At 39.7% G+C, this 71,929-nt stretch overlaps 2 protein-coding genes across 2 annotated transcripts in view; both read left to right on the forward strand.

Annotated features, from left to right (window-relative positions):
* The first annotated feature begins 363 nt into the window (after positions 1-363).
* Positions 364-32,303, forward strand: MTMR12 (myotubularin related protein 12). The gene is made up of 16 exons (XM_056514165.1): positions 364-519; positions 8,192-8,246; positions 9,146-9,285; positions 10,971-11,043; positions 12,218-12,348; positions 12,943-13,036; positions 15,453-15,576; positions 16,752-16,827; positions 20,419-20,525; positions 22,662-22,786; positions 25,289-25,367; positions 26,950-27,020; positions 27,986-28,158; positions 28,831-28,998; positions 29,824-29,985; positions 30,975-32,303. Exons 1-16 carry the CDS (start codon positions 364-366, stop codon positions 31,548-31,550), a joined length of 2,310 nt encoding a protein of 769 aa, XP_056370140.1. The 3' UTR covers positions 31,551-32,303.
* Positions 32,304-50,248: 17,945 nt separating this feature from the next.
* Positions 50,249-71,929, forward strand: part of GOLPH3 (golgi phosphoprotein 3) — a 32,038-nt gene continuing 10,357 nt past the window's right edge. Inside the window, exons 1-2 of the mRNA XM_056514036.1 lie at positions 50,249-50,644; positions 70,402-70,533. Coding sequence (XP_056370011.1) covers positions 50,429-50,644; positions 70,402-70,533 — 348 coding nt within the window. The 5' untranslated portion in view covers positions 50,249-50,428. The remainder of the gene's footprint in view (positions 50,645-70,401; positions 70,534-71,929) is intronic.

The following is a 71,929-nucleotide window of genomic DNA, read 5'->3' on the forward strand; positions in this document are numbered from 1 at the left end:
AGACATTCCCGGGCACACACGGGCACCCCCGGGCACACACGGGCACTCCCGGGCACACCCAGACATTCCCGGGCACACACCCAGACATTCCCGGGCACACACAGACATTCCCGGGCACACACACGGACATTCCCGGGCACACACGGACATTCCCGGGCACACACACAGACATTCCCGGGCACACACGGACATTCCCGGGCACACACGGGCACTCCCGGGCACACACGGGCACTCCCGGGGCCGCGGGCCGTGCCCCTGAGGGCGCGGGGCGGGGGCGGAGCCGCAGCAATGGCCGGCGCCGCGCGGGCCGCGGCCGGGCCGGGGCTGTGGCCGGGGGCGGGCATGGGCGGCGCCGGCTCCGTGATGCGGCTCGGCGTCGCCGCGCTGCCGCGGGATCGCTCCTTCCGCCGCCTCCCCGCTCCGGACGAGCGCTGGGAGCCGCCGCCGCGGGCCGGGGCCATGTTGGGCGGCGGGGCCAGGGCGGCCAAGCCGTCCTTCGTGTCGTACATCAGCCCGGAGGTGCGGGGCTCGGGGCGCGGGGAGCGCGGCCGGGCCGGGGCTGTGCCGGGCGCTGCGGGGCTCGGCTGCCGGGGCTGCCCCGGGGGGAGCGGCCAGCAGAAGGGCTCCAGAGCCGGGCTGGCGGGCCCGCCGAGCTGGGGCTGTGCCCGGCCGGCGCCGGGCTGCGGCCGCTCGGCCGGGAGGGGGGACTTTCCGAACCTGTTGTTCTTATTGTCCCCGAGCAGCATCGCTTCGCGTTCTGCTCGGTGAGCTCCTTGCTATCAGTTCCGCAGCTGGAGAGCGCTGGATATCCTTCCCGAACACCTCGATGTTGAGTTCTTGGCAGTGTGTGTATTTCTGTGTGTATCTTCGGTATTGTTCTGCCTGTTGTCCTTTCACTTATTTGTGGAAACTTGTGCTGACGGTTTGATCAAAGTGACCTTAGGCTCAGTTTACTGAGGTAATTTTATTAGCGCATGGGATTAGGTCAGTATTGTTACTCTGTATTCCATCATTCTTATTCCTGATAAAGAGCTGTTTTCTAGGAAAAACATTTGATTAATATGGGCCATAAGTATTGGGGTTTTTTTTCCCCTCCTCGTTCTTTGTAATCTGTGTCAAACTGATTCTTCTTAATCTTTAATTCTCTTGAGAGCTTTCTAAGGAAGAGATTTTTATCAATCATGTTAGTTAGTGCTGAGTCTGTGACTGATAGGACCTTGGTGAATCTGCTGTTTTTATTTTACACTAGGTCTGAAAGAACAATCAGAATTGTCACGGCCAAAATCAGCTGTGGTATTTAAAACTTAGGTCCTTAGTTGGTGATAGCAAATCCAGTGTTATATGTTTTTCAGTCCTGGTGGCTTGTAGTTGCATCAGTTTGTTTTAAAAGTTTTATCTCTTTCTTGTATTTCCAAGTGAAAACAGATGTAAATGATAGGTACAAATATTTGTGGAGTCAGCAAATACATCCCTGTCTGAGGTCACTTTTTCACCTTTGGAAAGTACCTTGTACAAATATACAAGGAACTGGATTTTGTGAAAGAAACAACTTCACTTGTTGGACTTACTGGAAGACATTTCTCCATTTAAGAGAGTATGGTGTATGACTAAAGCTTGCTAGAAAAAATGGCTGGTTGAAAAGAGCACAAGTAAATAATATACATAGTGCAGCAAGATACCAAATAATAAAGAGTCCTTTAATTTGATTTTAAGTGCAGTGATGTAATGCTTCAAATATGATCCTGATGGCTGCAGGAAGAGTAACAATGGTATTTAACAACTGGAAGATGAGGCTTTTTATGAAATATCCTGAATCAGTAGACATTGCAGTTGTTAACTCTACATGTTCTTGCTGCTTTTAAGCCTCTCCGTATTTCAGTTAAATCTAAGAATTTCATGCACTCTTGCAGCAGGACCTTCATGTTACAGATGTGGCTTCTGCCATACAGGGTGTCCCTTTTGCACCTTCAAAGACACAGTGAAACTGAGGTCTGATGTGATTAGCCAGTACAGCAAGTTTGACTCTGCTGCTGGCAGTCTATGACTGCTTTAATGGTTACACAGGAAATTGAGGATTTTATGAGGATTAAAAATAAAATTTTAGATACATGGGGAAACCTGTGAGGCTATTTTGGTGTCTAGAAAAAGCAAGTTGATTAAATATCCTAAAGTAAGCAGAAGTGAGCATCTCTCACAGAGCTGCGTGCACCCAGAAAAACAACTTCCTGAACGCAAGTTTCCTGTACAAGTTAACTGTTGTGTTGTTGAGTTTTAAAAGGAACTAGACTGATAAAACAGTGGAAATTCTAATTCCTGGCATGTGGAACATAGTTTAGTCAACTGGGAGCTCTCATCAAGGCATTTTAACTTCCAGGTGCTCGGGGAAGAAGTTCTGGCAACAGGTGTGGTGCTTCCTTTGGCAGGTGGTGTCAGAAGGTGGGAAACAGCAGTTCAGGGACTTGAAATTTCAGCTGTGTAGGACTGGACTCAACCGTGGGCTTCTCCATGAATTTGCAGAGCCTTGTCTTGAATGTCTTTGCACTTCCAGCCTGAGGCAAGATTTCCAGTCAACCACTATGCAGAACAGAGCAATAGAGCAGTGTTAGTTGTAGCCCTCCTTTGCTTGCAGCCTCCAGCTTCTGTGGATTTGTCCTGCTTTGCTTGGGAAGCTGTTTTAAGGACTTAAACTGCTGCTTCCACCTTAGGGTAGCCCTGCAATAGGGAAGTTAACAGGCAGAGCTGAGTTTTGGTTTAGCCCCACCTTGTTCAGTCCATCTTCAGATACCAGTAGGCAATATTCTGAAAAATAAGATGAAGTCAGCTTTAAGCTGCTGTGTGTGCTAATTTGAATATGAAAAGAAACAGGAGCTCTATTTGTATCAATGTATGACCAGATGGAAGCAAGGACTGAAAAGAAAATGCTGTTTATTAAAGGAACAGAAGTAATTTTTGCTGTGAAACCCCAGAACGTCTGGAAAAGCAGCATTTTTAACATCTGACTAAATATAACCTAGTTAGGCTCTGCTGTATGGAACTGCAAATCAATCAGTGGTCTGTTGAGAGTGAGACCGTAGGATGTTGATATTAATGACATACTTCCCCTCAGGACAGACTTGGCTACCCTGCAGGAAGTGGGGTGAATACTAGGGTATAAAGTCAATGTTTTGACATTTCAGATCACAGACTTTAGAATATGTGTCTGTGGAGACAGCAGAACAAGAAAGTGAATTGCTTAATGATTTCTAGCTCTTTCAGACTTTGAAAACTGAAGTTATTTACAGGTCAAACAAGCTAGGTTATATTTTCCTAAAAATCTTAATTTGCATTAAAAAATTAGATTTCAAATTTGATTTCAAACTTAAAGTTGGTGCTTCTGCATGTATTCTTTAAGCTAAATTCTTCATGTTCTTTCTTATGGGATATTTTTTCCTGTGTTAGCCTTTAAACTATGAGAGAGGTTGTTCTGCTTCATGCTGCTTGTCTCTGAAATCTGGTATATGCCACAGATTGCTGAGGGTAACTTTCATACCTTGTGTGCTTCATCTCTCAGATCCCGCTCTGTTGTTAGCTCATAACCACCGTGAACACCTCTTGCTTGTAAATTTTTGTACAATATTATGTGTCCTGTAGTGTTCAGTCTTAAAAAAGTACATCCCTCCTTCAAAAGGGTGGAATAAGGAATAGGAGTTGGTGAAGTGGACAGCTGGGCTGGACGTGGGGGAAACCAGGCATTGATGTCAGAGGGGATGGACAGGACAATGTAAGGAAAGAGGAAAGGATAAGAGATGAAACGGACAGGGAAAACATGTGCTGTGATCTAATAGACTTCTGGATAATGGAGCTGTGAAAGGAAGGAAAACAAGCAGTTAGAGATTAATCTCAGCAATGTTATTAAACTGTAGTAAGTATATGCTCTGGGTTGTATAGTGTACAGTGTGGGATTAGGCTTTTTTGACCAACAAGGAGTCCTTCAAAAACTACCAGGTATGTAATGTGGTTTGTTTCTGGATGTAAAGTGGATACCCAGCATGTGCACAGCTGTTTCATCTTTTGCATGGAATTCCAGTGGAACTGTTCCTCAAAAGTTTATTTTACTCATTGTGTTCACTTGTTGGAACACCACAACTAATTTTCAAGTATTTCAGTATACAGTTTGACTTTCACAGCTGAAAACTGTCTTAAGTATACATTTATCTTTATCTCAACTCTCTTTTAGTGAATAAAATATGAAAAAACCAGATGCTTATAGCAAACTTCACCAGGATGTAAAGCTTCCCTGTGCAGAACTTAGTTGTGGAGAACTATATAAAAACATCAAAGTATTCAGTATTCTTGCAGCACTATTTGCTGTCAGCTCTCAGCTATTTCAGACCATAACCCTTGATACCCTGGAAGTGATAATTTGTTCATTATTTGAATCTTTCAAACATGTTTTCTCAGCATGTTTAGTAAAAGTCATGTTTTTCATTGTCAGAATCAGCTGTAGCACAAATGTCCAGCTATGAATCAGTGGCAGCATTGCTGTGGGGTAGGGTGGGTTCAGAGTTGACAGTTTGCAGCAGCAGACTATGCATGGTGCCTCTGCTGGGGGTGTTCAGCAACATCTAGTATCAGTAGGCACACACACACACACACATTTATATATATATATATATATATGTCAATAATGATGAAAAAAAACCCAATCAGATTCTCTGTCAAGATCTGAATTCTGGCATGCAGGGAATATTTTCCTCTCTACATATTTCCAGTACACAGTTGTTTGCCTCTATGTGGAGTGAGAGGAATTGCTCTGAGTTGTGGTGACACTGTAGGACAAAAAGCAGAAGTCATTTGGGAATCCTTTCCTGCTCCAGCCATTAGGACCGTGTTAATGTAACATAGCTCCTACTTGATCTTGTTGCCCTAAACTTTGTTGCCTCACTCATGCCTTCAGCACTTGGGGAAAACTTGTCTTCCCAGACAGACTTTAGGGAAATATTTTAACCCCTTTAAATACATTGTTTTGGAGGACAGCTGACTGTAGTCCCAGGTGTTGCAAACTGTGCAGTTGTTCCTTATATTTGGGTAAAAATCAGGAAGAGAACTTGCCTTAAGAAAAACAGTTTATGGTTATCTATTAGCAAGAAGGAGGATGTATTATGAATTAATTTGGTGTCACATGTCAGCTTGAAGTTTTGTCAGGATTTGGTACTCTCTGCTGTTAAAACTGATAATTAAAAGGCTTGCTATATTTCCTACCATGGTTTGAGAGCCTGGAAGAAGAAATGTAGCACAAGGCAAGTGCACAGGTGAGAAGCATCTCTTAGAAAGAAGTTTCTAAAATCTTCAGCAGAGTTGAGGTCTTTGCCTCAGAAATTACAGAAACAAGTTAATTTTCCTCATTTGCATGGTGTCCTGTGTGTGACTGCTTTTAGCTGTGGCTGGTAGGAGGGCTTCCCAAGTTGTACCTTTAGTAAGAAATGACTAAGTGCTGCTTGGGGTGTTCAGAATGGGGGAGCTACAGATGAAAAACTGTCTATCTAGAGGTTTGCATGGCTTTCAGTGGTCACATATGGAAAGTACTTGCATGCTTAGCTTCAACGAATGGTCAGAGGATGGAGATTTCTGAGGTCCAGATGTGTTCAGTAGCTTGCAGAAAGGGGCAGACTTACTTTTGCTGCTTCCCTTTCTTTTGTTTCTGGGCTCATCTGACCTGTTGATGAGCCAGTTCTGCTAACAATAGGCACTAACAATAAAACCAAATGTAGGACAAGTACGTACTTCCCAGCTGATTTTACAAACCAAATTACCTCACCGTGTTGTCAGACAAACCCAGGGATAAAGGAGTGAGTGGGTGATTGTGAACGTGTGACAGATTAAAGGGGCGTTGAGCAGTGTGAATTGAAGTGTCAGCAGGCTCTTCAGTTAGTGGTAAGATCTGTGTTGCCCCAAAACTTAGATTCAGTATAAAAATAGAGTTGAAACAGAGTGGAGATGTCAGCTGAATTTACATATATGTTCGTACACAACTTGAACTGACTCATGCTGAGTTAGTTTTTTCTGCAGTGCTTTACCTTCTCACTGAAAAGAGCAAATACAGAATGTGACAGTAGTAAAATATAATGTTTTTTAATACCCTACCAAGGAAAATGAGTGCAGCAGCATGGATTCTTCAACAGAACTCATGACTTGAGGTTTAGCTATCTCTAGCATATATGTACCAAATCCACCTTTAATATGTTTATGAATTTATTGTAGGAATGTAAACGTTGAATTTCAAATAGAACTCTTCTGGAGACTTAGCTCTTGGAATCTGTTGAATATTATAGGAATTCTGCCTGTCATGAGCACTTCAGTGTCTGTAAGCTTTTTTCAACAAAGTGAAACTGGATTTTACAAGGTGATCTCAGTGTTTGTGGTCTCTAATCTGCTGTGATGCAATTTAATTAAATTTCTAACTCCATTTAAAAGATAACCAATTTTAACTTGTGACCAAAACCCAAACCACTTGTTTAAGATTATTTGCTGTTGAAACCCATTATAAAAGCTTCATTGCATTTTTAACGAATGGGTGCAAGCTCAAAGAACTTCTTTGGGGTCAAATGGTTTTTTTTTCCTTCTGTTCAGTTCTGCCAGTGCTAGCATAAACAGGTACTCATGGACAATAAGTGCTAACAGCTTGTGTGCAGGAACGGTGGTTATTATTACATTCTTTAAGGCATCTGCCAAAGTCAGAGGTGCTGGAAAAGCACCTGGCTGGTATAACTGTGTTACTGTTCCATGGAAGTGATTGTTGGCACGCAGTTTTCTGAGCAGTGTTGCATGTAGTTGGTCACAAAGAGTGATTGTATGAGGCAGAGCTGTTAAAGGCACTTGTAAACCCAAAGTTTAGTTGAAAGCTACCAGTGGTGAGGAGACAACACTGGGGGAAGGAAGGGTGTATATATTTCTCCTCTGAATGCAGAAATATTCAGCTTACGTCAAAGTAACATTTTACCTAACTTTTTTAGCTGACAAGCCTGAACTTTGATTAAATATTACATCTACATCATTCACACTTAGCAGACAAAGGCATCAAACTGGGATTTGTTTTATCTATTAGCAGTCAGCTGTAGTTATGGATTTCTTTCTTCACACTGCTACCACTTTCATTTTATTACCTTTTTCTCTTTTTGGCCTATCTTGAACATCTCTGTTGTTCTCATGACGTGGTGGTTTCCTGGTGGTTTTAGCTTTGCTGTGCAGCCTTCAAACTTAGTTCTAGTTCTTCTGAGTGTGGAGAAGTGTTTATATGAATGGCAGAGGTTGTTTATTTTGTACTCTCAGGGGCATTTGTTTCTCTGTATTTAATCTAGCAAAATTATTGTTGCTTGTATCTTCTTTTGATTGCCTGCCTTGAATTGCAGTAGCTGACTCTGGATGCTGGTGACAAACTAAAATTAGCTTGCTTACTGCTGTGCCCCCGGGGGGGCGGTTTCCAGTTAACTGATGGTTTTCCAGAAAGACTCTGATGCATGCAAAGTGATTTGGGCATGGAGGAGGAAGTTCTGAACAGGCTGAGCAGGAAGGGTGTAGCATGTCCTTTAGTTTAATAGTCTTTTGGCTGGAGATTTTAGCCCAACTGTCAGTGCCTAAAGGCTAGAATAAGTGACACACAGAATTTAATATTTAGATCCAAACTGAAGGATATCTTGTCACCAGGTTTTTACCTCTTAGCTCTAAGATCCTGAAATATCTTTCCATATAGTCATGTTAGTGCCATTTAAGTAACTTTTGTACTTTAGTTGAAATGAAGTGTATAGAAAATCAGAAACAGGGAGTCATGGATGAAAGGGTACATTAGAAACAATAGCATGTTATATGAGATGGTGTTGTAATACTGAGTTTATGCACATCCATTTAGGTGTGCTAAGAGAACTTTAAAAATACTGGTATTGTTTTATTTCTGTGTTACACAAATAGTGCTTTTTTTGTGTATTTAGAAATGTATGTAACTGACACTGTGGATGTCAAAACAATTAACAAGTAGACTTCTGACATTAAGTGGAAAGATGAAATTGCAGATGTATACTCCTTTTGTGTAGGAGGCTTTTTTTCCTTAATTTTAATTTGCCAGAATGTAAGGAATTAAAGTGGAGGGTGTAGTTCTTTACAGCATGTGTTAAAGGTATGGTCTTTGCAAAGTAATAATTAATCTTTCTCTTTTTAGGAAATACACATAAAGGAACCCATAGAAAAGGAAGTAAATCCTCACTTATTACCAGGTAATTGTTGTATATTACTAGACTTAAGTAATAAAAATTAGTGATTAATGAATGATTAATGAACAAGATTTAAATATTTCCATGTCTGCAGCAAACTCATGTAATATCAGTGTCACAAGTAGTAAAATACAGGGTTTGGTTTAATAACGCATGCAGGTTGAAATGTTTTTAACATCTCTGCCTGCATGGGATGTTGAAAACTCTGTATAAACAATTTTTTTACAAAGGTCAGTGTCCTCAGGTAAGCTGCATGTGGAGAACTGTCAATACTTGAGTTTGCCTTGTTTCTTAGAAACAAGTTGAGTGGGTTTTGTTTGTTTGGAACTGAAGAAGGAACTAGAGGAAATTTACCTTGTAGCGGCTTTGCCTCTAGTGTGAGTTACTTGGGCCTTCCAATGCTTCATTTACTATTAAGATTTTCTTTTTTAATTTGTAATTACTTCTTTTGAAATAATATTTTCTGAGATAAGGAAAGACAAAACACATGTAAAAGTTTACAATAAATTAGTATTTTTCTGTTGGATTTCCTATACTTTTTAGGAAGGACCAAGAATCTGTCTGATCACATAAATTAAAACTTTACTTTCTTGAATTTGAAGTTCAGTTTCTGTGAATTCTAACATGAGAACTTAATTCACTGTTACTTACACAAACTTGTGTTTGAGACTTCCAAATTAGCCTTGGAACCTGTAAAATAAACAAGGCTATGAAAAAATAACTATGATGAACCCGAAATAATGCAAATATTTCAGCATTCTTAAAGTTTAACAGTATGGAAGATTGGAACAATTTTGCCTTGTTTATTGACTATATAAACTGCTCTTGCTGTGTTTGAGATAACAGTTGAAATATGCAATGTATCCATTCCAGTGTTGAAGGTCAGTGTTTTTTCTCTGCAGGTGAACTGCTGCTTTGTGAAGCCAGCACAGTGTACAAGTATATACAAGAAGATGGGTCAAATCGTGGCACTTATGGGAAACTCGTATGCACCAACTTTAAGATTTCTTTCCTTGATGATGATTCTGCTTCAGATGATAATGTAAGAAAACAAGTCTTCTAATTACAACTAAACAGGCTCTGCATAAATAATCATATCTTTCCCTTATATAAAGATGCAGAATGAACATAAATGTATAAAATTTCCTAATGGGTGCAGAATAACTTGAATCAGTCTGCATCTGCTTGATCCTTCCACAAGCTCTAATGATTATTTTAAGCAAAGGCAATGCAAGCATTTATGTGGACACTTAGAATAGACATAGTTTATAACTCTTTATATTTTGTGAGTTGGTGAAGCTTAAGTTAAAAGAACCCATTGTTTTGAAAACTAATCAAAAATTTGTCTAAAGCTAATTTCTGACTCTTTGTCTTGGTAGTGTTTGTGAAAGTGTGACTGTCTCTGATGATGGGTAACATCTGCCTGATTTGACTTTGGGCTACATCTGCAGAATCATTTCAGGCTGTACAAAACTGAGTAAGCTAATACTCAGCAGAAATGCTCTGAAAAATTACATGACTCGATAAAGCTCTGAATTATTTCATTCAAAGGTGTTCACTGAAAAGATTTTAAAACATAGAGCTGTTGAGCTTGCAAACACCGAAAAAGCGAAAAACTCTGCAAATCTCAAAAATTATTTCAATTTTTTTTCCTTTTGGCTTAGATGCTCAAATTGAGCAGTCAGGGGAGAATGGTAATGCCACAGTGCTTTTGATAAGCTTAAGCATTGAAATAGTTTAGTCCATTTAGGTGTTAGAAGTGAGAAGAGTCTAGTGGCTCCCAAGTTCAGGATGATCTTGCCAGTTAAGGACAATGAGAATAATATGATTTGACACACATTGATTGTAGTCAGAAGTTTCTTGGGGTAAAATTTCACAAAGTTTAAACATTAAGCTAAGGCTTCTGCTGCCAAGTACAGATTATTGGACCTTCTGGAATTAATTAAGACAAAGCTGCAGTCTTTTGACGTAAATCTCATGTGATCTGTGGAAATTTGGTAATGTCCATGATAATTTCTGTTTCATTGCTGGCTTTGAACCTTGGGTTTATGACATACCAAGTCAACTATATTTCTTTTAACAAAAGTTCAGTATTAGCTACCTGCTTCAGAGTACTGCAGATCTGGAAGTAATTAAAATAAGGTTAACTCTGTTTTCAGTAAAATATAATTTACTGATGTACATGAGCTGTTTGGCAATATTGAAAATAATAGTATTTAATTGTGGCATTACTAAAATGCAATTTTTAACTGAACTCATGAAATGGTAGAAATGAAGAGAACTCCAAATTACATAATTAAATTATGTAATTTACATGTTGGAATGTTCTTGGGTACTTGTTCTTTTAAGAGACTTTATTTCCTGCCAGGTTCCCATAGCAAGGAAACTTGTCATAAAAGGGCTTGGATTGCATGAAGTTACTGTATTTCCTGTTTACTGTAGGGATTCTAGTTTGAAAGGTGACTCTCAATAGAAACGAATGCTTTGAAGCTATTTGAAAAGTAAAAACATATCTATATTTCAAGCATGGCTGAGACTTTAAACTATATTGTGTGTATAACTTTCATCTGTCTGTATTTTAATAACTGTTCTTCAGTGTCCTACCTCATGCAGCTTATAAGAATAAGAAGTAATGCTGATATTAAAACAATGTATGAAAAGCCTTTACTTGGCAGAAGGTAGTACTGTAGTGTGACATTTCTAAGATTTTTTTTTTCATGTTTCTAGGAGCCACAATTTAAAAATAAGATTGTAGGAGAAAATGACATAACTCTGCAATGTGTAGATCAAATATATGGAGGTAAGTCAGGTTTCTACCCTTGGGGTCTTAGAGTGTTGGTGCTCCTTCTACAAGTACATCCCTTTTAGAAAACTAGGAGATTTTATAAAAGCAGCTGCAGTTACATTTAATGATGACATGACTGATAAATTTATCAGAACCCAGTCTTATCCCTCAAACTTGTCAAATTAATTTTAATTTATTTGATTAAATTAATTTGATTGTCTGCTGACAAAATTCCTTCAAAATGCAGTGGTTCAAAGAAGAGAGTGTACTGTAAAAAAGTCTCTAAATTTTCTAGACAAGGATCTTTCTATGTATCCACTATTTCTATAAATAAGGGTGTATTCACTATAGGGGTGTATTTGAGCAATGGCAGTACAGGTACCAAATTCTCAAACAATTCTTTTTGTTTGTCTAAGGGAACTTTGTTTTGTGAGATTCATGATGTCTTCAGCATATTAAATGAAATAGAAAAGGAGGTTTTAATTGCCAACTAAATTGAGTGCTTTGCATCAGGGCTTAGAGATGTGCCAGTATTGCTAAGAAAGGTAAATGAGAAGAGAGCTGATAGTTTTATGTAGGGGAAGGCTTTATTGAGAATCCTGTTCTTGGACTAATTATGAGTATTCAGAGTGTTCATAAATGGTGGTGTGGATTTGTGAAGGGGTGAACTGGGGCAGACCAGTGAAGATGGTTACAAGACACTTCAGTTTTATGTACACTGGCCCAGCTGGCAGCACTTGAAGTTGTGAAATGGTGCATCCTCAAAGAGAAATGAACAAAAGTTTGCCTTGGGGACTTCATGGTGGCTTTAAAAATACTTTTAAGGAACTTAAAATAATCTCAGATGTCTGGGGACTTCCCCTTGGGTAAAACTACTAAATTGTTCTTTATGTGTCTTGAAACTTTAAACTTGGTGTGCAGTCAGAATGTGAACAGATATAACCACTGAGCAGCTAGTTTGCTGCAAATTTGCCTTTTACCTTGTATGAAGTAATTTGACGGGTTTTAAAAGAAAATGTTGAGTGTATTAGCACAAGAGCTTGCCAGCCTGTGTTTAGGATGCTAGTTTTATTTTGAGAAAACTTGGGCTTGAATTAGTTTCTTGAGAATTTTGGAAAGTCAATCAGGGACAACTTTATCAACATGCAAGTACTTTTTTGATATTTACTTCAGTTTTTAATTTTTTCAGTTTATGATGAGAAAAAGAAACTTCTAACAGGACAGCTAAGAAAATACCCAGAGAAGTTAATTATCTACTGTAAAGACCTTAGAGTATTTAACTTCTGCCTGAGATACACAAAAGAAGAGGAAGTGAAAAGAGTATGTATAGTAACTTAATTTGATTTTCTATTTTTAATTTTATGTTGGGTATTGTGAGGATGAGGGAAGGATGAAATCTGAGAGATCCCTGAAATTTGGAAGTGTTTACTGATCACTCTCAGCTAAGACAAAGTAAAAGATTGATTTCACTAGAGATTTCATTATGCACAGCAGTTAAAAGATAGGTGGGGTAGCTCTTTAAAGAAAACTGGAACTTGGGAGTGCTACAGGAAATTAGCACCAGCTCAGGCAAGCTGAAAAGCTGTTCTTTCTATTTGTGACATGTAGTTTCATTATATTTTAGATTCAATATACTGTTACTTTCCTGATAACTTAAGCTTTTTTTGACAAGTTAGTCTGAACTCCAAACTAAGAGTCAATTAAGTTTATTTAAGTAAGGGTAATTCTGGAGGTTGAGCATATATAATACTACTTAGAAAAGTAGGTACAGCGTCTTGCAGACCACAGAGAAGCCTTCCTAAAAGTTTCAGCTGTTGGGGATAGAACCCGTCAGTTTTGGTTTTTAAAAAAAAGACCTTTTATTACACTGGCAGTCTTGGTGTGTTTGGGTGTTAATTTTTGGTCCTTTTTTAGATCGTCAGTGGTATAGTTCATCATAGCCAGACTCCTAAGCTGCTTAAACGTTTGTTTCTGTTCTCTTATGCATCAGCTGCTCCAAACAACACAGGTAAATGTTTTTTGATCTACTTGTTGCATAGTTAATTAGTGAAGCAGTATGGGATGTCTGTAGTTGAGTTTGTGCTCAGCTTATGGCTCTGTCCTGCTGGCAGGTAGCCTCAAAAGGTTAATTTTTCTTTTGTTGTACATTGTTAATCATGTTGCTAAAAACTTCTAAGTTGTCTCCAGTTGATTTTGGTGTCCTTCAGAAAATTGCATAGGAATTTTCCAAGCAGGAGTAGCATCCCTGGATTGAAAACTTACTGTAACTAAAATGTGCAAATGCTTTTCATTTGATTCAACTAGAGAATACTTTGCTTGTTTTATCAGTGTGGTTTTTCTGTATTACTACTATGAACCAGACTTCCTACTCTTAATTCTGAAATTACTCCATTTTCAGTGACATCCTATGAGAAAGTATTTCCCCTTTTGCTCTTATTTGTGAGCAATATGCTTCTTCCAGGCAATTGCAAAAAAAGCATAGGTTTGCAAGGCATCTGGCTTCCTCTTATATCTGACTTATTACATAATCTTCCCACTTGATCAAAGTTGGCTGAATAATACGTTAGGCTGCAAAATTCAAGGTAAAAAATTGTCGTTGCTCTTAGTATCATTCTGTAGTTCAGCCTTTAGCTGAAAAAATAGTGCTGTTTTGAATTAGGAACCTGATCCTTAGTGCACCAGCAACACCAATTCCTTTCGCAGAGGGAGGTTTTCATGTATGCAAGGTGTTAATCATACCAAAATATGTCAAAGATTTCAGGATCATTGAGGTTAGAAGAAGCCTCTGGAGATGTCATGTTCTTGTCCATATGCCCTTCTTCAGAGTTGGGTTAACAGCATCAAGCTTGGTCATGTCCAATTGGGTTTTGACCATCTCCAAGTGTTGAGACTCCACAGCCTTTCTGGACTGTCAGTTTCATTGTTTGACCCTCCTGGTAGTGAAAAACATCACTGTTATGTGCAAGTGGTTTTTGCTGTAGTTCAGCTTGTGCATAACTGCCCCTTGTCAAGTCACTGAGTCTGGATGCATCTTCTGTACTCTCCTCCCCTGTTCCACCTGCTGTGTTTATACTCAGAGGGAGATTGGCCCCTGCTGAAGCCTTTTTCCTGCCTGATGCCAGCTCTGTCTCTTCTCATATCAGGTGCTTTGAGCCCTTTAATGATCACAGGGCTTTCACTGGGGCTGGTCCAGGAGCCTTCATGGGGGAGCCCAGCACTGGGCACGGCTCTGCAGCTGAGAGCAGCAGGAGCACAGTGGCTTTGCTGAGGCAGCCCAGAGCACACGGTCTGTTTGCTGCAGGGAAGGGCACATTGCTGGCTTAGGGAGTTCCTGCAGGCTTCACCTGAAACTGGTGTTCTGTTTCAGCTACAAACAATGCAAGCTTTTCCAGGCAGAGACTGAGCCTGGGAGAAACCTACTCTTTAAAGCAATATGGAAGTGCTGTCCCACAATTCTTTCCTATTTTAATAGCTGTTTTCAGTAGTAAGTGGCTCAGTGTCATTCTTCATAAAATTATTATGGGATAAGCCAAATAGACTGTAGAAATTGTTTTTTATGCCTCTCACAGTCTGATACCTCTAAAATCTTGTCTCCAAGAGCTCATCAATGTTGTTCTGTTCCGAGCTATAAATTTTTCATCTCCCTTATCTTCTTAGAGTGGCAGGTTTCAAGTTGTCATTGTATTTTCCATGGAAATAATAGTTCTCTTTGGTATTTCAGTGTTAACTGATGTTGTAGAATGTTCCTTAATTAGGATGTGTGCTTAAAACAATTGACATCACTCCATAAATGATATGGTTATTATACAAGATTTGAGGCTAAATCAAGCTGCTTTCTTAACTGTTTCTGAGGTGGGTGAGTAGAATTATAGGGAAGATTTTCAGTTAAAAGTATTGAGACTGAATACTGTAATTAATTTTCTGCTCTTATTGAGTGCCTGAGATGTTCTATTCAATGCAGAACAATTAATGAGAAAAAAATGAACCTTAAATGAAGTGCAGTATCTGAAATTTTTGTAGAAAGGTTTTTGGTATGATTGTTAATTCTGCTTTTAAACTACAGGATTAGATACAAGTCAGCTGCATTGGTATAATATATATTTGCTGCATAGTGTGCTGCATTTTAGGCTTGATGTGAGGACAGCCCCAGCTGTATGGAAGTCCTGTAACAACTAATTAGTTTCTGCAGGAGAAACTGTTCCTGAAGTAATTAGTCACAGCAGTATTTGGCAGAATATTGCTGTATTAAAGATCAGACCGGGGCAGTGTGGTGTAGAAAGACATTTTGTCTTTGACTGAAATCTTTCTGTACACAAGAGGTTCTGCTTGCTTACCTTAATGGCAACTAACAGGTTTACTTAGGATTGCTTTTGTGTTAAGAGTTCCTGACAGTCTGCAAAGTTAATATGAATGATGTCTGACAGATGGGAGAAACCAAACTGTGATGTTTGAGACCCTCGAGGACTGGCGTGATGAGTTGGAGCGGACCAAAGGGAATGTGAAATACAAAGCAGTGACCACCAATGAAGGCTACAGAGTCTCTGAAAAGTAAGCTTGCCCTAGTTAGTAGTGAACTTTGGAACTGGGAAAATCAGTGCTACCTTTGATGCTGGGGACTACACAGTTTTTTAGGACTTTTTTTAGGATTTCATTTTTAGGTTTTCGTTTTTATTTATGGAATAGTTTGGTTTGTAATCTCAGGAGATGATCCTGCACAACCTCTGGTTCAAGCAGGGTTAATTAACTTCAGCATGAGCTGAAGTTAATTAGCATTAACTCAGGACCTTGGTCAAATCAAGCTTTGAGTGTATCTAGGAGTGGAGAATAGAAAATATGTATATCTGGGACCTACATTTCTGTCATGCTTTTTAGGATGACACTTTCTCAGTCCTGTACCTTAACTGTGGTAAAATTTCAAGTTACATGCACTGGAGATTTTCCAGTGTTTTAATTGTGAGGGGTCTGGGTGGAGAAAAAGTAACTGGTTTAAAGAAAATCTGCAGAATATGCTGTGGAAGTTAAGTTGTTCTGCCTGTAGGAGAAGGTTAGTTAAGTTTAGCTGGGCTTGGTCACCAGTTTAGCTGAGTAGCATTTATTGGCAAGCCCTTTAGCATCAATACAAGGCATTGTTACTTTTACTGTTGTTTTATAGTCAAATCTTGAAGGATTTCACAGAACTTGGAAACTAGTATTTCAGAGTTTTAACTATTTATTCTAGAACTCTATCTTGGGAGACCTAAATTGAGTTTAAGTACTTACCTTTGTTGCTTCTCTGGACCCTGAACATAAATAGTGTTGGTTGATGCTGGAAATCTTGATATATTAAATTTCATTCTTGAATTAGAACATGAACTGCTTAGGAGGTGTGGAAACAGAACCAGTCATTTAATACTGCAAGAGTATCTTTTAAAACAACAAAGCATGTGAGAAACAAGGTGGTCTAAGCAATCAGTCTTAGAGGTTACAATTAATTGCACCTTTACAAAGGCAGGGGAGTGTTGCAATGAAAACAGTTGAGACCTCAGGGCTGGGGAAAAAAGCCTTATTCAGCTGAAGATAAAGGGACAGCTTTGCAGACAATAGAATTATCTAGTTGAAAAGATTATTGTGAGATGAAGATATAATTAGAATTAGAGCTAGAGCACTCATGATTATTAAAAGGAGCTTGGAGATTGTTCTTTGTTCAGTTTTTGAGACCAGGAAACTCTTCTTTCTTGTCTTAGGTTGCCTTTATATTTTGTTGTTCCCATATGCATTTCTGAAGAGAGTATCTTGAAGTACGAAGGCAGAGGCATTCCTGTGAGTATATGTGCATGGCTGAGGGTAAGACTCTTACTGAGATGGCAGAATTTCAATTAACATTGCAGATGTTACTGCATGTTGTTTTGAGAATTTGTATTTAACAGTTTTCGTGTGTACCTGTTCGTCTACAGAATGGAACAGATGTTTGATACATTCTGTATTTCACTTTCATTATGTTCACTGTGAACAGTGTAATATATAGCAAAACATATGTATAACATATACATAAGATAACAGCAAAATATATATTTACTGTTCACTTTCCATTTACTAATATCTTATAGCCTACCTGTATTACCAGCCTGTCTGCCCATCAGCCTGTTTTTCATGAGGCTGTGCTGAGTGGCATCTGGCTTGGGCAAGATGTAGGCCTTGAAATGCTATTTGGATATTGAGATGAAGATGGTGCATATAAGGTGTAGCTGAACACCTCCAGTTACATGGCTTTGGTTCTGCTAAGTGCTATGGCTGTAATGATGCAGTGTTTTTATAATGTCAGGTAGCCCAACTGTGTCACAGCCTGAGGTGTCTCCTTAAACCTGAGATCACCCCTGGGGGACATGCAGGTGGTCTGGAACCCAGTTCTTTCCGATCCCACCGATGAGAGACTGCAGGAGGCTGTTCTTAGAGGTTTTCGTGGTTCTTTATTGTTCCTTATCTCAGGAATGCTTTGTCCAGCGAACAGCGCTCTGCTCACCAGACATCCAGGGCAGAATCTGCCTGGCAGAGGCAGGACTTATCTTTTATACTCTAAATTACGTGTTAGATATTTACAATTAATTCCCAATACACTTCTTATTGTATTGTCTAGTTTTGTCCCCATCCAGTCAAGGGATGCCAAGGTGGCACTTTACCATGGATGGCATGGAGAAGAAGGAGGAAGAAGCATACCACACCCCAAATCCTCCATCTTGACCACAAGCCCCTTAATATAAACATTTCTAAAAATTCACTTTTCTATCTTCTAAAAGTCTAATTTATACTCTACTTATTTTTGTGACTTGTAATTCTTCCTGCAATGTTGGCACATTTCTCCAGGGACCCAAGTCCAGCCCCCAGGACCCCTGGGCACCATGCCAGGGTCTCTGACTCCCTGCCAGGGGTGTCTAGAAGCACCCAGGGAAGCCAGGGGAACACCCTGGACTCCAGCAAACTGAAGAACTAGTTCTACCAGTCCAACAGAAAATGAAGTTAAATGTACGGGTTTGCAGCCTGTAGCAAGTGGGGTTTGGCTTCCTGCCTCGTAGTTTAAGAAGCCGTAGTACAGAGAAGATGGAAACAAGGAGCAAAGTAATGTCACTTGTGAAGTCTTACCTTAGTTACTGTGTGCCCATTAAATTTGTCAAGGGAAGCCATGTTCATTCTGTGCTTGTATGTTAATTGGTCCGTGGAGGAGATAGTACTGTAGTGTCCTGTCTAGAGGTCAAAGTAGTTTGGTTCACTTTTTCTCAGAGTCAGAGACCTATTACACTGGCTCTTACCTAGAAACAGAGTGTTTGGGATTTTTTTATTCCATTTTGGGTTCATAGAACTGTAAAATAGTTTGGATCTTTAAACATCATCTAGTCTAAACCCCCTCTGGAATGAACTGAAGCATCTTTTCCTAGATCAAGTTGTGCAGAGCCCTGTCCAACCTGGCCTTGAATGTTTCTGGGGCATCTACCACCTTTGTGGGCATCCTGTTCCATCCAGTGTTCCAGCACCCTCCTTGTAAAGACTGTCTTCCATATATGTAATTCTAAATCTACCCTCTTTTAGTTTGAAACCATTACCCCTTGTCCTATCACAGCAAGACCTATTAAAAAGTTTTTTCCCATCTTTCCTATAAGCCCCCTTTAAGTAATGAAATGCCACAAAAAATCTCCCCAGAGCTTTCTCCAGGCTGAGCAACCCCAAGTCTTCAGTGCATCCTCACAGGAGAGGTGCCTCTGACTATCTTTGTGTCTCTCCTCTGTGCTAGCTCCAGCAGGTCCCTGTCCCTCCTGTGCAGGGACCCCAGCTCTGGCTGCAGTGCTCCAGGTGGGTCTCACAGAGCAGAGCAGAGGGGCAGAATCCCCTCCCTGCCCTGCTGCCCACGGGGCTCTGGATGCAGCCCAGGACACGTTTGGCTCTCTGGGCTGTGAGTGCCATGGCTGGGGCATGTCCAGCCTCTCACCCACAGCACCCCCAAGTCCTTCTGGGCAGGGCTGGGCTGGGGCTGTTCATGCCCAGCCTGTGCTGATACTGGGGTTGATCTGACCCAGGTGCAGCACCAGAACTTGGTCTTGTTAAACCTTATGAGATTCCCATGGGCCCATTCTTCCAGGTTGTCCAGGTCCCTCTGGATGGCATCCTGTCCTTCAGGTGTGTCAGACATCTCACCTTGGTGTCATCTGCAAACTTGCTGAGGGTGCACTTGCTATCACTGACTGTGCCATAGATGAAGGTATTAAATAGTCCTAGTACCTGGTCCCAGACCCTTGAGGAACACCACTCAGCAGTGATCTGCATCTGGACATTGAGACATTGGCCACTACTCTCTGGATATGACCATTCAACCAATTCCTCATCACTGAACAGTTCATGTATGAAACCTCTATCTCCCCAATTTTGAGAGAAAAATGTTGTAGATAACCATGTTAAAGGCCTTACAGATATCCAGATAGATGACAACATTTGTAGCTGTCCACTGTTCAGAGGCCTTGTAGAACTCTTGTAATTGTTTCCAAACTCTTTCTGTGAAGCTAGAGTCAAGATAGCTGGACCATATTGAATTGGTTTGAGAAGACAATGGAAGGACAGTATAGTAATTTTTTCCACTCTTGATGATTGTGAGGTTTCTGCATCTTTCTGAGGTGTACCTCTTGGTTACTGTAAATTGGTGGCAGAACTTCAGCTTCCTAATTTCATTTGGTTAATATTCCTGGTAAAAATTATTCTTATTCCCTGTTTCAATGCAAGTTTACAGATCATCTTGAGAGCTTCAAGGAGTAAGTGTGTATGAGGAAACTGTGTAAAGGGAAGAAAGAAGCTTTGAGAGCTGGTTTGCCACAACAAATACCTATGACCATGCTATCTGATTCAGCTGTGGAGTGTTTAATACTTTATTTCATATGCTTAGATTACTCTTTATGCATAGTTCTTATGGAAAAACATCAGTGCATCTATTGTGAGTTATCTGAAGGCTGAGCTATTAGAAAAACCTACAATCTGCATGGAGAAACTGATGGATACTATACATATATATATGCTACTTACATATTCTGTCTTGCTGTGGCATACATTCTGACCATAATTTGGCCATAGACTTCTTGATCAATTTTTTTTTACCTGTGAGGGAAGTTGAGAAAGTAATGTTTTGACATAATCTGACATTTTATTTTTCCCTGTGTCTGTGTAAAGCTTAACTTAAAACTTGCAAGTGGTAACATAGTTTACTCAGGCAAGTAATTTTGGTGCAGCTGTAGGAGTTTGCTTGTATTGGTGGTGTTATTAAATACACTAAAAATTCAATGAAGCAAAAGCACACAGAAATTTTGAAATTACTTGAGCAAATACCTTGTATAGGACAATTTACTAATTTGTCTCACCTGGTAAATCTTTCTGCAGATTTGGTGTTGGTCTTGCCATAATGGTGCTGCTCTTCTCAAAATGTCTGCATTTCCCAAAGAACAAGATGACAGCACTTCACAAATGCAAAAAGCCTTCTTGGATGGGTCAGTAATAGCTATTCTGTCCACAACACTTTGCTTGGTATGGACCTTGCTTCTCTTTTTCCATATATGCTATATCTTTTAAGCTTTCACACATCAGGAAACAAGCTCTATATCTGAAAGTAGTTTCCTGTAGTGGAATGTGTTTAGGCTCTTGACCCAATGGCATTGGTCACTTTTGCATGGTAGGAACTTCACTGAGGGACTTTTCTGTGGAAGTACATACAGATGTATATCAGAAATGTGTACAAACTGTGGTGTGTTACTTAGGTAAAGCAGCAGCAAAGCCTGTAGGGTTTAATGGCTTAATTGTTTTGCAAGTAAGAGAAATGTAGCCTCCATCTCTAAATGTGCATTTGAGTTTTTAAGACTCTGCCACCTTCATGTTCTTAAATAACTTGAGACAAGGTGATCTAAAATGTCTGAGACAGCCTAAGCAGTTTCCTACTGCAGCTTTCAGGTATGAAGGCAGACAGCACATTTTTCACATGGGGTAGTGAGCTGAATTAGTTCAGCAGTTTGAAAAGTGACAAGTTTAACTTGAGGGAAGGAGCACAGCTGTCTGACTGTTATGGCAGTGACTTCTTGCCCTTTAATTTTAGCTTTTTTTTTTTTTTTTTTTTTTTTTTTTTTTTTTTTTTTTTTTTTTTTACCTGTTGTTTGTCCTGGGCAGAACTTCTCTCTCAGATCAAACTCATGTACAATCTGTGCATTGTACATTGGCTCCTTGCTCCTCATAGACCTGTTAATCACATGAAACTAACAGAAAACAGCTTGATTGAGCTCTTAAAGCTGCTTTTGTTAATTATACTTGCATAGGGAAGAGTTGTGGCCCTTCCTGCAGGTACTCTAATATTTCTACCCTGAAATGAGAAAGACTATATGACTTAGACCTGTCTTTAATGCTATCTTGTGATGTGAAAGTAAATAAAACTATCAGTAAGCTGTAACAGGGTATCCTCTGATATTTTGATCCCTTCTCTGTGGCTACTTGAACTTGGGGCAGTATTGCTGGTTTTCTTTGCTGTGCAATACTGGTGTTTAATCGCTGGAGTCTGAAATGTATCTACAGATTGGCCATCAGGGTGTGTTAAAGTGCCATTATAGTAATAGCCTGATCTCAGGCACGGAGCTGATGTTGACAATTAGCAGTTGATCTTTTTAAAAAAAGCTGTTCAAAGTCAGAACTTCCAGCCTAAGTCCTTTACTGCTTCATTTGGAAGAAGTATTGTATTTGGCCAGCAATTTCTTTCCCTCCTTTCTCTGATCTGATGCATCTTCCAGTAGGTCTGGTTACCCTTGTTTCTGATGTGGACCCCTGTAGTTCTCACCTAAAGGAGGTTTTTGTGCTGCAGCCTGCAGGAAGCAAAGCACTCTGTCCTGCCTGGAAAAGTGTCCAGAAGGCCTCACTTCTGAAGTATGAGCTAGAGCAACTTTTCTCAGGTTTTGATAATAAAGAAGCCAGTATGACAGCAGATGTAGTTACTATATTGATGTTCATCTGAGTTCTGGAACCTGAGTGGGAGGGTCTGGGTCCAAGCCAAAGCATCATCTGGCCTGGTATTTTTATCTCTCCTTCAAGGGAGAAAAAAAAAAAAAAAAGTAGATATATAGGGAAGTGCAAGATACATTGTCTTGTTTGAATCCAAACAACTGCCTTTACTCATGTGTTTCATTAGAAGACCTGGCATCTAGGTATCAATCTGCTTGGCAAAAGTCAAAAAGAAATTGTAAGCTTCTGCTGTGAGGTTTGGGTGTTTCTATCTATCTCTTCTTTCAGGATACAGCTCTAGCAGCCTCCTAGTAAAATGATTTTGAAGTGTCTGGTGAACAAAATACTAAAGAAACAGTAATAAAAATCAAGTAGTGCTTGTAATATTCACAACTGCACAAATAGGCACAAGTATAATTTTATTGCTGTCATGGTTAAAAGCATCAAATATTGTTATAAGCCTTTAGGCAAGTTTCCAGACAGCACTTAAAAATGCATGGAGGTCACTAGCTTTCCAGAGTGTCTATCTTCTGGTATTACAGCTCTTTGACAAATCATGCCTTTTAACTTTGCCTTCAATGATAATAGTTGATGCATTATTTGACTTGTGAAGCAGAAGGCTTTAATCTCTTGATGGTTTGATTTAGAATCTATAAGACAATAAGCAAACCTCCCTATGAGCTCGTGAAGATGGATGACTTGTCAAGCAGCCTTCCATCTCTGCAAGATATCCAGACTGCATACACAAGATTTAAACAGCTGTTTTTGATAGGTAAGTCAGACTTTAAAGCAAAGCATAACAATGATGTTCTGTGTCTCCTGAGTGCAGTAATTTTCTTGATTGGTGTCTTAATTTTGAGGGCTGTTAAAAGCAGATTTTAAAATATGTAACTGAAGACTGTGCTTATGTCTGGGATGTGAGTGAAGGTTTGTAGTTCTTTGACTTAAACCACCTTTTGCTAAGCTGTCACAGGATCTGAAAATTACTTTTGAAAGCATGGAGTCTTAAGTGTTGGAACACACTAGCTGGAATGAAGTTTGTGGGGAAGGTTTTTCAGTCTTCTATGGCCAGCCTTTTAGCCTTTGGGCTCTGTCTGTAGTAGAGACTAAATGCTAATTAATTTTTGCCCTAGGTTTTGTTACACACTAGTCACATCTCAAAACATATGAAGCTGCTTAAATTTTGTCCTTCAGAAAGCAGTAAAATGGAAGCCATGTGAAAGTATGTCTAGGCTTTTAGACTTCTTTCTTCTGAGACTTTCCAGCTATTTTACTGTCATGAAACACTTCGACCTCAACTCCTGAGATGTAAAAAGCTCCACTCCACTTTTAATATGAGGTATTTGAGTTTCACACTGAGGATTTTGTCTCAAATACACTGTCAAATCCACAGTGAATCTTCAGAGCTAACAATAATTACCTTCTTTTGTGATTTCTGGTAACTCACCTCTGTAGGAAAAAGGCCAAAGCTTGAATTTAAGTCATTCAACCTGTTTTCGAAAAGACTGTGTTTTTTGATGATGTAATTGCATCATTGTCTTTTATTCATGCAAAAGGGAGCATGTTGAAACTGCAATCTAGTAAGTGTTGTTTTTGCAGTTTTTAAAATAAGTTTGTTAGTAGACTGTACCTCACTGAGTATAGCACTAGTCACTTGTAGTCTGAGAAAAGCATTCAGGTAACCTTTTGCAGAAGTACTAAGATCTTACAGAAATTTACGACCTTAGTACCATCTTTTAAAGTCTGAACACATTAACCATTACTTTTGTTCTGCATGTGCCTAGTTAATATGGTACAGGCATCTCGTCCTGACCATGGCACTCACAGCCCAGAGAGCCAAACGTGTCCTGGGCTGCATCCAGAGCCCCGTGGGCAGCAGGGCAGGGAGGGGATTCTGCCCCTCTGCTCTGCTCTGTGAGACCCACCTGGAGCACTGCAGCCAGAGCTGGGGTCCCTGCACAGGAGGGACAGGGACCTGCTGGAGCCAGCACAGAGGAGGCACCAAGATTATTAAAGGGATGGAGCACCTCCACTGAGTGGAAAGGCTGAGAGAACAAGGATTGTTCAGCTTGAAAGAGAGAAGGCTCCAGGAAGACCTTCTGGAATCTTCCAGTGCTTAAAGCGGCTGCAAGAGAACTGGAGAGGAGCTTTAGATGAGGGCATGAAATGACAGGACAAGGGAAAATTGGCAGGTTTAGATCAAGTATTAAGAAAAAATTATTTATTGTGGGGGTGGTGGGATTTGGTGAAAACTCTGTCTAATGGAACAGAGCTTTGAAGATGCATTTTCCACTTTTGTGGAGACCTAGTTTTTGGGGCCAGGGTGAAAGAAATTGAAGTGCAGAGACATAGAGGCAGCACAGCTACAGGAATAAAACATGTATATGCTTTTGAGGTGTAGGTGAAAGATGCAGTGGAGACAGAAGTGTGTGTAAATGTGCCAGAATTGAGCACTGGAAGTGTTTAGAGACTCTGGGAGGTGTTGCACAGAAACATATACTGAAGCTATTGTGGAAAGGGTGTGGGAGGAGGGAAGTGTGAGTATCTGGTTTTTCACTAGTAGAACTGTTGTAGACCTTGTGCTTCAAGGTTTGTCTCATGCAGGAAACGTAATCTATTCTGGTTTTAACTGACTATATCAGCTTGTGAAAGCTTTCCAGTATTTGTTGGCTGGCTTTGATAGAAATAAAAGCAATAGACACTTAGGCAGCATTTGAAAAAAGGTACGAAAAGTCATAGTGAAATTCATAGGATTTTAATGACTCTGTGGTATTGAACCACCGTATTTTAATGCCTTTTTTTAGTTGCAGGAAAAACTGTTTAAAATGTTTTTCAGGTAGTGTTACATTCCATGCATTTTTATAACCTACTTCTAAAATCCATTGATGTTTCTGGCTCTCATGGTAATAATTTTCATAATCCAGCCTCTTTAAGTTAATTTTTATGTAGATCATCATATCTGATTAAACCATTTTTATTCCTTTTCCATTTTGTCAACAGATTTATTTACCTGATTTGATTGCCATGAACCTTCAACATACTTTTTCTGTGGTGCTACAAAACTCTGCTGGTGTTTGTAGGAGTACTTCTCTTCCTTGTTTAGTTGCAAGATGTCAACTTTAATAGTGATTGAGATTTGCTGACTCCATAGCATTGGTTGTTTTGTATCTGTTCATAACTAAAGAGTATTTCAGTGGATGACTGTTAATTATCACTGTGTGATACTGTGTACGTGTGAAAAAAACAATTTTTTGCTTCTCTCTTTTTTTTGCAGATAACAGTACAGACTTCTGGGCAACTGATGTGAAATGGTTTTCGTTACTGGAGAGCACAAACTGGCTAGAAATAATCAGGTTTGCTGTATCTTCAGTTTTCTGTGTTTCATATTGTTGGTAATTGCATTTGTAGTGGGTTTTCTAGCTAGTTTCTTGAAACTGAATCACATTCTTTACTGCCAGTAGGAAAAAAAATTAGGACAGACTTATGGTCCCATTTATATATATTACTTCTGCAACTTGACAGTTTTTAACACTTTTTAAAGTGTTTTTAACAGTGCAGACTTGTGTTAAGCTGTCCACTTTAAAGGACATGAGACGTATCAGATCATTCCAATCACAGTTCTTCCAGAGAGCCAGTCAAAAATACAGATCCAGTAGTTTCCATCCTGCACTGTCACCTTCTTTCCAAACTCAAGAATCCTGTTTGTTTCTTGCATGAAACTATTCTGTGTCTGACTGGCCTTGCCATTCTTCTCTGTATTCTCTACTTCTGTAACGTCCTTTAGGATGGGATGAAGTGCAATGTTCAAGATAGGCCACCAATTATAAAAGGACATTTCTTCTCAGTTTTGTCCCCCTGCTGTGCTGATTGTTCCTTAAGTTCTCTTTTCTTCTTTCAGCAGTCCACAGTGAGTAAGTGTTGGAATGGTGTTGGCTAACTTAAGGCTGCTTGTAGTGGAATGTTGAGGAGTTTTGTTTTCAGTGTTATTTTGTGCTAGCTCTTTTGCCTGTCAGTTTATTCTGTGATCTGCTAATTACCATGGGGTGCTTCTGCAGTCAGCTCCAGTCCCTTCTGGTCTTAATAACAACCAATAAATATTGATAGTTATTAACTTGTTAATCCAGAATTTAAATGTGTGTGCTGATTGAAAGGTTCTAGCAAAGACCATGTATGTTGAGAAATTCTTTGACATAACCAAGATCACAAGTAGTTTAAAGTAAAAGCCAGGCTGGGTTCCTATCTTTAGGCTGTTTTGAGACTGGTCATTTCCATACTTGGATCCAGTTGATTCCTGGATCAGCCTATTCTTGGCTCTTGCAGTTAGTAGGAATGCCTTGTCATGTATTCTAGATGACAGAACAAAGAAGAATCCACACTTAATAAACTATCAGCTTCTATTAGTGACCTAAGATATTGCAAGAATCCTAATTTGTGTGCAGGCCTTTGTTAAAAGTAACTAACTTTATAAAGATCTAGAAACCAACAGTATTACATTTGGTTTTATGGGATCTGTTATTCCACTCAGTTTTCCTTGTGTAATAATGTTCTCTGCATAACTTTTGTCTACAAAAGCTGATTGCTCATCCTTCCCTCTGCCTCTTAAAACCAGATTTTGGAAGAAATGTAGTGTATAGTACATTAGAACATAAATGTGTGACTCTTTCCAGGATAAAGATCTGGTTCTTAGCAATTGCAATACTTCAGTGTGTGATGGCTGCTGTTGATCCAGAATACAGTATTGTATCATAGCAACTGAAAATGCATGGTTAACGGCCAAATAAAATGTTCTTGAAGCTAAGCAGTTCTTCATTTACACAAACTGAGTGTGGGTTTTGTGTTTTAAAGAACTAGTCAAGTTTCAAGTATGGCATTCTAACCCTATCTAGAGGAAACTAATATAAGAAACTTAACTCAACTTTTCCTGTTCCAAAACAGGAGAGTCTTGAAGAAAGCAATAGAAGTTGCTGAGTGTCTGGAAATACAGCATACAAATGTTCTCCTTATAGGTAAGAATTTAATGAAATAGTCCTATATATTGATTTGTTTAATTTTGAAGTAGCTTAAGCTGTAATTAAGTTTATAATTATGGTAGAGACTTGCTAAAACTCATACAGCACTCGAGTAATACACCTAAATCTCTCACACTCCTGGAAATGCTTACTATAGTTAAAGAAAATATGGTAAGCACAGTTCCAGGATATGAATGAAAAAGCTGCTGATAAATTGGCAGGAGAGTCTTGCATAAAGAAGAGGTAACATTCTGGTTTCCCAGTTTATTTTATTTAAGGTTTCCTATAACCTTTGCTATACTTTAATGGGCAGGGAAACAATATCTACACAAAGGGCCTTATGAAAACCTTGCAAAATAACCTTTATATTTTCTACATACATGCTGGATATTCCACAGGTTCCTTATTAAAAATGCATGGAAGAGTATGCTTACTGTAAACATGTTGAGCAATTTATTTTCCTAGACTGAGTAATCACATATAAAACCAAACCTCAAGGTAACCATTACATGACTCTTGGATTGGTAATTTAGTTGGGTTTTTCACATATATTGCCATTTGAGAAACCTAGGGCAGGAAAGAAGTGTTTTCTGGAGGCACCTTTTGGAAAGGTAAAGAATGTATGTTGCATGAGGAGGCAGTTTCACATCTTGGAGGAAGAGGTGTGGAAAATAGGAAAGATAAGGACAAATAACTGGGTTGAGTGGCAGTGTGCTCTTGTGGGAGACTGAAGGGCACAGGCAAGTTATAGTAGTAAAGGTTGGGCCTTGCAGGTTTTATTGTCAAAGTACTTTCCTAGGATAAGCATGTAAATAATCTTACATTTGGAATCATAGGTTAACTTCTCTTGGACTTGCAAAAATGTCTGTGCTGCTCTATCCTGAAATACGATTTCATTTATGAGAACATGGCTTTGCTTTATTACACAAAGTGCAGAATGTGGTTTCTGTTCTGCTTTGTAGAAGAGACTGCCACTGATCTGTGCTGTGTAATCTCAAGTCTGGTTCAAGTGATGATGGATTCATACAGCAGAACAAAGTCAGGGTTTCAGAGCCTTATTCAGAAGGAGTGGGTGATTGGAGGACATTGCTTTTTGGATCGCTGTAACCACTTACACAAAAGTGAGAAAGAGGAGGTATGATTTCCTAAATTGCTTTACTTACTTACTATTTGTAAGTTGACTCAGCATGAGGAGGGTTTTAGCTGTTAGTCCAGAAGTTCTAGTTACTCTGAAGATGTTTTGCGTTCTGTTTTATGATGTTTGTACAGTGTCGCTGTTTTTGCTGTTTAGAGGTCAGCTATGGCTTTATTATTGAAGAGAACAAATGTAAAATTTCCCAGTATTGGAGTTTTTTTAAAGTCATGTGTCTTATACCCTTGAAAATTGTGTTAAATGGTAGTAGCATCCATAGAAATAACTCAAGTTAATTCCTGTCACACCTGGAGATCAACTTTATACTGTCTTGCTTTGGAACTAGATCAGATTGCTATTTGAATGGAAGTAATAGGTGTAAACTGACTAATTCTGATCAAGAATTGCTATAAACTAGTTTTGCATTACCACCTTTGAAAGGCTGCAGCTTTCAAATTCAGAGTAGAAAGTGCTCATCTCTTCTGTCAGTAATTGGCCAAGGGTAGCTCAGATAATATTTCAGATCTCAGACAAATATATATGCAGCAGTTCTGTAGTTAATCAGGCTTCTTGCCTTAAGACTTGTATTTGGAGACACTGCATACTATAAAATAAATAGTTTGCATGGTGGAACAACAACTTTTTTTTAACTGATGAAAAATTTTCTTTACTTAGGCTCCTGTTTTTCTGCTCCTGCTAAATTGTGTTTGGCAGCTGGTACAACAGTATCCTCCAGCATTTGAGTTCACAGAAACTTATTTAACTGTCTTGTCAGACAGCCTCTATGTGCCTATTTTTAGCACTTTCTTCTTCAACTCTCAACATCAAAGAGACACTAATAAGGTAAGGGTTTGGTATTTTGTTTGGATGCAGTGTGTTGGAGAATGAGTTTGACCATCAAACAAGGGACACTCAAAAAAGCTAATTTCCAACAGCACCTTTTTCATTACTCATTGAATTGCCTTGAAGGGTGAACAAGGGCAATTTTGGCTATAAGGAATAAAGTTCATGGCTTAGGAGTTCATAATGACAGAAGGAATACATTGCCTGTAATATGTAGCTTATGTAGCTGTAGTGTCCTGTTTAATGCCCTTCAGTGAAACTGGAGCTCCTTAACCTAGAAGGAATATCCAGCTGTCTGGCAGAATAAGTTATCTATGAAATTTCTTGTATAGAATATTCTGTTGTATGCCAAAGTCAACATCTCCTGAATGTTGATTTATGTTTGGTTCATGCTCGTCTCTAGCCTAAGAAGCTGGGAGCAATGGGAGTATCCTTTGCAAGGGTGCACAGGGACCAAAGGAGAAAGTGAAGATTACTGTCTTTCATACAAATAAACTGTTGAACACAAAATCTAGGCCAGTAGCACTGCATGACTGGAGTTACAGCTTTTGGTGTTTGGAATATCAACAGGCCCCTTATTTAAAGAACCCAAGTGTCTGTCTCTTGCCCAAGTTTCAAAACTTTTTTTTCTGAGAATATTTAACTTTATTTTCATCTGTGAAAGTCTGATTGCACTGTTGTTGTTCAGTTATTGAATACATAGAAAGCACAAGTGCTGTTGCAACTCTGTGGCCATTTTTCTGAAATGCCAGTTTCTTAACTTCACCTTGACTTGGTCAGAATTCCCTTCTAGCAGTATTAAATGTGACCTGTTTGTTTTGGCAGAGTGGGGAAAGCCTCAAGACACAAAGTGGTCCTTTCAGATTCCTTACTGTGTGGGACTGGTCTGTGCAGTTTGACCCCAAGGCCCAGGCTTTTCTGAACAACCCTCTTTATGCAGAGAAACCAAAACCAGATAGAAGTCAACGGAAGACTGCACGGTTCAAAGTAAGATATGTGCTGCTAAATGATTTTTTATTAATTCTAGAAATATTTTGCACATCTCTTATTTCAAATGTACTCACAGTGAAAGTATTGGTGCAGACTTTTTTAAATTGACAAAATACATGTATAGCTCAGACCCACCTGGATATTAAGAACCCAGTTTGCATCCACCTCACTTGTAAATAACTTTTATAGTTCATAGCCATGAAGTTAGGGATTCTTTTTCTTCATACTTCTATGCAAGTCTGTTGACGTCACGATATTTAATATTCAGGTGAGTTGCAATGATGTGTTTGAAGAGTTCATTTAGTTGTTCCATGGAGTGACTGACTGAATTACGTAGGTTTGTGATTGCCTCCCTAATTTTGTCTGAGTGTGACTGGCATGTGTGTGTGTGTGCACTTGAAGTAGGAGGGGGACCAACAACAGTAAAAAAACTGTTTGGAGTATTGAGGACTATGAAAGGATCACCTCATTACTGGCACGTAGCACTAATTCTGGGAAAAATTTTTGGAGTTGCCTCTTTCTATTGCAATTCATTAGTTAAATTCTGTCCTGTATAAAGCATTCTCATGTGAGACACTGCCAGTATGATCTACACCATTAATCTAGTGCAATGAGAGACCACTGGATAAAAACCTATAAATAAAGTGCTCTCTGATTTCTAACTAGCTTAAACTAAACATGGACATTTGCAATACTTGAATGTAAGCAAAAGGTTTGCCTTTTCCAAAGAAAATTGCTTTATCAGTGTTACTTTTGGTTAGTGCAGGGAGGGAAGCTGGCAATATTCAGTATGCTCTGTGAAGTACTTGATGTATTGAAAAGTAACAATTTAAACACAGGCACTGCTTTTCTATATAGTTCAAGTGACTATTGCTTGCAAGAGGTTTCTGAATACAACTTCGTTTTTCTTCCTCTTAAAGCTGCTTTCTGAAGTCCCTTTCCATTAATATTTAACTGAGTATTTTCCTTTTTTTTTCTGCTTAAAGCATCAACGGCAACTTTCTTTGCCACTGACACAGGCAAAGCCTTCCACGAAGAGAGGATTTTTCAGGGAGGAAACAGATCATTTAATCAAAAACATTCTGGGTAAAAGAATTGGCAAGTTCATAAATTCTTCAGATGAGCCCCCTAACAGCTTAAGGGAGTTTTATGATAGCTGGCATAGCAAACCTGTCGACTACCACGGTCTTCTGCTGCCGCGCATCGACGGCCCCGAGATCAAAGTCTGGGCACAGCGTTACCTGCGATGGATTCCTGAGGCCCAGCTTCATGGTGGTGGAACAATAGCTACAGCTGCCAAGATTTTGGACTTGATGGAGGAAGTGCAAAGCCTGCAGGTGAAAATGGATGAAGAACGCAGTCAGGCTGTTTCTGGAGACGTACATTCTGTCCCCATGCTGAGAAATTCCGCCCGTTTGTCATCCTTGTTTCCATTTGCTTTACTGCAGAGACAGTCTGTCAAACCAGCTTTACCCACCAGCACCTGGAAAGACTTAGAAGATGAAGACGACTTGGTCAAGAGGGATGATGAATTCGTTGATCTAAGTGGGGATATGTTATAACGTATCTAGATTACAGTATGGATTGTATGTGGCTAAGCACTGAGTTTTAAATGTTGTGCTGTATCTTCATATAAGGAACTTGAGCATCTGCAACCTGTTTAATAGGTTTGTGAGGTTAAAAATCCCTGATTGGAAAAAATTACTTGCTGTAATTAACTGAGGGTGTTTTGAATTTCCATTTCGCTCTAACAATATTTATTGCAGAAACATATTTTTAGCATAGATGTAATAAAAATGGGAGTCCTGGCTGGAGTAACCATATGGCCACTCTGTTAAAATAAAGAAAAACAGCAAAAGAATACTTTCTGCTCTAAAGGTAGAATGTTAAATGCATGTGGCAACAAACATCCTTTCTTAACATCTCTTTCCCCTTATGCTAAAAGTACTGGGGTGGAGTACTGTGATTTGCATTTTCCCCCCACACATAAACAGTGAAAGATGCAACTAACTGTGCACTCACAAATCACTCATTGGCAGTTGAGGAATACTCTCGTGGTCACCAGGGTTTTTCTGTCTGCTGTTGGATAAACACAAATCATGTGCTTGCCCCTTCCCCTTTGTCAGTGTTGGTCTTTGTGGTGTCACGGTCACAGGTTGGCTCCTCTGAGCCTGTGCATGCACTTATCTCAGATGCAAGAGCTTAATGACACATTTCAAGTCTTAATGTATGGCTGCTGTGCTACATGCCCTTGCTGCCTTGGAATATTAAGTTTGCTCTTAATTTTGAGGAATGAGATTTCAATCTGCCATGAGTATTTTTTCTCAGTTTGAGTGAGACTTTAACTTTCCCCCATTGATGCCAGTTGCCTTTAAGGCTTTCTGTAGCTTGTACTGAGACTCTCCACATAACAGGGAAGACTTTTTTCCTGTAGTCCTGCAGCAAAGCAGAATTTGCAGTCTGTTACCACTTGTCATGAGTTGGTGGTACAGCTTATGAATGTGCTGTTTATAGAACACTTGTGTCCTGTTGCTGGATGTTACAACAGTACCTCAGTGAAAAAAGCCATAAAGAAATGCCTGTTGACTTGGACCTACTGTGTGTATGTTTATACAAATTTTTACTGCAAATAATTATCCTTTGTAAAGCTGAATATTATTGGACTGTCAGGTCTGTTTTGAACCCTTAAATTCTGTAATACCCAAGAACAGATTCAAGTCCTAAAATCAGTTACACTGAGAGATTACGGATTGAATATTTTTTCTGTTCTCATAACAATTTAGAAATCCATGCTGGAAAACTTAGCTGGTGGATAAACTGTTGCTTAAATTTGATCAGCTCAGTGAAACTGGGGATATTAAACTTTTGTTACTGACTTATTACTTCATACTGAGTTGTATTAATGTATAGCAACAATTCATCAGCAACCCTCTAAAAATAAATTCTTGTAACTGGGAAAGGGGAGAGCTTGATGCAGCTATGCCAAACTGAAGCTTCCCAGCTCTTAATTGCCTTAAAGTCTTAGTGCAAGGACAATACTTGAGTTTGTAGTGTTTTATTTAAAAATACACTAGTACTTAATGCTTCTTCTGTGATATGTATGAACTTTACAGCTAGCACTTGCTAGAATGGGCTGTACAGCACATTTCCTTCAGGCTGAGTTGTAATTCATGTGACTCATGTATGCAATAATATTTGCATGTTGAATGAGCAGTGTATTATTACGGTAAAGAAATACTTGTCATTCTAAGGTCATTTGGGTTCAAGGGTGGGGTTTTATAAACACTGCCATTAAAAAAATATTGAAATGATTTTTCTATACTTTTGATCAAACTGTTGTAATATATCAGTCATGGAGATTACATATTTGTATTAAAGAACAGATGTTGGACATCTTATTTGTACATAAGTTATCAGAAATATATATAGAAGAGAAGCATATATCTGGAATTGAACATGGGAACACTTTTAATGTAGAGTAAGTACCATTGTTGTTGGTTTTCTGCACTGAAGGATTGGAAATATACTTCATATTTTTGCTCCAGGCTTTTGTTTATACCTCCAAGTTCTAACACTGAATGCAAGCTAGCAGTTTCACAAGTTTATATCTTCTTTTTTTCCTTCTTTTTGTTAAATACTGTTACTTCTCTATAACAGGCTATTTGAAGAGTGTCAATAAAATATACTTTGAACTATTCATCCTGATATAAGAATGTGTGTTTAAGGTCCACTTTGCAATTAATGCACTAAAACAGAGCAGACTTGATAATCTGCAGTGGCAAGGCTTTTCTGGTTATATCCTGATTTTTACATTGTGTTACGGGGAAGCTGCTCAGTTTTGATCTGGCTGCACTTCTGGAGAGATGCCACCAATGCAGGAGAGAGGACAGTTCAGTGCAGTGAAGTAGGATGGCTGTGGGAAGTTAAAGGTGATCTAGAAATTGTCTGCTGAGTGTCTGTATTGGGGGGGTTATTAAAGGGTGTTTGTTACTGTCTTAGCAATGTATTTCTCCCCTGTCCAGGGTGAAATTTGTTCTTGCATTGTTACAATAAGCAACTTCTTGAAATTGCCACAGGGGGGTGTTTCTCAAACCAGATGTGTGTTTGAGATGGACTGAGGTGGCCACAGTAAGCTGTGGAGTACAGATTTTAAAATTCCACTATTTTCAAAACACTACAGATTGCTAGTCCCTGGTCAAAAGCAGCACTAGTGCAAATCACACATTAAAAACCCATGAATGTCACAAGACTGTGCCAGCCTTGTTCTTGAAGCCCCACAGAGCAATAGCTGTGGGTCACGTTGTACCACAAGGTGTGCCTCTGCCTCACCCACACCTGCTAAAGACCAGCAATTGTACTTTGACCACTTGGCTTTGATTTAAGACTGTATTCACTATTGAAAACGTTCAGCTATTGATGTGCAGCATAAAGAAATGCAAACACGTACTTCATTAAGGTGCTTCCAGCCAGCTTGCCCTCCTGGCCTTTTGCTCCAGCTAAAGCTTTTTCCATTTGTGCTAGAAGCACAGAAGCATAACTTCTTCCAGAGGTCGGTGAATACTTTCTGCTGATGACTTCTTAAAATGGATTAATTTTGTCACAGCAGAGGTCACCTTCATTCTAAACTACCTGGAGAGCTTATGCAGTATTTATGGCTGGGTGCTTCTTTACAAAAAGCTAGTTTTGCATAAAACTCTATTTAAAAATCATGTGAAGGACTTCATTTTCGGAGACAGGAAAGAGATTTGAGTAGTGAACTTAGCTGAGTCTGAAAAGAGCATTTGTGTACAGAACTATACATTCTCTTCCAGGGTGAATTGGGGAGATACGGGGAGTGGAAGGGGCAAAACCCTTCTTAGAGTCCTGTGTCCTTTTTCTTGATTTGTAATAAAGTCAACATGACAAATGCTTTTTGCCAGCATTTGTAGGATGGCAGAACTTGGGATAATAGAGTTAGCTTGGAGAGGAGTGGACACAGAAGATAAGGAGAGCTGATACTTGAGCTGGAGAGATAGTTCTGTGGGGAGGGCACCACCGTGTTGAGTACAAAGGCAGTAGTAATGGGGTTCTAAAGCCTGTGTTTGAAGAACATGGGTAGACATTTACACACAGTTCTGAGCCCCAGAGGACTGCCTCTGCTTGGGAGGTAAGTTTGACTGGGATCACAGCTTTAATTGTGCTGTGGAGGTTTAGAAGATGTAATAGAGGACTGCTACTATCTTGGCAAGCATTTGGATGGGCAGTGGATGCTCAGTGGTGCCATGGTTTGGCTGTTGTGGAGCCCTGTAGAACAGTAAATGCTGGTGCTCAACTGCAGCATGTCACTCTGCTTCCAGCTAGCATTTGGTTTCCCTGGTTTTCATGTAGCAACCCAGTAAAATAAATAGGCACTTATAAATAGGCACTTAACTTAATGTTACCCCTCAATGCTTAAAGCAAGTGAATAGTGAATAAGACACGCCTAGGAAACGCATTTGTAAATTTACTTTGTGAACAGCAGATCTAGGAAGGCTGATTTCCTGTGCCCTTGGCTGGCTTGGCCATACCACTCAATCTTGTCCTTTGTTCTGGCATTTCCTGCCCTTGCTTATGCCAGAACATCTTCAGTTTCATCCCTGTCCCTAAGTTATGTACTGTTCAAGCAGTTTATAGGTTTGTCACTGCTGCTGACTTGCTGGGCAACTCGAACTCTGTGATTTGGTTCCTGGGGGACCAGGTAGATGCTCATGACTTGGCACGGTCTGGCCATGTAGCCTCCAGGTTGCCTGCTGGAATCCAGCAACTTCTGAAATAATTTTTTGTCAAGTACCATCAAAATTATTTACTGGTTTTCAAGGCAGATGGGTGGATTAGATGCCTTGTGATGTTAGTAAGGAAATCAGGGTAGAAGAATGCAACAGAAACCTCTGTACCTGCGTTTCAGGCATGATCCAAATCTGCAGCTCTCAGGCTAAAAGAATGCTCTGCTCATATAAGAAAATCTGCCCATTTACAGTGAAGTGAGGCATCCCAATTTTCTCTTAAAGCAACTTCTTTTAAATCTTGCATTTTGTCTGTTTCTGGGTCCTGAAATAAAGCTTTTGTTATACTGTAGGAGCCAAAATTCAGTCTGTGGAACCACTGAATTTCCTGGAAACCATCTGATACTTCTACAAGTTCTGAAACTTAAAAACCTTATTGCTATCTGAGGAAAATTTCCAATTAAGAACAGCTAACACTACTAGAACTAATGTATGGCTTTGCTAATAGAGTGTAAACCTTCAAGTCTTCTTAAGACTTCTAAAAGTTAGAACTCCATGGGCTCACTTTGCAATCAGCGGGACTAATTTCCTTTTGTTTTACAGACATTAATTGAAAGTATGTTTATGCATGAATGTGATGACAGAGATGCTAATTTTATGGAGAGAGTTTAAGTGCTCATTGCTTTATGTTTTGATGATGCAAGAATATATTTCCACTCTCACCCTGACCCTAATTCATAAATCAAAACAGGATGTTCCTCACTACCCTCCTTGAGTTCACTGTACACATGAACCCAGTTTGTTTCCTACAAGGTACTTTCTGTATTTTCCAATTTTCCCTCCCAGACTTTCCACTGTGGACTAACCATTAGAAAATATTCTTGCTTTTCTGATGATGGTTCATTTAACTTTGGAAAAGACTGGTATAAATAGGTTTTATACCTTCCAGCTGTACTTAGTTCTTCCTGTTGCAGGAGGTTGGAATATTTGAAAGCCAGACAAGAAGTACCACAGATGACTTAAACAGTTCTTGAAGTACAAGGTCTCTTATGTCTCTGCCAATACAGAGTGTGGTCTTTCTGGAAGTTGCCATGTTGTTGTTGTTTTTATTATTATTATTAGTATTATTATTATTTAGAGTGAGTAAAATCCTCCTGCACAGCACTTTTTCACAAATGAAAACTGCATCAAAGAAAAAGCAGGGGTAATAATCCCAAAATGTGTTTTCTAGCGCAGCACATCTCCTGTAGATTCAGCACTTTGCTGTGATGGTGCCTACACAAGTGACAGCAGAATGATGGTCTGTCCTCCCAGCAGGTTTGGGACTAGGTTACACTCAGTGTGCAGCAAATGCAGGGAGCTGCCAGAGGGAGTCTGCTAATCACTGCCCAGCAGTGCCCTCACACCATTGCTGCTTGCCAGCTGATTATATAGAAATTGGTGTTTTGCTTTTGTGGATTAGCTCTCCATCAGATCAGCTCTCTGATCCAAATCACCCTGTGGGGATGCAGGAGAAACAAGAGAAGCAGATTGTTTGAGGATGCCCCTCTCACTCGGCAGCCTCCAGCTGGAGCAGATGAGGTGAAAGGTGGAACCACAGGTGCAGGAAAAGTCACTCTCCAGCTGCTGTGCTGCTGAAAAAGAGAGAAATCCTGGGAACCACCTCTGATGTGCAGTGAGCTGAATGCTGTAAATAGCGTGCATGGCCAGATCCAACTATTTAACACTTCTGAGGGAAAGCAAAAAGACAGGGAAGGAAAAAATACAATCCAAACCAGCTGTTTTTTGAGGTTGCCTGTAAAAACCTTACAGGATGATTTATAGTCCAGTTGTATTGGATCTGACCTCTTTGCCACAGCAGGAAGGTAGGTGAGGTGAGCAAACCCAGTGAGCTCAGTCTACGGCCATCAAATGTGTTCTGATGCTCTTCAGGCCTGGGCTGGCAAAGTCTTAAATACCATCATGCTGCCTGGGCTGTGAGTAAGCAGTGATTGAGGGCAGCTGCTGAAACCAAATCGTGTTCTGACTTGTAATTTAAAAACAGCCATTGCTCAGAAAATGGGTTTGGATTCCTGGTGCTTTCTTGCTGTTCTCTTCAAAGCTTCAGCCACACATAGGTGAGCTGATTGGTTACTCCCCCACACTCCTTTAGCATATTTTACTTACTTACTTCTCATTTGTATTTAGATTTAGATTCTGCTCTGTCTATAATCTGCCCATTATCTCTCTCAGGTGTAGAATCTAGTACTTTCTCTAATTTTCCATGAAAATGTATCTACCTAATGTTGTTCTGAAAGCAATGGTCCTTTTTATGTTTCAAATTATAGCTGAATAGCTGTCTGGCAGAAATGATGATAAAAAGGGCAAGTTAGTGAAATGAAATACAGGAATAGTAAAACCATTACTCAATGGCTTGGTATTAAGTAGAGGCTGCATGAATATGGCAAATGTCTGGAGTTCTGCAGGCAATAATGAATGCTAGAAACAGCTGAAATAGAATTACCAGGGACCCAGAATGACTTAGGCAGCAGGAAATGACTGAACATAAACTTTTTAAAAAATCTTTGGGTCTTATCAAAGTAGTAATAGCCCTCCTTGTGGCAGTTGCTGACATTAATATTCTGTCTAGGCTGATGGACATCCCTCTCCTCCTTGAACGTTTTCCCTCTCAGTTATTAATATACAACTTGCTGCTTTCCATCTCCAGCTTCAGAAGGCAAATGTCTCCCCAGCTACAACACACTGAGGGAAAAGCTGACTGACATCTTTGCACTTATCAGAGAAGCATTTTAAATGGCTGCTCCCTGCCAAGAAATTTATTTTGAAAAGTTACATTTAGTCAGTAAAACAACACCTGAGTGTGCCAAACTAGTGTTGAAAAAAGGTAAATTAAACCATAGGACTGAAAATGAATTCTTTAATACATCTGAACTGAAGAGAGGAAAGGAGAATTAACTCTTTCCAGGACAGGTGGGGGAAAAGACACATGGGTGGGCTGTTCCTGGGGTTCCACAGGGGAGCAGAGATCCACCTGCAGCCCCTGAGGAGCCCACACAGAGCAGGTGGGTGCCCCAAGGAGGCTGTGACCCCATGGAAGCCCGTGCTGGAGCAGGCTCCTGGCAGCACCTGTGGGCTGTGGAGAGAGCAGCCCAGCCTGGAGCAGGATTGTGACCCACTGGGAACCCACAATGGAGCAGCTGCTCCTGAGGGACTGCACCCTGTGGAGGAGACCTGTGCTGGAACATTCCATGAAAACTGCAGCCTCTGGGAAGGACTCACCTTGCAGAATTCCATGAAGGACTATCTCACTGGAAGGGACCCCGCACTGGAGCAGTGGAAGAGTGTGAGGAGTCTTCCCCATGGGGAAGGAGCAGCAGGGACAACATGTGATGAGCTGATTGCACCCTCAAATCCCTTGTGCCATTGGGAGAAGTGGAGGTAGGGAAATCATGAACAAAACTGAGCCTGGGAAAAGAGGGGGCATGCCCTCCTTGTGCTCCAAAGGAGAAGGCCTTTTTAAACTTTCATTCTTACTACTCGTTAACCTACTCTGATTTAACTGGCAGTATGTTATGGCTAGCCAGCCAAGGCCAACCCACCACAAACACTTAAACACAACTGCACCCTTTAACAGCATCTCTTCAACTGTGTGAGCTTTCTGAAAGCCTTTACAGCAGGACTTTCAGTCCCTTTAGGTATGGCTGAGTTTAAAAGGTGCTTACAACATATTTAATGAGTCTCTATTAGCATTTTTTTCAATTAATTTAACCATTGGTCTGCCAGTGGGGACCACCCAGGTGGCCACGCTTGCAGGATGATCTTGTTTAGTGAGAATCACCCACTGATTCATATCCCTCAAGCCTCCTGAATGTCTTTCTGGGCCTCCTAGGAAAAGATAGGTGTTACATTAATTACCAATTTATCTCAGCGTGGCCACCACCAAATCATCTGCTGAGCTGTGGCAGTCTAAGCAGTCTGCCTCATATGGGGCAGGGAGTAGCTCTGCCACTACTCATTAGACACTTTGGTGAGTCAATTCCATCCGACTTTTGAGATGAATCTGAGGGCAGGGAGGAGCATGAAGTGAAGAACTGCTCTGTGGAGAACTGGTACAGGAGAAGCCTTGCAAAATGGTGCTTGGATCAGGTGCTGGCTCAAAGAGCTGGGTTAAAGAAGCTGTCCCCAGCTGTTTGATTTATCCTGTGCTCCAAGCAGCAGGGCTTCTTACATATTTGTAAATAAACCAAACTGCATCAAAGATGCTTTGCTTCTAACTGGAGTAACCAATTGGACACTGAGCTGGCCAACTGCCCAGATCAAGAAAGATTCCTTCCTGCAGAAGGGAAACTAGCAGATAAAGCAGAATTCGGAATCTTGATATTTTTAATTGTTGTCTGTGCCAAAGAGCCACAGTAAAAAGTATATATTGAAATAGTTTCATCTGCCTATGTATTTTCAAGTTTTAGAGTAATTTTTGCACACCATCATTTTTCAAAACAAATATGCCCATGGAAAGTGGTAAAAATGTCATCTTCTTCCCTAAACAGTCTTGGTCCTTCATATTCACTGCTGTATTTCCTGAAGTTAATGGCAAAATGCAGTCCTTGCTACTGTCTGCTTGAAGCACACCTTCATAAAAATAATCTACTGAAGTTTTACTTACCATGCAGTAGTATAGCTAAGAGAAACATGGCCTTGCAAAGCATCAGACAAAACAGGAGGTCAGAAACACTTAGCACTTTGTATTAACCTTGTGTTAATAATGATGAACAAACACATTCAAACATGACATTCATATCTGAGGCCAGTTTATAACCTTGGGATTATGCAGATACAAGCAATGCTTTGGTTTTGGCTGCAGGATGTTTATGACTGATGGTGAAGGGTCAAGTTGGTTCTCCAATTCCAGGCTGAGTTTACAGTGAGGGAAACAGAATACATTTGATTTAAAGAAGAAGGAAAGTCCTAATTTGGGGTTTGGGATTGTTTGGGTTTGGGGTTTTTTTCAGAGGTGTGTTTCAGAGTGGGACCATGCTTCCAGGATAAGGAGTGCTTTCTTTGCTTTGGCTCAGTACCTGGTCCTGCTCTCTGGCCCTGAGCAGTGGGAGATCACCTTGCTGGGTTTCAGCCACAGGTGTGTTTTGACCATTAAAGCCAGTAAAATCTTGTCTCTTCTGCTCATGCATTTGTTCTGCTTCTGCATTTCTTGCTTTGGTTGGGATTTTTTAAAACTTTCTTTCTGAAGGGCTTAACTGTGTAGTAAATAGCTGTTAATTAAAACCACTGTTTTATGCCTTGGCAAAGAGAATTAAGCTGGTACATAAGTAAATATTAGAGAAAACACTTAGTGAGAAAAGGCCACACACACCAAAGTAGGACACCTTGATGCAGATGGCTGACTCATCAGTGTGACATATTCTGTTAAATATGGAACGCTCAGATGTCATTTGTTGTACCTTAGCAAGAGCAGGAAGAGATACTTTTTTTTTTATTTCTTCCAAAGATGCCTTGTAAACCAGGCAGAGATCTTGATTTACTGTCTATGCAGGTGAAAACACAGATACACTGCAGCTCTTCTCATTCCTCTGCTGCAGCCATGGGCCTCCCTCATAGATACATTCCTGTTGTTTGGAGGTTCCTGCACCACACCAGGACCACCTTTTTAGGTTGCTGGATGTATTTTTACTACCAGTTATCAGCTGAGTTTCTCCACCAAGATTTTGTTTCCAACTTCCATCTTAATTTGCAACCAGTGACAATTTAGCTGCTAATCCTTTTTCATCTCTCCTCCCTCCCTGGGGAAGTCATTTGAGCCCTGAAGGTGTAATCCTGGCTTCACTGACGTAGTTTACTGCTGTGAGCATCCCACTGCCCCCAGGAGCTCTGGAAGCAGATTTTTTGGGAGGCTGTGTGGTGTAGCCAGCTCTGAAGCTGCACAGGAAAGTGATCTGAGGGTCACCTGCCACACATTGCTGCTGCTGCTCTAAGCCTGAGGCTCTGAGCCAGACAAATACATTGGTCTGGCTTGGAGCTTTAATGTCAGTGGATTCAAGAGGAAAGGAAAGATTCTTCTGGCCAGATCAAAGTAACATCTGCAAGAAATTAGTAGCTTTAGAAAAAGATAAATACAATAATGCAGAAGTAAGTGACCCTCAGTAAGACACCAGTGCACCAAACTGATTAAGTGATGCAAGCACATTTTCACACTTCATTTCCTTTTCCTCCCAGACACGGAAAAAAGTTTTGGGGAACCATTCTCTCACCAAGTTTTTCAACACCCTTTTTGTCAGGGTCACTGCTGCCCGTCTGGGCTTGCAGGGAAATGCACCAAGCTGTCAGTTCACTCTACAGGCAGTGAGGCTTCTGAACAGGGAGTCCTCCTTCCCCATACCAGCATCTCTAGAAAAAGAGTCCTGTAACCTTTCCAGCTCTGCCTTGTATTTCTGGTGTTGTTTTAGCTCTCTTTGCCTTCAACAGTGAAGTTTCAAATCCCCCACCTTCTTCCTCAATCTAGCTTTCAGGGAGAGAAAAAAATAGACCAACAGACAGAAACATGAGCATTCTATGGAAGTACAAGGCTGATGGTAAAATTATCTTTCTTTTTTTTTTCCCCGAGTTTTCTGACAATCCCTGATTACTAGTCAGCTTCCTGCCCTGTTTGAATTCACTGTGACAGTTACAAATACTAATTTTAACAAACAGGAGACATTCTAGAATCCCCTTGCTCTTTGTCTGAAGGTTAAATACAAGGTTAAGTACTTCTCAACCTTGAGATGAGTTCAGTTGCTTAGAGCATGGTGCTAATAATGCAAGGTTGTGGGTTTGATCTCCATATGGGCCATTCACGTGATGATCCTTGTGGGTTCCTTCCACTCTGTGATCCTACTCTGTGATTCTGTGATCTTTACTTAGTTCTTTACATGTAGCCTTATGTTTGGTGCTATGTTAGTACATAGCAGGAATTCTTACACATTTGTAGCTCATTAATGAACTCTTAAGTGCAATCAGGACTGAAAATGTACTTATTCAACTGGTCAGAAATAAATTTTTAATAGCTGGCTAACATTAGAAACAATGCTGAAATGCTAATCAGTCTCTATTACGCAGTTAATGTCCTAAACAGCCTTTGTGCCATCCATTCAAATTACCATGACAATTTCAATTAGGAATGTGGTCTGCAGTGTAGATCCACTTTAAAAATTCTTTGCAGATCCCTAGGAAGAGCTTTCTGTTTGAATAGCAGCTCTTTTGCAGCAGATTTATATATTTGGATAGATGGTAAAGTGCTTGCCAGTGAAATTGCTTTAAAAGCCGTCCCATATAATGATGTAGTAATAATACCATTTCACAATACAGAAGATAGATGTTTTTTCACAGATATGATCCAGTGCAGAGTTAATCCCCCAGAATACCAGTCCATGTCTGACTTGTTTTAGTCCTTTGGGGATCAGTTCAGAGGATAATACTCTGAAGCTCTCTGTCTTGCAGGCATCAGAGGCACTTGGATTACACGTCAACACAGAAAGGTGGCAGTGCTCTGATGCCAAGTCTCATATCTGAAATTCCCCAGCTAAGGGCAAGTACATGCCCTCCAAAAAACATCTTCTAGAGTTTTCTCCCATTGTTATAGTCAACCGCTGCAAGCCAGCTCACAGCGAGAGGGTGAGACAGAGTGCTCCCTAGGACTTGACTTGGATTTTATTCTTCCATGTTTTCAAGGCTAATTTCAGCAAACTAATAAGACATGCTTCCAGAGATGTTGGTACAATTGATCTGCAAATGTTTATCAGTGTTTTTTGCTCCCTTGATAGAAGGTTCTATGGAAGGTATTGACATGTGTGCCAGACTTAAAAACCTTCTGGCATTCCCTGTGATCACAACCTCTTGTCTGCCATCAGGAGTACAAACTACCCTGCACAAGCAGGGTGTGCCACCTCTGCCAGGAGCAACACAGAGAGTGCAATGCACTTGGCTGATTTCTCAAGACCAAGGTAACTTGGAAATGCAGCTTTATCTCCCTTAAAACAATTTTTATAGAGGCTCAGAGACAGCTGCTACCAAATGCTTCTAGATTTTTTTCCTCTATTTCCCAGCTGCTCACACACCTTTTCTGAGCTAATGTGACTACCAGTTCCTGGAATCTGTACTTTTCTCCCTCACTGACCCCATGGCTCTGTTTGCCTCACATTTACAGTTCTAAAATTACCACTCATTATTTGATCCTCTGTGTATGGGTCTTTGGTCATAACAAAAGGGTGTAAACCTACCAAGAGTATTCGACATTTATTCTACACACAATCCAAATGCACACAAGTACACTCTATTTAGACAACATGAATGCTGCTCTAATCACTATTTATCTTGTAAATTACAACTCTGTGGAAACATTTTCTTTGCGCCATCTGGCTTGATGTATTTTTTTAATCAGTTGATGAGTATTTTTATATGTTACAAGGAACAGATAGTAAAGCATTTGTTACATAAGGACGTGGAGTAAAGATTTTTCAAAGCTGAACTTGTAAAAAATCCACTGCATTAAACACTTAAAATTTTGCCAAAATACCAAAGACAGTTTTGGTGAAGGTTTCATTAGACTCATTTTGCACAATGAATATCTGTCAAGAAAACTGCACATTTTTCCTAGGAAAGCTGGTTGAACAGGATCCCTGTGTAGAAATGAAAAGATATCTCAATTACAAAAAGCACTTTGACTGATAATTTTGTCCTTATGATTTCAGAACTGTAATTGTAGTATTAAAATAACCAGTACAGATCCTTGCTGCTGAAGAATTTCACTCAGACACAAGGAGGAAAATGCTATTACAATACAAAGACTTCAGGAACTAGCAATCACTTGAACTCTCCTGGAGATAAGAAAATGAGAGGATCTGGAAATACTCAAAATAAAAACCTCCACTTTTTAAATGAGGAAATGTGCACAGTGCTTTCCCATGTCTGCCTTTGGTCTTCCCAAAATGCCAGTCATTCTTTTTCTTAAAACCAACAATTTATTGTATTTGTAGATATAAAACTTAAAAGTAGCATGTCCTGGTTTTTAACCCAAAGCCCTTTGAAGATAAATTTTATTACTAAGTGTCTGCCTCTGATTCTGTATGAGCTCAATGTTAAACATTGGCATTTATGCCAATTATTAAGCAGTAATTAAATACATAATTGTTTGAGAAGCCTAGGATATCCTTGCATCATCCTAAGGAAGAAGCTTAAAAAGTGGCTATTGCAAAAGGTACATTGGCAAATTTTGGCTTTATAAATTGACAATTCAAACAATGTCCAAATACTTGGGCATTAAAAGCCAAATGAAAGTTTGTTGTACAGCTAGAAAGAGTCATCAGTAACTGTTGTTTTACTTAGAATATTTTGCTGTTAGTTTTGGAAAATCCCTTCTTAAAACCAGGAAGAAAAACCCAGCTGGTCTGCACTGGCTGCTGAAGGATTTATTTAGCAACCAAAACAACAGCATGAATAAAACAGGTGCAGCTGAAACTCAGAGAAAATCTTACATTATCATTGTATTACCAGACACAACTTCTAGGGTCAGTTTATGATTAAATCTGGTTTCTTCTCATATACAGTATCACACACAAGTCTGCTCACTTGTCTCTTATCTCTGATCTTCTCATTCTTTCATCACTCTGTACCTTTCAGCATTTTGATTTTTCTTGGCAGTGAAAATCCTGTTCTTGGAGATCACACTGATAATATTGGATAGAACAAATCTCACAACAGTTTGTTTCCAATTCTTTGCTGGCATTAATGTCTAGTCTAGCATTCAAGCAGCATATCTGTAATCAGCATGGTATTGAAGACTTTATGACCTTAAGGACTTCCTGTCACCATTTGGTCCTGGTCCTTAGGTTTTCATACTTTGTACTCTAGCACAGTACTCCTTCAGCAATGATCCTGTGCATATATATGAGACTGTCCTGTCAAAAGACCCCCAAAACTATACAGGGGAACATGGTCTTTTTCTTGACTGTTGTTTTTAAATCAGATGCTCACAGGGATTCAGGCCATGACTCCACCTGACACTTGTTTTTAGTGGCCTGATTGGGAGTGTCAAACTTTCACTGGGAGGGAATGGAAGACACAGGCAGGAATGTAAACAAGCTTGACTGGTGAAACTGCTGGATAGTGGAGCCATGGCAGAGCCAGCCTCCTTCTGGAAAACAACTCCTGTTTTCTTGCTGTCAGCTTCAAAATATGCACACCCTATTAGTCTAACTGTTCTTCAGGAGAAAATCTGCCTGCCATACTGTGACAGGAGCATTAGGACCCTTTGTGTCTGAAGTCCCAGAGCCTAGCAAATCTATTAAGATGAGGAGTCTGCATTTTCTCACTTCAGCCAACTCTGTGTCATGCTCTTGATGTCCAAGTTGTGAAATGCTTGTTTGTAGTTATAAGAATGTGAGCTCCTACCTCAGGTGTTAAATAAAGTTGCTCTTTTCCTGACCTGATGTCCCAACACATGCTTGGAATCAGTTTGCCACTCACTTTTCCTGCTGACATCACTGAGGTAATCTCTGCTCCCATGAAGAAGCAAATCATGGCAACTGCAACTAGCACAACAGAAAGTAAGACTCTCAGATTCACGCCTTTGCTCTTTTCCCTTTTATTTCAACCTCCCACTTGGCTAGCAGCAATTAAAAATATCCTAGCTACTTCAGAAGACTAATGCATTCTGCCAGAGATGGGCTTAAGGATAAACTAGGATGCATTACAAGGTCATTTTACTGCAAGATGATCAAAACTATTTATAGATAACAGCCTTTTGCGTTATTACTTCTTAACAGTGTCTTGAAGATTTTGGGCCTCAACTCTCTGGATACCACTGGCATTGGGATGGAGAAGGAAGGAGAGTCTGTACCCAACAAGATGCCCCAGTGACAGCCCAAACAACACCAACCACACATTGCAGTGTTTGGGGCCACAGCCTTCTGAACTCCCGATAAAGCCATGCAGGACTCAGAAATATTTTTCAAAGACTGCTTGGCACTGTAAAATAAGTTGCAGTTATGAAGGTCATGACAAAGGCTCTCTTAGATGAGTATCCAGAGTGTTCTTCTCTGGCACACCAGGTCTCTGCTGCGTAGAAAGGATCAACAACAAAATCACGTGCTGAAACATGTCTTGTTTGCTATCCTTTTCATTCAGATTTTGGTTTTCTGTATAGTGTTCCAATAGTGTAAAAAAATTTAATTAGCTCAAAATTCAAGTGTATGTGTTTTTAATTTGATTCATGCTGAACTTCTTTGTTTATGTTCATCAGGGAACGAGTCAGAAATGAAATTAATAATGAAGAAATATATTTGTTTGAAATTACACCATTCAATTTGTGCAAACACCTGTGTTTCTAAGTCAAAAAAGTGACTGTTAAGTGTAAGGAGGTTCACTGGACAGCTCATCATAATAAAAATGAAACTGATCAACAAAAAGTGATTAACCTATAAGCGATCCTAATTTGTTCACTTTTGAAACAAAATACAGAAAAGAGGGCAAATCAATAATACAATTAGCAATTATTTTTAAAGACTGATTTTTACAAAACTGAAAGGAATTATGAGTCCTTTGAGGGCCTTCAGGAAAGGATTGAAAAAAACCAACAAAAAACCAACAAAAACCAACAACAACCCCCCCCACCCCCCCAAAAAATAAACCCAAAGCAACAAAACAAAGAAAAAATTATGAGCTGATAATGGACATTCCATTAGTAAGCCTTTAAAATGCAATCAGGACAAAATGAAAATGTACTGAAATGCCACTGTAATCTAGTGGAAAAGTGAAAATAATTGTAACAGCCCAAACGATGCATTCTACTAATAAAAATTTAAGATAGGAATTAGAGAAAATGCAAGTTGTGCTTGAATGTGAATTGAACATAGGTACAAGGCAAATTATACCAATGATATTACTAAAGTGAAATGTAAGAATTGTTAACAATCCTGTCAGAAAATGTAATCAACAAATAGCTTTGCATTCTAGGAAAACAGGTAAATATTATCAGACTTGACAAAGATTAAATTCTTTCCAGTAACAGTACTTAAAAAAATAAATTTAAACAACAGCACTACAGCTAAGTATTTGTATCAGTAAGTGAGGATAGCTTACATACAGGTTTTTAAATAGCTTTTTGGAACCTCTTTTTGATCCCTAAATATGACTCTCAATAAATCTTGGGAGCTCCAAAGAACAGGAAGAAAGCTAACACAGTGACTATGTTAAAAGAAGGCAAAGGGAATGACCCAGGTTAATTACATGCCTGTCATCTGGACTGTAATCCTCAGGAAAATATCCAAGTTTCTCAGAGAGGACTAAATTAATAACTGTTTGAGTTTAATTAAAACTCAGAAATGACATTTCCAGGAAATACATCTTGTAGTGATATTGTGGTATCTCTTCTTTGAGAAAACGTTAATTTGATAAAAATAACAGTGATGCTATATTCTTCAGCTTTGGTTTGGCATTTGAGCTGGTACAGTAGGACATTTTAATTAATAAAAAAATCCCAAAAAGATAGAAAAAAAGAACATTGCACAGTAAGTGGACTGTGAATAATCAGCAGGCCTCAAAAACCAGACGAGGAACAAACAGCAAAGACTTGCATGAGTGATCCAGATCCTCTGGGGATCAGGAATGTCCATCTGCTATTCTTTCTTATCTGCACTAAACTGTCACTGAGTCACAATAGCAGGGGATGCAAGAGCTGGGATTGTGGAAAATAATGAAAGCTGAAGTCACTTCCAGAGTGACTCAGAGCTCTTGCTAAACAGTTCAGTTTAACAGTGAGTCCAGTTAAAAAAACCAACAACAAATTAAAACACCAAACAAACAACTCACTAAAAGCAACCCTCTATTTATTCTTGTATTTTATTTATATAGTAAATACTTATTTTACCTATATTTGTATTTATATATCTTGATATGGTTAAATGCAATATTCTAACTGTGTAAGTGTAAGCCATCCTTGCCTAATCCATAAATACTTTATTCTGGAACAAATTACACTGCCTGAAAACTTACATGGGATTTAGCCTTGACAGGCACTTTTTGAGTTTTTGCTGTGCATATGCAAAAGGGCAAAAGGTTTGAAAAGCTGCCTATCAACAGAGGAGCTGAGGAACTCCATCTCCAAAATCTGAAGTGAAAACTGTCAAGAGCTCACCTGAGTTCACTTGATGGATACATGTACATATACATAGAATCATGGAATCACAGAATTTGGGTGGGAAGAGACCTTAAAGATCATCTCATTCCAACCCTCTGCTATGGACAGGGATCACAGAATCACACAATCAAAGAGGCTGGAAAAGACCACTGAGATCTTTTGAGTTCAACCTGTGACACAATACCATGGTGTCAACTGGACCATGGCACTGAATGCCACATCCAGTCTTTCCTTACACACCTCCAGGGATGATCACCTCCCTAGACAGTCCAGTCCAATGTCTAATCACTCTTTCTGTGAAGAAATGCTTCCTAATATTCATCCTGAACCTACTCTGGCACAGCTTGAGGCTGTATTCTCTTGTCCTGCCAAGACAAGAGGCTGACCCCCACCTGGCTACACTGTCCTTTCAGGAAGCTTCAAAGAGTGATAAGGTCCCCACAGCCTCCTTTTCTCAAGCACCCTCAGCTCCTTCAGCTGCTTCTCATCAGACTCTTGCTCCAGAGCCTTCCCCAGCTCCGCTGCCCTTCTCTGGACTCGCTCCTCAGTGTCCTATGAGGGGCCCAGCACTGCTCGCTGGACACTCGAGGTGCGGCCTTACCAAGACCGAACCCCAGGTACGGTCACTGCCCCGGTCCTGGGCCGAACCCCAGGCACAGACACTGCCCCGGTCCTGGGCTGAACCCCAGGTACAGACACTGCCCCGGTCCTGGGCCTAACCCCAGGTACAGACACTGCCCCGGTCCTGGGCCGAACCCCAGGTAAGGATACTGCCCTGGTCCTGGGCCGAACCCCAGGTACGGTCACTGCCCCGGTCCTGGGCCGAACCCCAGGTACGGTCACTGCCCCGGTCCTGGGCCTAACCCCAGGTACGGTCACTGCCCCGATCCTGGGCCACACCTTGATCTTCCACCAGCCCTGGCTGCCATCGCCGCATTCACCTGCCCTCGAATGCTTTACTTGGGGGTGAAAGGGGCTGGGGGCGCTGCGCCAGCACTCGGACACGGTTTTGTGTCTGAACTCGAGTGATTAGTCTTTGGAACAGGCTGCCCAGGGACGTGCTGGAGCCACCATCCCTGGAGGTCAAGAGCTGTCTGGGTCCGGCGCTGAGTGATGTGGTTTAGGGGTTACAGGGACAGTTCAGGGCGGACGGTTGTACTGGATTGTCTCGAAGTCTCTTCCAACTTTAATGTCTGTATGAAGCCAAGCGCACTGGCGGCCGTGGGGAAGGGCACCCCCGCGCCCGAAGTCAGCGCAGCTCCCGCCCCGGGTCACGGCCGCGCTCCCTCAGCCGCGGGTCCTTTCCGGCGCCGCCCCGCCCGCCGCTGCCACATCCTCCGCTGACATCAGCCCGCGCCGCCATATTGAGCCGCCGCCGCCGCCGCCAGCGCGGCCGCCCCGGGACCGGCCCGCTCCCCATGCCTGCCCCCGGCCGGGCCGCGTAGGGCGGAGCGGCTCCAGCCCGGCCCGTCCCCTCCCCGAGCCGCCGCCCGAGCCTCGCTGTCTCCCCGCCACCATGACTTCCCTGACCCAGCGCAGCTCCGGGCTGGTGCAGCGCCGGACCGAGGCCTCCCGCAGCGCCGCCGCTGCCGATAAGGAGCGGGGCGCCGGCGGCGGCCTCGAGGATGAAGGGCGCCGGGACGAGTCCGGCGACGACGAGAAGGGCGATTCCAAGGAAACGCGGCTCACCCTCATGGAGGAGGTGCTGCTGCTGGGCCTCAAGGACCGTGAGGTGCGGCCGGGGGCGCTGGGCAGGGGGTGCCCAGCGGTTTTTGGGAGGTGCTATGGGGAAGAGGAGCCTGGTGGTGGGATAGGGCCAAGGGCGCTGCAGAGTGAGTGCTGTGGGCTTGGGGGCAGAGGGGATGGGGAACCTAGTGTGGCTGGAACAGTATTAGTGTTTTGGAGGAGGTGGGGAAAAGGTGCACGGATTTTGGGGCGGGGGAACCCGGCAGAGTTTGTAGTTCTGACCTTCAGTTACGGGGTTCGCAGAAGTGCTGCCATATGAATACATAGAAGAAGGAATATAGGGAGCCCTGGGCAAGATAGGGGCCTGGATATGGGGGCCAGGTCTTCAGGCCAGCGTTGGGCTTGAAGGCCTGGGTGAACCTGGCACATTTATTCTCCTTCAACTTATCTATGGCTCTAATGTCGGATGTCCCTCTACTCCATGAGTTTTATCATACAGAACTCTGGCACTTATGAGGTCCTCAAGTACTCTGGGATGCTGAGCAACCCTTTTCTACTAAGACTTTTCAGAGTAAAGCATGTGAAAAATATCTTAAAATTGGGGCGAGGATTATATGACAGAAATGGTCTGTGAATAATGAGAAGAAGTCAAAATGAAGAAATGGCATTATTACATAATTCTGTATTTTAACTGATTTAATTGTTTAATAGTTTGCCATGATACTGTGAGTATATTGCCATGATACATTGAGGAAGGTGTGCTTCCACCAGTGTGTTGGATTTTTTTTTTTTGTTGAAAAAGGCAGTCACTATGGAGAATGACAGTTCTATCAGGGAAGTAGTTTAATTTGATGTGGTGTGTTATTAAAGTGTAATACACTCTTAGTTTAGATATGAGATATAGTATGGATGTGATTAAGCAACCAACTTTTCTTTTACTTTGTTGAGCAAACTTGCTTTTGTTTTTTAATTTGTGTGGCAAGTAAATTACTTAATCCAGTTCATTGATTTGAATAGAAGTCTCTTGAAATTGTGCCTGTTTAGGAGAACAAGATAGTATGGGAAGGAAGCTGGTAAATTATATGCTCTTTGACAGGGCATTGCGTCTAAAACAAATTTACTGATTGGTAGTGAATAAAGAGTGGTTTTCTTGATTAACGTTTGCTTTTTAACATGTCACAGCACCAAGCCTGACTGAGTTCAAGCAGCATTTGAACAGTACTCTTGGGCACATGGTGTGACTCCTGGGGATGATGCTGTGCAGGGCCAGGAGTTGGACTCCATGATCCTTGTGGGTCCCTTCCAACCCAGCTTATTCTGTAACTCTGTCATCTGTGTATATACCTGCTACAACAGCATTTTGTTTCTCTCTTTCTGTGTTTCACAGCATATTCTTGTAGTCCCATTTTTTCAGGTGGCATTCTGATAACCTCAGTAGACAATGATTTCTGCTTCTACATGTGAAATTGAAGGCTTGTTGAATTGAATGCATATGAGCATTTTTCTCTTTCTACACGCCTGAATAGCTGGGGAAAGTCAGGAGTGGCAAGAGTGATTGCTGGCAGGATTGGCTTAGGTTACTTAAGGCAGCTGGTATAAACTGGGTGATTTTTCACCCAGTTTTTTTTTTTTTCATGTTTTTTAGCCAGGACTCTGTGCTAAATCTGCTGCAGTGGTAGGAATTAGGCTGTAAAGATTTCAAGGTGGGGAGCGTTGTGTCTGCCCAGGAGCAATATGTGGCACAAGTCTTTGTGGTGTATCAAAAGACAGTAGTTAATGTTAAGTCTAAAAGTCTACCTTTGCAATGGTGTGCATCAAAGTTATAAATTATTTGACTTTGCTAAGCACAGCACTGACATACATTATATTCCTCTGTATAGAAAAAGGAACTGAACGGTTACAGTGACATGGATAGCCGTAACTCCCTTGGGATTTTGCAGTGGAGACATCAGACAAAAAGAGTTATGATGTCATCTTTAGGGCAGGGGGCTTAAATGCAGGAGCTGTAGCATACCCTCTTTGTGAGCTTTGTTAGACATGAAGCATTGGGATTTGGACTTTGGTTTTGGGCCTGCTTGTGCTCCTGTGTACAGGGTGCATGATTTAAACCATTTGTCATGTGTTTTCCTTCTAAAATTGGAAATAATACTATAGGCTGTTTTTCCAGTATGAATTTTTTTTTTGTTCTCTGTTATCCTAACTTTAAGTAAGCAAACTAACTTACTTTACACATCTGAAAATGTTTTCACAAAGTCTTTACTTCCAGTAGAACTGATTTACTGTAGCATTTAAGTGAGACTTTCTCAAGAGAGCAAGAAAAGAAGAGCAATATAGGGTCTGTAAAGTGTCATTGTGAAACTATATGAAGTCTAAGGAACAGTCAAAGGCAAGTTTATGAGATACAAGCTTGATTGAAAGCCTGTAAATTTAAAGCTGAAGATATCCTTCCTGTTTATTCCAACAGGATAAAGCAATTTAATGTTTACTTTAAAATAAGAAAAAGAATACAAAAAGTAGACTGGATTGGCCAGAGAATATATAAATAAAAAATATAAAATCAAGGACTCTGTGTTGGCCAAAGAATGCCTTTTTATAAAAATAGCTTTCTCAGAACACTCACTGGTAAATGCATTTAACCTAGCTTTCAGATTTTAAACATTAGTGGATGTGGCTTAACTTCATGTAAGTTGTATGCAAAACGTGTTACATGCATGGAGTTACCTTTGTAATTTCTAAGTGTACATGGAAGAGTCTTTTTTACTAGGAAGCAGTTTTTTGGGAAGATCCATTTAGTGATGCATTGATGAGTTCAGTGTTTCCAGGAGACTGTTAGATGCTCAAGTGAATCCTGTTTTCAGAGTGGTGTGATGGAGATGAACAATCACAGCAAGACTTTGGAGTTGTTGTCTGGTTGCTGCTGCAGTATGGATTCAATGATGGGAATTTCTGGCAGCTGTAAAACAAACACACCACCCCTCAGTCCTATTCTTGGTGTCTGAACACAATTAACTGCATTTGTAATTGCTTCTTGGACGTGGCCTTTTTGTTTGTTAATGTTGTGTTCCCCACTAGTTTGGCCTAATTAAGTTGTACCTAATGTATGTGTTCTGGTTGCTCTTTTCCACCAGCAGTTCTTCAATCTGTATTTTCTGTGTACACGTAACTATTTCTGTAATCCAAAGTCAAGATAGGTTATAAGGGATATGTGCTGAAATACGTGCATGCTTGCATAACATGACAGATGCGGTGTCCTTGGAGGAGCAGGTAATAAACTGGAAGAAAATACATTACTAAAATTTTTCAGGGAGCCATCACAATACCTGCATGTATTTGGAAATCCTTCAAGAAACATGTCTAGAAAGGAGAATCAGGTTCATCCATTTAAAGCAAAGCAATAGCCAGTTGCTATAGGAATGAAAAACATGCAATGAAGTAAACCAGTGCTGTAGTATTGTGATAGTGATGCCTTGGGTTTCAGCTTTTAAAATTTTCAGAGTCTCAGCTGCTTAGTCTGTAACTCTGAAACTTCACATTAGGTGTAAGTAAGTTCTCTCCACAGGGTAGTTAGATGAAATAGTCCCTTCCCAGCTACAGAATCAAGGACAACCAGTACCCAAAAAGCATAAACAGTGGTGAAGGGAAGGGGGTTGAGACTTTGTAACCTGGGGCTGTGGTTGGACAATTGACCCCAATATGTAGGTTATAAAAACTTATAAAAGTGTAAAAACTCATGACTGGGATCCATCTTGGATTTGATTTAGGTGTAGCCCTGGACAGGCTTTTGCACTGCCCAAAGTGTATCCTTTCAGTAAATACAAATACCTGTTTTATTCCTTTTGCTCTGTCTAGTCTCTGTTCCAGGTCAGCCTTTCCAGGCATCTGTAGGATTGGTCAAAGCCACAGCAAAAGGGAGTTGTGGTGTAGAACCACTGAAGCAAGAAAAGGGAGTGATAAATATTGGAAACTAGAATATCACTTAAAAATGATAGCTGAGTACAGGGTAGCTGTTCATTACAGGTTCTCCTGGCATCTTGTAATTCAGTCCCATAAAAATGGAGAGGTTGTGAGATAGTCCTGCTCTGTAACTTGCTCCACTGTGTTTCATCCTTGTAGGTTTTCTTCTGGTTGTAGGTTTGTTTGTTTTCTTTTTTTTTTTTTCCTCCTTTTAAAAATTTTATTTTGGTATTTGTTGGGAATCTGTTCAAATAATAGCAGTGCACTCAGCTGCTTTTATACTCTATACAGTTGCCACAACTAAACAAATTGAAGCAGCTAGAGAGACCTGGCATCCACCAAGATAAAATGTTTATTTGATCTGTAACCAATTCCTCACTTGCTGAAAGAAGACTCATGTAAAGTTTGCTTTACATACCTGAAAAATACCTGGCTGCTGCAGTCATCTGCAACATTAAATATTTCTTAGAGTTTTTTTACCCTTTCTTAGCTGAAGACTAAAATGTCATTTGTGAGAGTGACGTAATGTTAAATCACTTCATTGGTTACAGAAATTATCTTTGATCTTTGTTGCTTATGTTTGGCCTTCAAAAATTTCATTTATTGCTGAAAATTTGGTTTTGCAGCATAGCTTTGTGTCCAAATAGGTCTCCAACTTATATTTTTAATTGTATTGAAATAAGCTATTAGGAAGCTAATGTGCCTGCTTCAGATAGGCTATTTTATATTGATCTGATTAGTATTAAAATATAGTTTCTTTATTATTCTTACAAATATGAGTGTCTCAGTTGGTTTCTGAATTTTATATTTTAATCTTAAAGGTACTTGAGTGAAAGGTTACATAGGAATTTCGAAAATATTCAATATGTGGGTGGTGTTTTTCCTGCTCTTAAGATTTGACATAGTAAAACGGATACTGTGATGCAGAGATCTTGGGGGGACTTGCCTTTGTAAGAAATTAACAGGTTTTGTAATGTCTTCTTTGTATCCTTTTAGTCTTTTTTTCATCTCATGAAAACAGTTTCAGCGGGAGGCTGAATGTCAACTTAGAAGCGCCCAAGTTTTGCTGGAAAATTTCTGAGACAAACAAGTGTAACTTGAAGAGGCGTCTACTGGGAATTCATTGGCTTTGCAGTTGAAGAGTGATGTATGAATGTGTTGAAACCTGGACAAAGACATGCTTTTTCTCAAATGTTCAGGGCCTAATAGCAACAAAGTGTGTAATGTCTGTGGTGAAAAATTCTTTCTTTCATAGTTTCCTACCTTTTGGGCATTTTTTATTTTTTTTATTTCATATCTATAGTTAAATTACAGACTAGGAGAAGATAGGAGGTGTGGGAGGAGCAGTACCCCAATTCTCTTTACTACAAGATGAGTAAAGTGCCTCTTTACCATGCTGCTGGGTAAATCCTTCTTTTGGGCTCTTTTGAGGATATGCTGATTTTGAGTCATTTGCATGCAGTTGGTGTGGTTATCCCTGCTTTCATAGCATGCTTCATCTGTAATCTAGATGATTTTTCTATGCATAACTTTGAGTGTGGCAAAGTCCATTTTTTATGGCAAACTGGTATAGGGCAAAGACAAAAACATTGTCAGAGCCTTTTTAGCAGTGCTTTCCAGTTTTTAAAGTGCTCTTAAATGAAGCTTTAACTTAAGCACTCTTAGAAAAAGACCAAGACTCTTCTTCCTCTCCCTTTAGCAAGCTGCTTTTATTAAACATTTTGAAAGAAATATATGTGTAAGAAGGTTTTGCTCTTTACTGCTAGAAGAGAAATAGTCATGAAACTGAAAATAATCTTTTATATTAAAGAAGTAGTGTATTTTTTCAGGTGCTCCTTGATCCTAACGTTGATAACATTTATTGCTATATAGATGGCATTTATTTTAATTAGGCAAGGTCCATGTAATGGACTTTTTTGCAAGGGTAAATTGACCAGACTAAGTATTGCAGACAGTATATTTAAAAATTACTTTCTTACAGATCAAATAATTACTACAGCACACACTCACCTCTGTTGCATTACTGGGAAGATAGGGGAAGCTAGTCTAGAGTAAATGTGTGGCTTGGTTTCCTCTGCACAGCCTTCTCCATTTTTTCATTAGTTTTAGTAAAAGAAGAAAATAATTAGTTAGCTAGCCACTGGCTACTTTTTACTGTTTTTGTTTTTCTGGCTTGCAAAGGATCTTAGATAAATTTCAGTAATTTGCTTTCTCTCAGAAATATTGGTAAAATGTTACTGCCAGGTGATTTCACATGTGCTTTTCAGACATAAGAATTACGAGATTGCACGTAGAATTGTTCTCAACTGCTCTCTTCCTCCAAGTATGTAAACCTGGATGAGTAGCAGGACAAAATCAGTGTCCTGTTGGTCTGAGTGTGAACCAGAACTGTGCATGCCAAGTCTTTCCTACTTCCCCCAGTACAACCTATACTGAACTTCTGCATTTCACCCCTTTTTCCTTGCCTTTTTCTTTCTGTGTGATGGACCATTAAATAATACACCCTACAAGCTAGGTCTTTATAATGGGAGAGGTGTTACATTCAAAGCTCTGTCTTTATTTGTGGATGTTAGAGGATTTGTTCATCACACTGGGAAATTAGTTGTCAGGCTTTTTGTGTATCTTTCTGTTGTTGATACTCTTTTAAGCACTTGTAAGCTGCTTTTTGCTATATACTTTCTAGTCATCTGCCTTTATGGTTTTGCTAGATGGCATCATGTAGTTGTGCTATTTAGAGTCCTTAGCTGCCAGACATCTTTTGTAAGTGGTTTTTACCAGGAGGTTTGTATTTAGCTTGTCATTCTTGTACAGCACAGCACATTGCACTTGTATTTTTTTTTTTGTTTCGACAGATGCTTGATTTTACTGTGGCACTTCCACACTGGGCAGTCTCTACCACGAGAGAAGCATTCTGTATGTATTGTGCTCTAATTTCAGTATTCTGTCTTCTGCAGTGTGCAGTGAGCACGGCAGGTATATGACACTCATTGTGTAGCTTGAGGTAAATGTCAGGTGGATGTTCTGTCTGTACTGATTACTCAGGAAGGGCTAACTGCAACTGCATTACTTGAGCTGGATATTTAAGTGGGACTCCTGCTTTAGCAGCTGCTGCAAAATATGGCAGAAACTTTCAGTTTACACTTAATATATATTAAATACTAAATGGAGGAACTTGTTCCTTTCAATGTGAGAGCAGTGCAGTGGGTGGACTTTTTGTTTAGCCTCATAACAAAGATGTTGACATGGCATTATTGTGAGGTACTCTGTTTCTTGAAAATTGTTTGCACCTGGGCAAGAGAAACAAGCGAGGAACTAGAAGCTGTTCTGAAAAGAACTGAAAAGAAGATGGATGAGATTTAGACTAAGAACAGAGGAATCTTTCTCTCTTATATACACAGTTTTTCAAGACCCAAAGCACGACTCTAGAATTCCATCCACAGTGATGACCAGATGCAGAGTATTCAAAATTAAGCATTGTGCACCTCCCCAGTTTGAAATAATACAGTGTTTTACACACTGTTTTTAATTGTGACTGCTGAAAAAGAAAATGTGGAGAGGAGGGGGCGGGTAGATGTTTTATTTGGGTGCAGATACACTGTAATTATATTAAGAAGGACGGAATTGTAATTTTAATCAAAGGGGCCTAGTTAGTCAAAGTTAGTGAAATCTCCACAACTTATTTAGTCAGCCTATAAGGGGCCTACTTTGTCTGCATTAGATAGACATACTAGGTTCAAGTTTTTCCTGTTGTTTTTAAGTAGGCTGTATTGGACCTGTCTGGGGTAGAGTAATTTTCGTCATTGCAGCCAGTATGGTGCTGTGTTCTTTATTTTTGACCGAAACAGTGTTGATAACACAAAACAGTGGTGATAACACACACCCTGTGTTTTCTGTTGCTGAGCAGTGTTTGCATAGCATCAAGGCCAGCTCTTTTTCTCACCCTGCTGACCCCTTCAGTGAGGGGTTCAAGAGGCCAGGAGGGGGGACAGCCAGGACAGCAGACCCCAGCTGACCAGAGGGGCACCCTGGGCTGTGCAGTGCCATGGTCAGCAATAAAAAGAGAGTGGAGGCAGCAGGGTAGGTGGCCTCCATCAGCCAGGGGACCACTTGGGCATGAGTCTGCTTGTGGGAGGTGGTAAGCAAATGTTTTTTCACTTTAGGTCTTCCTTTTCTCTTCCATCTGTGCCAGAGTGACTGAGGGAACAGTTAGCTGCCATCCAGGCTCAGCCCAGCACTAGGGGACACTAAATTCTAATTAAACATTTCTTTCATATAAATGTCAGATTTTATGTTCAGTGACAATAGAAGGTAGAGTAGAAATCGGTTTGTTGAAATCAAAGGTTATTGAACAAACTAATTGCATCTTAATTTTGCACCAATAAGGGGAATAGAGATTGTACTCTGATGGAAGGTGGTTTTGCGAAAGTCATGCAAATATTTGAAGTCATTATCTGCTTGTGTATACAGTTAATCATGAAGAAAGTTAGGCTTCTAAGTTTGTCTTTTCATTTCTAAATGAGCAGTCAGACTGTTAAATGTTGATTTAATCAGAGGACTCATAAGGGTTCAGTATGTGTGTGCTAGTTGCCTCCTCTTTAGCAAATTCAGGGTTTTTTATTACCTTCATTTTAATGAGAGATGTGCCTGTGTAACGTATGTGTGTGTACGTGCTTGCTAACGTGGGCAGTAACATTTGGCTTTAGTGCTTTCAGCACCTGACAGCAGTTGCTGTGTGTTGTTTATTCCTAAATGCAGTGGCAGGTTAGTCAAATACCTGACACATTCCTTGTCAAGAATACTGTGCTTTGTAGAATATGTGAGTATGCTTTCCTAAAGTAGTTCTGTGTTTGACTGTCAGAATGTTTCAGAGATTTCCCCCACTAACTTATCTTCTATTTATAACTGCAGTGCAATTTATGTTCCAGTAAACAGCTAATGATTTCATTTGCATGAAAAGAGGAAATCAAGAGGGACTGGAGTCAAACATCAAAGTCCTTGCCTTGTAGTATTCCAGTAATAAACACTTCCTGCATTCTGACTTGACTTTTTCTTCTTAATTTTCAAAAATTTCCTCTGTCAGAATGTATCATTACATGTTTCCTGCAAGTTTCTGGGTTGAGAAGGTTGTGGCTTACTTGAAAGATCAGATTTGCAGGAAAGAGCTGTCTATAGGTGTAGGTTGAAAAAGACCTAACATAATGTCAACAGGAATCCAGTTTATTTAAACTGCTCATGATTGAAGTTTGAATATTTTTCCTTTGACACATGAGAAAATCCAGAGTATTCCTATGGCAGTGTTTTACTTGATTATTTTTTTAGCATGTACAAGTTTTGGGCATCTTGTTTTTATCTTTTTAGTATTGTTACTATGTTTCCTGATGGCACCAACTTGAGAGGAGCTCTTGAGCCCTGGAAGTCATAGACGCCCAGCAGAGAGACCTTGACAAATCACAGGATTGGATATGACCAGCTGCATGAAGTTTAATGAGGGCAAGTGCCAGGTTCTGCAGTTGGGATGGGACAACCCTGTATGTGGGGGGAAGATGTGCCTCAGGCACATGGCAGGATTATTTGGGCTGTCCTGTGCAGGGCCAGGAGTTGGGCTTGATGATCCTTGTGATTCCCTTCCATCTGAGGTTATAGATACAGGATAGGATAGGTTATGATTCTGTGATTTCTGAGAGATGACTGGTAAAAGGGATGAATGTCTCCTAAAATTATTTGTCTTCAGAATGTCTTCAAAATGTTTTTTTCCAGCTATTTCTTTTACTGGATCTTTGTTACCCATTTTAGAGATATCTGAAAATGAAACTCCATCTTGGTTATTAAATCTATTGTTTTTCTATATAGTACACAGAAAGTAGCTTTCTTTGAAATGTATTAATATCAAGAGAAGCTAGGTCATGTCTTTAATCAAATGTTTTAAAACAGGTTGGTCTATAGAAGCAATGAAAGTCAATGTATGAAGGACAGGTGTGAAAACCATTTAGTAAGGAAAATGGAGGGCTTGTATTTTAGTAAAGTACTAATAATTAAGAATTCTATTGAATCATGTTGTTGTCTGAACCAAAATTCAGTCTTGTGTTTCAGGATTGCTTGGAATCTAAGGGTGAGGAAAAACTTTGAATTTGTTCTCAGCTTAACTACCATTTTTGTATTCCAGAATTGTGGAGTTTTTTTGTTTCTCTTGTTTGATAAGTCCATTGACGGGGGAAAATATCAAAACTATTATGGGAGAGTTAGTCAAACAAGACATCCTAACCCTGAATATTTTATTTTCAGTTTGGTCAAAGGCCACACAGTTCTTGCCAAAAGAAATTGATCTGGGACTTGCCAAAGAATGCTGCCAGAGAAGCTGGGCTTCTTTTTTTATTTAGATCTGTTTGGCATTATGCAGTACTGCAGTGTAGTGTAGTATGAGATTTTCGTAGAGGTAATAAGTTGACAGGTATTAAGAGTTAATAAACTGAAATATGTGTATTGAATGTGTATTAGAAAGTAAGAATTAATGGGTCATTAAAGCAGATGCATAGTTTGACTATGTCAGCTTCTCTTGAGACTTACTGCCTCCTGCAGCTTCTGTGCTGTGGTTACATTCAGGTTGATATAAATTACAGTAAACCTTCATTGGAAAGAAAAGAAAAGAACTTTTTGATTCCCTGAAGATGAAAATGGATCAGTTTGTATGAGAAGCCTATGATGAGAGCATACCTTGAGAGCATTTACCTTCAGAATTCAAGTAATTTTGGACATTCCAGTCTGTCTTCAATGAACATTGCAATAGTTTTTCCTTTTCCTTGTCTTCTGTAATTGTTTTCTGTTGTTTGTTGTTTTCCCCACATTCTTATAAACATGTTTAGTTAGGCTGGCAGAAAGACTTTTAATTGGTTCTCACTGGGCTTCAAGGTGCTCTATATCTTTAGTCTGTCCAAGGCTGCTGAAGCTGAATCAGAGATTCACAGAAGTCAGTATAAGGATCTAGCTGAGGTGGAGCAAATGGTGGCTGGCTGCAGAAGAGGAGTTTGAGTATTGACCAGCATTTCTGTTTGTCATTGAAAACTTGGAAAAGCTTGTGGACTTTTTAAAATTGTGTTTTTGTGTTACAAGACTAGTTTGTCTGCTATTATGCTGTGAAGCAAGCTTCTTGTAACAGTGTGCTTGAAGGAAAGACTTCTTTTTTTGTTTTTTTTTTTTTGTTTTTTTTTTTTTTAAGGGGTTCCTCATTTCTAAGGGTTAATCTAAAAATTGTATAATTGAAGTTTTCGGCTGTGAAAGTCAGGTGTCAGATTTGTTGGACAAATACTTTATAAAACGTGCTCAGTATTAAATTAAGCATCTATAGAATCAGTCTTGCTGACTCCAACCCCATTCAAGAGATGCAATAGTGTATTGGTTGTTGCTTATAGAGCAATGATGTTGCCAAATAAATTACTAACTTTTAACAGCTTTTCATATCTAAAGAATCTGTAAATTTATTGCTGTTTTATTGTCTAGTAGCTCAGTTACTGACCTTGATTTGCCTGAGATTTGTAGTTGTGTTATCACAAATAAGAAGTTTACTTCCCTGCAACGGTGTCAGGCCATTTATCATTCTGCAATCAGCAGTTCCAATCAGCAGTTTTACTTTCAGCTAGAAAGGATAGGAACAGAATCATATACAGGTGTTAGAAGACAATGCTCCATACTGTTGCTTGTCCTCTCTTGGTGCTGTCAGCTGCTATCTCTCTTTAATTCAACAGGAAGTAGCGTTTCTGTTAGGGAAGAATGCTGGTGATAGATGCATTTGGGATGCTTAAAATTAGGCTTTTGCTCAATGGAATGAATTGAAATTCTACACTAAAACATTATTTAAAATACACCAAGTACTGTTGTTATCCTTTCTCTGTATGTTCTGCTATTTGGGTTTTGGAGCAGCTTTAAGGAGATGTCTTGTAGAAGTTCTTCAGGTGATGTAAACTGCTTTCAAAACTTCAAAGTAATGTTAGTAGTTGTAGAGAGACTACATAAGGGAAGCAGTGTATTAAAATAGTGGTTGTCTTTTTTGGGAATGTGATAGCCCAATGTCCTTCACTCCACTCATACTCTTTAAAATCAAAATACTTCTAGGCAGTGTTTGTTTCATGAACAATCATAGCTGTAAAGCAGATTAAAGTTGTAAAGTTGCTTGTGACAGATTCTTATATTGGAGAAAGAATGCAGGGGGAAGAAAGCAGACATCTCTGACATAAAAACTGTGGTAGACCAAAGTTCCTAATAACTCTTAACCTGCTGCAGAGCACCTGGACAGTGTATGCTGTTAGTCCTTTCCCTTCTGTTCTCCCTAGCTCTCTTTGTCATCACAGAACTACTACTCCAGGGAGGAACTCGTTGACTAAAAAAGTGACAGTTCTGTCACAATTGTGATTAAGTCCATTATGAAATATAACTTGCCTCTATTTCAGGATAAATTGTCTCTTCTTGTCTTTTGCAGTAGGTTTCAAGTGGGTGACAGATGATGTTTTTATATTATGTTCTTTCTGTGCTTTGTGTTGGCTAATGATAGACTAGTACGTGCCTCTGAAAGAACTTGGTGTTGCTTCAGAGAATCAGAAAGGGATGCTATTGTCACCTGCCTTGTTAGACTTTATATAATACAGCTTCCAGTGATCATCATGGTAGTCATTGCTGAAGTCCAAAATGGGGAGCTGAAGGTAATGACGAATAGTGCATGATACCTCAAGCTTTATGTTTTTTGTCTTTTCTGAGCATATTTTGGTTATGAATGGCTTCAGAATAGGCTTCCCAATAATGTTCATTTTTTTCCCCCAGTTCTTTGCCCCAAAGACTAAGTTCTAGCTGAAAGTATAAAGGTTATAAAAACTATTCAGGGTGTGGATGCAGTTTATCTATTGAAGTGTGGGTTGTCATGGAGTGGGATGCTGTTAAATTTTGCTCTGTGTCCCAACCACATTCCTTCCCTTTTCCAAGCTGTCTCTGAAATTGGTTCACCTGCATGGTGAATCACGTGAGGGAACTGGCCGTTAGTTCTTGGAAAGACCCCTTGCTCATTTGGCTGACTACACAAATGCTGCTGTGGGCTCAGGAGAGAGAACAGCAATGTACTTCCATGGAGCGAAGAAATACTTTGTCTTCAGCAGCAGTTCAGGCTTTGGACTGTTTACTTGGGTTTAGTTCTCAAATGGCTAAAAATGAAGCTATGGGGAAGGATGTACCTTCTCCAATTACATGCAAGGCTTTGTGCAAGACTAAAGTGAGGTGTGACATTGATTTTAAAGGTCAATAAAACTGAAATTAATTTCTCCAAGGTAAGAAGTAGTGATTCACGAGAGTTGCTTGTGCTGGGAAAGTAATTGAACATTGGTATAATTTTGTCCTGTTTTTTTCCCTGCTGTTTTTCCCCTGGTGTTTCTCTCTGCCACTCTTAGTACCTCTAATAAAAAAAATCTGAATTTGTGTATGTATAGAACATGAGTCTTTCTCAGAATTAACTACACACAGTGGGCATGCAGATACGTTTTTCCTCCATGACACTGCTGTGTAAATGCTAGATATAAGTAGACTCTACTAATTGTGCTATTCACAATGAAAAGGATCTCATATAAAATTTATACCAGCAGATGACTCAATTTACCTTGTCCAGTCCTGCAAGTGATCTGAACTGATTTTGGAAAGTTTTTTTTCCAAGTTCCGCATTCACTGTAGTTAGTCCTTCCCAGGTTTACATCTCTTGACAGCTGGTTCCTCTTATGCTCATCTGAACAGCAGAACAGAGCATTGTGTGTTTTATGTGTCTCCAAACTGTATATTTATTATTCTGGCATATGTATTTGGCAAGGGCCCCTAGTTGGACCTGCAGATATTTGTCCTCAGTAACTTCCCCTGATGCCAGCAGGCATGGAGTATATTCCAATATCTTTGTCATCTGTGATTTGTGAGAACATAAAAATAGTCTGCCACACACTGGAAAGAATAGATGGCAAGGAAGAAATACCTGTTTGGGAAAGCTCAACAATTGTTTGTATATAAATAAACCAATCGTTTTGAGTCTTAGAGCTTTTATGTTGCTACGCAAAACAGAGCATGTGAGTGTGTCTGTGCAAAAGTAATGAAAGTAACAGCAAACTCCAGCAAGTATGGGAAGTCTAATTTTTAAATTTTATCTTTCATCATCTAGGTAGAGCTTGTTGAAATTTTTTTTCCTAAAATGCTATTCTTATAGAGACCAGGGTACCTGTAAATTCAGAATTTACTGTTTGTTAATGTGAAAGCTTTCTTTAACCTGGATTGTGTTTCCTAGATGAGAAACCCAGAAGCCAAGTATTTAATGTCTTCTGACAGGACTAAGGTCTTACCTTGGAGCTGGGACTCCCAAACTCCTCAGGAGTTGTAATTGTTCACTTCTTTCTTTTAGTTGGCCAGCTTCCCTTGAGCTGCCATGGCTGGGAAGAGTTTAACCAACGTTTTATTTGTTTTATCTGAAGTTTCAGAGCATGACGTTTCAGAAATTGTATTATTTACCAAATTTCAAAGTCCTTTTGTTTGTATCTTTCATAAAAGAAAAATCTGGAATTTTCTGAGAACAGGAATTCAGGGGTTTGGGTAGCTGTAGTGATATTTCTCCTTTAGAGAGGTGTCCTTCAATATTTTGGTTTATTTCTGTTGTTTAGTGTAGCTGTTTTAGTTTTGTGTTTTGGTAGAGGGTGCTAGATGAGGTTCTGAGGAGTACTATTAAATTTGAATGTAAAAAGAAAAAGCTTTTAGTGAGTGAAGCATAGAGTGAGCAGTGTTATGTGCATTATCCCAGAGAAACTTCTGTTTAGGTTCTTCATAAATGTAAATTGAATCCGAGTCACAGCCAAGACTTCAACCTTACAATGACCTGTGATCTAAATATGAGGCTGTGTGGATCTGGGCCTGCAGGGCCTGTCATGCTAAAATAAAAAAATACTTAATTTTTTTGGTGAGTAGGCATCAGTAACCTACAAGTTATCTTCACATGCCATTGCATGACTTCATGATGCATTTTTAAAAGAAGCTGATTTTAAATTGCAATGGCTCTGTGATCTGCAAAGTAATTTGCAATGGCATGAGGCTCCTTGGTTTAGAATGCATTGGCAGCTACAGTCTGTGTTCTGTAAACAGCTGCCCTTAACCACATGAGTTAAACATGTATTTATTTATATTACCGTGCATTTTGTTTACTGTGTATTTTTAAGCCTCAGAGTTGTAACTCCTTTCTCTTGAATTTGAGGTGTTTTTTTCTCTGCCCTTCTCCTTTCTTGTCTGTGCCAGGTATAGTAGAACTGCTGTTCACCTATTCTGAGTTTACTGAAGAAGTGGAGATAGAATATATATTTTTGTAGTGGGAATAGATATTTAGCAACTCTGACATAAAGAACAAAGTGTTCTTGAGTGAAGGATACCCAGTCTTTTCTGAATCTTTTGTTCTATGTTTCATTAAGAAAGTTGGGTTGTTTTTTGCTTTTCTTTTCTTTTCTTTTCTAATCCATCAGGGATTACTTCTGTTTACATATACATAAAATAACATCTACAGCTTAATTGCAATTTTGCACTGTTACTGCTGGGTAACTTTAAATTGCACTTGGGAAACAGAAGATAGTGATGTTCGTTCAGTGGAGTCTTTCTGGTTTTTTTTGTTTCTGTTTTTGTTTTTTTTTTTTTTTTGGTTTTTTTTTTTTTTTGTTTTGTTTTGTTTTTGTTTTTTAGTTATTTTTTTGTTTGTTTCAAATAGAGTTATTGTGACAGTGGCTGGAAGGTGTGAGAGTCGTTGCTCTGTGAAGTTTGGCTGTCTTGTGCCTAAGTGAAATGATTTTGAAGTTTTTTTGCAAGTCTTAAAGCAGTCTTAGTTATGTAGAAATCGTTAGCGTCCTTGGCACCAAGTATCTTCAGGCACATCTGATCATGTTTGTCTTCTCACTCTGATTTTTTTATGTATTTATGAAATTAGCGTGGTCGTGGCTGCAGTGGCCTGTTGGATCAGAGATAGTGTGTTAGCAATCTTTTTTAAAGAAAAAAAAATTTGAACAACCTTCTGAACTTTAAAATCTCTCAATTAACTTAGTCTAAAGAGACAAAGCAGAAGAAGGAAGTGGAAAGTAAGGTAGTTTTGGTAATTGGCCTTTGTTATACAATGGACTGTTTAATAGATGGGAGTTTCAAGTGATTAATGAATAACTGAACTGGAATACCTGTGTGAGCTGGAAGTGGGTAAAAGGCAAGGAAATAGGAGAAAGTGAATAAATGCCGTAGGAGCTGGTGGGAAAGAAATGGCCTAATGAGCATGGATTTCAAATAACTTATTCTTCAAGTGGAAAGAAGATCTTAGTCTCAGCTCTGTGCTTTGCCATACTGTATGGAAAGTCCAAGCTTTCAAAGTTAATATGGTAACAAGTATTTGATATATACTTTATTCTTATTTCCCTTTATGCTTGCTTAGCAAAACTAGTTTTTATCTGAAAGTTTCTAGGTCAGGTCTGATGAAAAATGCTTTTGTGCTGTGTTTGTGTAAATAAACATGACAGTTGTAAACAGTCTTTTGATCTTTGAGTCATTGTAGATTTAAAATTTTGTCTTGCAAGCTATTCATAGCTTAAAGTGCTATTCTAGTGTGATTGTTGTCAGATAAAAATAATCTCCTGCTTTGTAAGTCTTAACCCCTACTTCTTAGCAACTTTAATGAAATAAGTATTTCTTTGAGTTAGAAAGTTTGTGAAGCTGTAAGACTTGCAGGAAGATGGATAAGGGAAAAATACTTGATAATGTATTTGTGAGAAACGAAATGCTGTTTAAGGGCATTAAATAGTAGTATGAGTTGCATTTCTGAATAATGATGTTTGAACTTCAATCAAGTGTTTTGAGACTGCTAGGAATTTGGAATAAATGAACAGTTCTAAAAACTGCATCCCTCTCTTATTCCATGTGCTGTAATGAGCAGTGGCCAAGTCACATTCAGGAGAGGGTGGGGTCAGGATGGCAATTCCCTCAGTGAATATTGATTTCATCGTGGTCCATGCGTGGTTTAGAGATCTGTTCCTGTCTGTCAAACTTCATTATTGATCTTGCCTTTTAGAGGATTTTTAAAAAAAACTTCTGCCTTCCGATTAAATCAATTGAATGGAAAAACAGAAAAGAAATTGGCTACTGACTACTTACCTATGAGCTAGCTTTGTTTATTGTCTTTTAGCACTTGTTTCCTTTAAAAATACTGCATTATTCTATATTGCAATTCCACCTCTCTATAAATTATTAATCTCCACCCCTTTTTCTCTCTTTTATGCACCTTTATCTAGTTACGCTGTGTGCCATTTAAAGTAGGGTCAAGAGGGTGTTTGGAATATCAAAGACAAGCGTCTTCCATTCAGTTCTACTTACTTCAGGAAGATTGACTTAATTTAAAGGATGATTTAGTTAGACTGTTGTGTGGTAAACTGATATTCTGTGAAGGTTCCTTCGATTGTCTGGTACCTTCACAATAGGTAAAACTGACCAGTTCATCTACCAGAGCAATCTGAAAAAGATCATCAGTTTAATGGATTGAAAAGAATCTCTTTCCTAGCTCTGTGAAATTTCTGTGTGTGGAAATATAATATTCCTTCTCTAGAGGATTATCTGTGAACTCTGAGCCTGGGGGGCAGAAGGAAAATAAGAAGATAGTGGCAACAGGATACATTGTCATGACTTCACTGTCATCTAATCCACCAAAACAAGCCACTCCATTTATGAAGGATGTAATCTTTTTGAGGGTGTTTTTCAGGACTAGTTGGTTGAAAACTGTTGGAGGTTGTGCAGTCTCCATCCTTGGAAATTTTTGAGACATGCTTGAATAGAATCCTGAGCAACTTGCCTTCATAACTGAACCTGCTTGCAGCAGGAGGTAGGACTAGAGACCTGAATTACCTTTTGAGCCTGTATTTCTGTGCAGCCCTTGGCCTATGGCCACTCATGTTAACTGCTGGAGCAGAGGAGTTTACATCTGGTAATTGCTGCTGGGGGTGGTGTGGTTAATGTCACTTCATTTAAAAATAGTAATTTTAAAAATAAATTCAGTTTTCATTGCTAAGAAAAGGGAAAAGCATCAGCACTTTAGTTCTTTGCGTAATAATATGAAACTTTCTATGAATACGAGGAAGTTTAAGTTTATTGTGCCTGTGAGTTGTGCAGTATGTATTGTCTGACTTCAGAAATTATTATGTGAAGAGACTGATTGGAAATAGAATGTGGGAGTCATATCTTTCCTGCTCAAGCAAATACTTCGCTTTAATTGTGTGTGTTATTTGGCAAATATGTTTGGTGCCAACCAAAATCTTAATTGCAGAATGGCATTATAGGACTAATTGATATGAGCAAAGTAACAGCTCTAGAGTAGCAGGCTGATTAGATATCTTCTCAAATGCCTTTCCAAACTTATATTTATGGTGTTTTAAATAAATATATGGGACCTATTTCTGTAATTACCTTAGAGCTTCTGTAACTACCTTAGATATTTTGTAGACTTTTTGTAACTATTGGTCATCTGTATAATACAAAATATTATATCTTGAAAATAGCTATGTGCAAAATTGAAACAAGTATTCTTACAGTCCTGGAAATCTGTAATTTATGGCATTAGTTAGAGACTGGTTTGTAAATTTAGTGGTCTTAGGATATGTACATCTTATATCTTTATACATTGGCAGCTTTTGTCTGCAAAAAATAATAAAATTTACTTGCTCTTGATTTGAGCTATTGGTTATTGGTTAAGACAAATTTATGAAAAGCAGAGCTGTCTTCTGCTCTTCCCCTACCTTGTCTTGTGTACAGCACCTTTCTCTAAAGTATCCCAAAGCTGGTGCTTTCAGAAGTGCTTCACTAGAGGACTTTGGAAAGATCTTTATGAATCATACCAAACATTTCTCAGAACATTTCTGAATGATTTTGCTTTGTCTTAGATACTCAAATATTAAAAAAATATGCAAGAACATTGTTGGCTACTCCATATGAAAGAGAATTCTTTTTGTAAGACTTTTTTTGGTCATAACTGTTGAACAATGGAGTACAAAAGTCAATAGTTGTGTTTCTAGATACTGATGGGTGAATGTATTGGGTCAAGTGGTCAAGTGGTCTGTTCTGCCATTTAAGCTGTCAATGAAGAAACAGATAAATCACCGTAGGTGTGGTGTGCTTCGAAGAATAAATGTGGTATGCAGTTTTGCACTTTGTATACAAACTATGCTTCAAGCTGTAAAAGCACGTTTCCAAAGTATTTAAATGACAAAATAATAGCTGTTATAAATATTTCTTTGAAAGCTTTTGTCTTTTAGTTTACTATGTTCAAGCCAAAAGAATTGGTTCTGTGATTTGTGCTGATTGCCACGTTTGTGTTTTACAGGGTACTCCATAGTTAACTTAATATCCATTTTTAGTTTATTGTTGCTTTCTCAGTGCCATGTTGCTTATGCATGGGAAGTCATGTTAATATTTTTTGGTCACTCGTAAGGCCATGTGATGTCTGTAATGCCAAATGCTTGACATCTTAGAAATGTCATAAGTTTATTTTGGCTGTGTATAAAACTACACTTTATACCTCACAGTTCCTGCTACCTCCCTCTTTCATTCAGTATCATTTTCCTGAGGATTCCCAGTTCTTCACAAGGCAGAGACTGAGTGTCAAAACTAACAGTGCATGAGACTGTTTCTCTTTCATGTTTTCAGAGCAGGAATGATAGTGACTAGTGATACCACTTCAAAAGTGTGAAAGCAGGAGAACTGCTTGGAGAACACAGCAAGGCCCTTTTTCTGTTCGCTTTCAGGTGGAGATGGAGATATCTTACTGTCTTTTGTTCTTCACAGGGTTACACATCGTTCTGGAATGATTGCATCTCCTCGGGATTGCGTGGCTGCATGTTAATTGAATTGGCATTGCGGGGGCGTCTCCAGCTGGAGGCCTGTGGAATGAGGCGCAAAAGTCTGCTAACAAGAAAGGTGAGTGCAGGAAAATTACCACATTTACTTGTCATGCTCCACACAATATAGGAACTATAAGTTACAACTGATTCAAGAAAAAGGATTTTTTTTTTTTCCTTATGAAAGGATGGTGATTCTGAGTAATGACCTAAGGCAGATGCACAAAGTTAAGAAGTGTCTCAGTGGTGGAATGAAGTGCCTTGGAACATCTCTGGTACCTGCTGTGTGCCCGTGTTTGTTCTCTGGATGTGTGGCTGATACTGTTGCCAGCCAACCGTTGGCAGTGGCTCTGGCTGGCGTGCAGTGGCAGCAGTTGCTGGCAGTGGCACCAGCTGTAATCTGCCAAAGGAACTGGCTTTTGCAATGCTGGTGGGATGTGGGCTGAGGCTGAAAGGAATGGGTAACTGCCAGATGACAGATGTGTCCTGCAGGCCACCAGTTTACTTCTGGTGTTCACAGTGCTGCAGTTTGTGCTGGCATTGCAGGAAAGGAAACCGTTCGTGTTCTTGTGGCCCCTGAGAACACAAAACTATTTCGTTTCAAGCATGAGGCTAGTTGTGTTAAATTGGTTGTACTCTCTGACCTTCAAGAGGCCACATCTCTGTGGTCCTTTGTAGAATTAGGCTGAAGATTTAAGGCCTTTCTATTTTTTGCTTTTACCACTGAATTTTCCATTTGTGCAAAATGTGCAAAGTCACACTCTTGGAAGAATTTTTACTTCATCAGCATTAAAGGATACCTGTGAAATAAGCCTTTTCAAAACCTGGTCAAATATTGTCTGTCCACCACAGATAAATTCCCTTATGGCACATTTCCCTGTAAATATTATCTTTTGCTACATTTTAAGGCAAGCTTGTGAATTCTCCAGCCTTCTCCCAGCTCCCTTCACTTCAGAAAAATTGAACCTCTGTTCCGACGAACAGTCCCTGCTTCTTTTAGCCTCTTTTAAGCATATTCAGCATTGATTAGTTCGCACATTTTTTTTTCCTCCAGAGCTTTTGGCTTCTTAGGCATTCAGTAATCTTCTTAGGCATTCAGTCAGGAGTTATTTTCATTCCGTGAAAACCTTGTCAGTTCTATCTACTTGAATATTAACTGTGAGGTTGCTGGGTTTTTTAGGAAAATGGAAAAATAACTATGTATATTCACTAAAGAATACAAGCAAAATTATTGGTCCAGGTTGTGTTTGGTTTTTGTTTGATTGTGATTGGGTGCTTTTTGTTAAATTTCATCATGTGATTTTTGTGATTGGGTAGATGTATTTGTTTAAGGTGGTCTGAAATCTGTGCAATTTAGAGGTTTTCTTTTTCTGCTGTTGTAAGATATTTCAGATACTTTTGATTTTTCAGGCAGGAGGGTTGTATAAAAATAGACATTAATTTAAAATTTAAATGAAGGTTGTTTTCTGCTTAAG

Source organism: Oenanthe melanoleuca, chromosome Z, assembly GCF_029582105.1.
Source record: "Oenanthe melanoleuca isolate GR-GAL-2019-014 chromosome Z, OMel1.0, whole genome shotgun sequence".
Classification (NCBI taxonomy): Eukaryota; Metazoa; Chordata; class Aves; order Passeriformes; family Muscicapidae; genus Oenanthe; species Oenanthe melanoleuca.

What these genes read in the sequence shown, in the direction of transcription:
- MTMR12 (XM_056514165.1), top strand. Translation starts at nt 364, where the DNA reads ATGCGGCTCGGCGTCGCCGCGCTGCCGCGGGATCGCTCCTTCCGCCGC. An exon ending in TACAAATGTTCTCCTTATAG is followed by an intron (nt 27,021 to 27,985) that starts GTAAGAATTTAA and finishes TCTGCTTTGTAG; the next exon opens with AAGAGACTGCCACTGATCTG. An exon ending in ACAAAAGTGAGAAAGAGGAG is followed by an intron (nt 28,159 to 28,830) that starts GTATGATTTCCT and finishes TTCTTTACTTAG; the next exon opens with GCTCCTGTTTTTCTGCTCCT.